General features: G+C 43.6%; 1 protein-coding gene across 3 annotated transcripts; it reads left to right on the top strand.

The window, feature by feature from the left end:
* Window positions 1-14,084: 14,084 nt before the first annotated feature.
* Window positions 14,085-64,724, top strand: PRRG1 (proline rich and Gla domain 1). Of its 3 annotated transcripts, XM_054005903.1 has the most exons (5): window positions 14,086-14,168; window positions 14,757-14,842; window positions 43,755-43,804; window positions 51,122-51,282; window positions 62,100-64,724. In XM_054005903.1, exons 2-5 carry the CDS (start codon window positions 14,781-14,783, stop codon window positions 62,622-62,624), a joined length of 798 nt encoding a protein of 265 aa, XP_053861878.1. In that variant the 5' UTR covers window positions 14,086-14,168; window positions 14,757-14,780; the 3' UTR covers window positions 62,625-64,724. The 3 variants fall into 3 exon arrangements, with proteins under 3 accessions (XP_053861879.1, XP_053861878.1, XP_053861880.1); XM_054005904.1 differs by lacking the exon at window positions 14,757-14,842 and having other exon boundaries at window positions 14,085-14,168; XM_054005905.1 differs by lacking the exons at window positions 14,086-14,168; window positions 14,757-14,842 and adding an exon at window positions 20,776-20,814.
* The last annotated feature ends 7,365 nt before the right edge of the window (window positions 64,725-72,089 follow it).

Genomic DNA, 72,089 nt, shown 5'->3' with positions numbered 1-72,089 from the left:
GGCACTCCGTAATGCTTAGGAGCCGCTCCGTGGTTTGTTGCCGGCGATCCGCATGGCCCAGCCCGCGCTGCTTCCCGCACTCCCATTGGCCGGGAACGGCGAACTGCAGCCACTGGGAGCTGTGAGTGGCCGTACCTGCAGACACTCAGGTAAACAATGCGTCTCGCGGCCTGCCAGGGGCTTACCCTGAACAAGCCGCGTACCGAGTTTGGGAACCCCTGCACTAGACAGAGCAATGATTCAGCTGAACTTAAAGACAAGCACAGTGTACACAATAGCAGAAAGTGCCCATCCCAAAGCGAGCACACATAACCCACAAGAGCCCCGAAATGGTGAGTAACCACGGGGGAAGGGGGACTGATTGTTTCAGGACCGTACTGTCCTCTGGGGTTCTGTGACTTGGGGAGAGCCAAAAACTGCAGGGGGCCCCTATACTGAACACTGTCCCCACATTTTCCGCAGGATGAGTTCATCCTGGAAGATATCTCATTGCTGAGGGTGACCTGGGAAGCAAGGGAGGGTCTTCTACTACAATGCAGCTTCCACTCTGGCCCTTATGTGGCTTGCCTGTGTGCAGCAACGGTCCCCCCGCTCGTCATGGCACAGTGGTGCGGACATGTTAGCCTTACTGGGACAAGGAGCACAGTAGCTCTGCCAAGGAACCTGCGCAAGCGGATTGCCCAGCTTCCGCATGAGACATTTGATGAGATCACTGAGGCCAATTTCTGCGATGTGAGAGAGCACACTAACGCCCTATTCCATATCTAGGCATGCACACAGCCCTGACCCTTCTTTCTGCAACCCTCCTAGCCCCAGCAGCCCGTGCCGAATAACTCCCTTCCCAAAATAAAAGCCGCTTACTCTGCTCTTTGTTCTTCCACAAGCACTGTCCGCTGCAACTGGCTACCTTCCTCCTGGCTTAAAAACAGCTCCTGGCTGCATGCATCTATGGATGCCGGGCCGTCCTCTGGCTCTGGACCCCACCTCCTCCTCAGCAGCCTCACTCCTGCTTTCCTCCTCCTGCCTTGTTGCACTCTGGGCTGCCACAGCCTCTGAAGTGTCCATGGTGCTCTTCGGATTGGAGGTGGGGTCACCCCCAAGTATCTCGTCCACCTCTTTGTAGAAATGGCAGGTCATGGGTGCAGCACCGGAGCGGCAGTTTGCCTCCCGCGCTTTGTGGTAGGCATTCCGCAGCTCCTTCACTCAGTGGCATAGCCAGGTTCTAAGAGCAGGGGGAGCAAACATTAAAAAGGCGCCCCCCTTGGCTCCTCCTCTGGCCATGCCCCCTTGGCTGGCTCCTCCAGCCGCACCGCGCCCCCCACCATGGCTCCTCTGGCCGTGCCGTGCCGCCCCCGTGGCCCGCCCCATGGCTCCTCTGGCCGTGCCACCCCCCCTCCCATGGCTCTTCCGGCCGCGCTGCGGCCATGCTGTGTCCCCCCCTTCAAGCCTGGGGTGCAGCAACACCCCCCCCCAGTTCCAGCCCCATGTGTGTGCAGGGAACAGAGGGGGTTACAGCCTGGATTGGGGTTACAGGGCTCGGCTCTGCTCAGGGGTTCTGACCCCTCATGGCTGGCTGGGAACGCAGCTCCTGGCGGATCCGAGCCCCTTGGGCAGCGGGGCAGTTTGGGGGAGTTTCTGTGCTCCAGGCTGAGCACCGGCTGCCCCGAACTCATCCCCCGCTTGCCTGGTTCAGGCCGGGCAGCAAAGAGCCAGAGGCTCCCGCCTAGGCTGACATCCCCACATGCCTCTGTTCTTCCCCGGGGCCTGCCCGCTTCCCCTCACGCACCCAGGCGCAGCGAGAGCCGCCAGCTCCATTCGCCTGTCTCCTTCCCTTTTCTTGCCCGAGGCCACCCTCGCTCCTCCGGCCGTGCCGCCCCCCCATGACTCCTCCAGCCGTGCTGTGCTGCCCCCATGTCGCCCCTCATGGCTCCTCCAGCTGTGCCGCACACACACCCCCCAGGGCTCCTCCAGCTGTGCTGTCCCCCCTTGCCTGCAGGAGCCCAGCGGCCGACCCAGCAGGCCAAGCTTCAGAGCGGAATGTGGGCCCCACCTGCTGGCACCATGGTAACCCCTAACTAAGGCACCGCTTTTGGAAAATGTGCTAAGGGGAAGCAGCTGCTTCCTCTGCACCCCCCCTAGCCACGCTACTGCCTTCACTTTAATCCTGCACTGCTGTGCGTCCTGGTCATGGCCCCTTTCCATCATGGCCCTTGATATCTGCCCGTAGGTATCATAATTCCTACAGCTGGAGCGCAGCTGGGACTGGACAGCTTCCTCCCCCCAAACACTGATGAGGTCCAGCACCTCGCCATTGCTCCATACTGGGGATTGCTTGGTGTGTGGAGGCATGGTCACCTGGAAAGATGCGCTGAGAGCACTACACGCCTTGTTGAGCAAACAGGAAGGGAAATTTCAAAATTCCCAGAGAATTTAAAGGGCGGGTCTGACAGTTGGTCACCTGAGGGCAGGGCAGTAGAGTTCAAAGTGATGACCAGGGTGGCTAGAACAGGCATTGTGGGACACTTCATGGAGGCTGATCAGAGCGCATTAATAGACCAGGGCATCCACACTGGCACCACGGCGCTCCAGCCAGGGCGCAGCAAGCTTTATGCTTCTCGTGGAGGTGGATTACCAGAGGATCTCTAGCCGTGGAGTCTGGGTGCTCTACGTGCCTTGCCAGTGTGGCACCTCAGGGGTTAGGGCGCTCGGGGCTGATTTAATGCGCTCCAACTTGCAAGTGTAGCCAAGGCCTGAGTCTAGAATGATCAATTTAAAACGAATACAATGTTTATGCTTTCTTACGCTGACAATTTTCAGTAGAAGTTTTGATAATAGAAACTTGAAAAATGAGTATTTTAGGCCAGATGTTATGTAGAGCAGCACTTGTCAGTATAAAATGTTGCTTCAATGCAATTCTGATGGGTATATGATAAGAAAATGCCAAATAAGTCAATTTCCAGTAATTTAAACTTATATTGGGCTTTTTACATGGGGTATTTTGCCTTTTTGTATAGCAACAATGTGCAGCATGCTTGGTTTCATTATCTGTATCAAATATGTTGTCATAACTATAAAGGGAAGGGTAACAGCTCTCCTGTGTACAATACTATAAAATCCCTCCTGGCCAGAGACTCCAAAATCCTTTTACCTGTAAAGGGTTAAGAAGCTCAGGTAACCTGGCTGACATCTGACCCAAAGGACCAATAAGGGGACAAGATATTTTCAAATCTTGGTGGGGGGAAGGCTTTTGTTTGTGCTCTTTGTTTTGGGGGTGGTTCGCTCTTGGGACTAAGAGGGACCAGACATCAATCCAGGTTCTCCAAATCTTTCTGAACAAGTCTCTCATATTTCAAACTTGTAAGTAAACAGCCAGGCAAGGCGTGTTAGTTTATCTTTGTTTTCTCAACTTGTAAATGTACCTTTTACTAGAGTGTTTATCTCTGTTTGCTGTAACTTTGAACCTAAGGCTAGAGGGGATTCCTCTGGGCTCTTTAAGTTTGATTACCCTGTAAAGTTATTTTCCATCCTGATTTTACAGAGATGATTTTTACCTTTTTTTTTTAATTAAAAGCCTTCTTTTTAAGAAACTGATTGATTTTTCCTTGTTTTTAAGATCCAAGGGGGTTGGATCTTGATCCACCAGGAGTTGGTGGGAGAAAGTAGGGGGATGGTTAATTTTTCCTTGTTTTAAGATCCAAGGGGTTTGGATCTGTATTCACCAGGGAATTGGTGAAGAGTCTCTCAAGGCTACCCAGGGAAGGGAATTAGCATCGAGAGTGGTGGCAGCGGACCAGATCTAAGCTGGTAGTTAAGCTTAGAAGTTTCATGCAGGCCCCCACATTTGTACCCTAAAGTTCAAAGTGGGGAAGCAGCCTTGACATATGTATTATAAACAGAATAATAGATGAAAAAGTATTGTCTTACAAGGATGTTTTTTCATTGTAAACCACAGGAAAGAACTCTAAGTTGCTTGTGATGGCTCAAAGATACTGAGATGACTAGAACAGCCTTGTTATACATAGTTATATATTTATTTTTGTAACATATGGATTTTAAAAAGGTTTATATCGTATTAGAAAATAAAAGAATGACTTTTCCTTTTCTATTATCCTTCTGCTCTGCCTCACAACTTTGGGAGGCATATCTTAAACTCACGGTGCTACATTCTCTTCTTCATTACAGCCGTGTGAATCCAAAGCAATTTCATGGAAGTCACTGATCTTCACAAATATTACTGAAACCAGAATTTTCTCCATGGCTGACAGATTACATTTTAAGAGCAGGATTATTTTGTTGGCTACGTATCTTTCACTTAAGTGAGAAATGAAGCTACGCAGCAGCAGGTCACTTAAGGTATGCCTACATAGCAAAGAAAAACACGCAGTTGGCCTGTGTCAGCTGACTTGGGCTCGCCTGGCTCAGGCTGCAGGGATGTTTCATTGCTGTGTAAACTTCCAGTCTTGGGCTACTGCCCAAGCTCTGGGATTCTCCCACCTCACGGGGTCCTAGCAACCAAGCTCCAGCCTGAGCCCAGAAATCTCTACTGCAATGTAACAGCCCCGCAGCCCAAGCCCCGTGAGGCTGAGTCAGCTGGCACAGGCCAGCCACAGGTTTTTCTTTGCTGTATAGGCATACCCTTAGGTTCCTCAGTCTATATGTATATGTATCTTCTTACTATATGTTCCATTCTATGTATCTGATGAAGTGGGCTCTAGCCCACGAAAGCTTATGCTCAAATAAATGTTAGTCTCTAAGGTGCCACAAGTCCTCCTGTTCTTTTTGCGGATACAGACTAACACGGCTGCTACTCTGAAACCTGTTTGAATTTAGATGCCCATTCTTAGGTTATGAGGTTTGAAAATTTTGGCCTAAGCATGTTACAGCATCAGACCCTACAGTGTTAGGATTTGTAGTATGAAGAGGAACTGGAGTGCTAACCTAGTCAGCCTGTCTTAAAAATGTTTCTTTAATCACTCCCCATCAATATCCCAGAGGCAATTAAGAAAGTCAAACACTGCACCAGATTAGAAAGATAGGGAGGGCACTTTTGTGGGACATGTAGAGGGATCCAATCCATTTGAGGTATATGCTAAACAAACAATAGTATATGTCTCGAAGTATACACCTGGTACCCTTAATAGAGTTTGTTGGGTAGCAATATCTTTTGCAATTATTTGAAAGTATTTGGTACTGATCAACAGCACTGAGGTGCTGTTCACTTGTATATTGATACAAGTGAATATCTTCTTAGGTATAAAACACAATGCTCTACAGTAACTGGATGACAATACATTATGTTATTGTCTGAAGAGATGGAAAAAAAGCCTGTCAGAGTAAGTGTTTGGAAAGGGAACACAGGAACTCAAGTTAATTTGTCAAAGTGCAGAAACCATGTAGACCTGACTGTTCAGCCATTCAGAACACGAGACATTCCATTGACCCTGTGCTGGAATAATAATGGATTATTTAAAAAATTGAATGCATTTGAGTTTATCTACTATACTATACAGACAATAATGTTTAAACACACTTCAACCAATGTAAATAATCCAGCAATTTATAATTCATGAATGTGATGTAAATCCACCTAATGTAGCAAGCAGCTGTCTAGTTAGACTTGACTACTGATGTGAAGCCTCTGATAGACATTGCTCCACTGCAATAGCAGCTGTGAATAATGACATCCATCACGGTTTGGGGATCACTGCAAAGGCGATAAACTCAGCCCCTAGAAATACTTTTCATCAGGGCCATCAGTCTACAGCAGGGGAGGGCAAACTACAGCCTGCAGGGCAGACCTGGCCCATCAGGGCTTTCAATCCGGGCCACGGGCAGGGCTTTCCCTAGCCATTTTGGTTCTCTATGCAGCCCCCCAGACCTCCCGGGGAGCAGGGGGGAACCGCCCCCCGGTCCTAGCCCGCTCTGCTCCCCTCCCCTGGCTCCCAGCCTTGGGGGGAGGGAGGAACCGCCCCCCAGCATTCACCAGCGGCGTGGCTGGGAGCCAGGGGAGCGGAGCAGGCTGGGGCCGGGTCGCTCCACTTACTACGTGGTGAGTGCAGGCTCGACCCCTGCAGCAGTCCTCAGGGGAGTGGGGGTGGGAAAAGGTGGAGCAGGGGCGGGGGCATGGGGAAGACGCGGAGCAGGGGCTGGAGCAGCACGCGGCTGCACAGGACACCAGGAAATGTGGTGCCTCAAATTTCCTGGTGCCCTAAGCAGCTGTGTACTTTGTGTATGGGTAGGGATGGTCCTGCCCGCAGGATTGCCAGCCCCATGGCGCAGCGGGGCTAAGGCAGGCTCCCTGCCTGCCCTGGCCCATGCCACTCCAGGAAGCGGCCAGCACCACGTCCCAGTGGCCCCTGGAGGAGTGGAGGGGCAGAGGGCTCCATGTGCTGTCCTCACCTGCAGGCATTGCCCCCTGCAGCTCCAATTGTCCGGTAATGGGGAACCGCGGCTAATGGGAGCTTCGGGGGTGGTACCCACAGGTGAGGGCAGTGCATGGTGGAGCTGCCTGCTCCACCCCACCCCCAGGAGCCACTGTCGGACATGCTGGCCACTTCTGGGAGTAACGTGGGGCCAGGGCAGGCAGGGAGCCTGCCTTAGCCCTGCTGCCACCCTGGAGCTGTTCAAGGTAAGCGGTGCCAGGCTGGAGCCCGCACCCTGAACCCCTCCTGTACCCCAACCCCCTGCCCTGAACTCCCTGCTTCACCCTGTACCCCTCCTGCAGCCCAAACCCCTGCCCTGAGCCTCCTCCTGCACCCCGCATCCCTCCTGCACCCGAACCCCTTGCCTTGAGCCCCTTCCTGCACTCCGCAACCCCTTCCCACACCCCACACTCCCTCCCGCATCCCAGCCCCCTTCCCCAGCCCTACATTCATGGCCCTGCATACAATTTCCCCACCCTGATGTGGCCCTCGGGCCAAAAAGTTTGCCCACCCCTGGTCTACAGCAACCCCTCTGGCTGATTAAGGAGCAGCTTTAATGGGCTCCAAAGAGAGGCTAATCTGTTCTAGCCCTTCTTGGCTCTGAGGAAGGCTGCAGCAGCACCAGATCTTGAAGCAGAAGGACTGGAGAGGAAAAATGAGAGAATCCTCTGGAAAATACTTGTGAATTCTATGTAGTGATTACTGCTTCTCCTTTGCCCTAGGTAAAACTCCCCAAGAAATTTCAAAATTAAGTGACTTAATTGAAAAACAACGTAAATTTCAGATACGGCCCTCTCAATGCAAAGAACTAAAATGTGTAATACTGGTTGGTAGTTATAGAGATGAAAGAAATTAATAGATCAGGAAATGTTGAATATTGTGAACACTGGACATGTGCCAGGTGTCTGATACAACATTTTAGGAACTTCTGGCCTATACAATAGTTTTGTTTTGTTTACTGACACAGAGATGATCAATCTGTTACATTTATATGGAATGGTGACAGCCAGGGGAATGTTTTCAGTGCAATGCACAGGGAATTTAGCAGCTCAAATTTCCTTTATATTATTGTAGGATGCACAGCAAAAATGTCATGTGATGCTAAAAATAACCTCCCCCTTACTATTGTATACAGAAATTCATCACAGAAGCTTTATAGTTTATTTTTAATAAAACTTTTATTCCTGTCTCAATCACTGGTTTGTTGTTAATAAACCCCAAGATTATTACATACAGTAAGTTATAATTCACCTCTCTTTTGGGGGTTTAGCCCAGCTGTTTCAAGCAAGTTCTATTGTTGTGCTAAAGGCATCTAGATGAAAGATCACATTACTCTTCCCTACTTCCATAAGAAAAAGAAAATTCATATGGGCAAACGTTTTCATATTTTCTTTATATGCATATTTGAATTCCTAAGTTATACAGCATATTTTGCAGTAATGATTTCATTTCTAGAAAGATACATATTATCACAGTTGCAGGACTGGCTGCACCACTGACCCCTCTCGAGTCTCCGAGTGCACCCCAACAGGCATAGGCCTCGTGCCTCGTATCTTTTCCTCTCCTAGAGAGGAATTCCCCCAATTGCTGTACTTTTAGACTAGGATTTTGACTGCAACACCTGAATATTGACCATGCTTACCCCAACAGGTCCAACTGGGTTCAGGTACCTGTGGGTCTTCCATTGGGGAGCTTGTGATCAGTAGTAAATACAGTAACCAAACAGCCTTGTTGAGCCAAAATATTGTTTAATTTTAAGAGTAGGAGCAACGATAAAATAAAACAAAAATTATTTTAAAACAATTAAATATCTACACATCTTTCCCTGACCTAAGAGTCACTACCCTCACTGGAAGATTAGGAAGGTCTACCTTCTTCATACCCCTAAATGGGCATTTGTGTCAGTCTAGTCCCTGTAAATAGCTCCTTGACAGCTTCCTGACCTCAGGTCAGAGAGGGCCCTTTGCATTTTTAATGTGTTTTTGAACTTTTGGCTCCCAACCTGGACAAACAAGTTGTGTAACTTGGCTGGAGCCAAGGAAGCAGGTTCTTCATTGTTAATAGCTCAGGCATTGTCTCTTAACCCTTGATGTGTTTACCAGGAGGTGATTTATATGGAGCCATTGTCTGGCCTTCCTGCTTATTTCCCCAACTGCCTGCTGTTAAAGTAAATCAAACATATGTATACAGTACACATTCCAATAATCAGGTTACATACAATCCTCATAATTATTGTAAGGCAGCTCCCTCTCCTTCACACATATAACTTGGACTAGGAGGCTAGATGCAAGCTAATGAGTCATGACTCATGTGCCACTTAAGCTTCCTTGCCATACTCAATGGAAACTACTAAATTCCTGGAATCCAGATGTTGTCAATGGGGATGCTTTACTAACAGCTATGTAAAGGTGAATTTAGCCCTTTTCTATTCACCTGCCTCCTGGAGAAGAACTGCCAGTCTGAGTTGCTACAGAAGTGGGCTGTAGTCCACGAAAGCTTATGCTCCAATAAATTTGTTAGTCTCTAAGATGCCACAAGTACTCCTGTTCTTTTTGCGGATACAGACTAACACGGCTTCTACTCTGAAAATAGTCTGATGAGCATTCTGGTCCCTCAGCCTGTGTAGCAGGCAGAGTTCTTCCCCCTGCCTTTGAGATGTGTAAACAGTGCTGAGCCTCAATTCTTTGACCTCAGAGCCAGCTGCTCTGCAACGCCCCATGTGCCCTGTGTCTCTCGTTGGATATTTAATTAGATTTTGGTGTTTGGATAGGTTAGGCAAAATCTCCTAAGGAAACCATGCAGACTACTTATGCGCCAATCATAAAGTATTTTACCTCCTCATGTGCCTCTGATCCCTGAACCTCCAACACTGTGGGGAGAGGTCACGTCAGTGGCACATGAGGGTGCCTCCCACAGCAGCACATCAGGGGGCACTGAGGACTTTGGAGGTCTCACCCTTTACATAGGCCTCATTGGCAAAGTCCAGAGCCTTCCTGTTGGCGTAGAGAAGGGAGTCATCAGGTAAGGAGCAGCCAGATTGAAGTGATAGCATTTCTTTCTTTCTCTGATGTAACTGCTACCATATGGAAAAGGGAAACTTTACTTGATAGAGGACAAATTGAAACAAGGTATTGTCAAAATTGCAAACAAAAATCCTTCTTCAATTCTGAAGTGACATTGGCAAGGAAAAATCCCAGGTAAGAATTTAAGACCACTTGAAACATCAGATTGAATGGTTTATTTTACTTCTTTTAGTATAATGGAAATCATAGTGCCGGTGTCCTGCTGTTCATGTGTTCCTGAATTTGCCACTAGGACCAGGAGTCATATGGTTTCCTAAAGATCTTAGCTTGGATCCTTAGATGCAGAGGAGGAGTACTTAGAACAGCTGAAGGGGGCCCAAAGATGACTTTAAGCCACCTTTACATTCACTCAATCCTGAAACGATCTTAATGATGGATTGCATAAATTAGAACAACCTAAAGTTTGCTGCAACCTACACCAGGTGCTGACAGCCCCCAGAAGCATAGGTGCTAGAACTATGGGTGCTGGGGGTGCTACTACACCCCCTGGCTTGTACTGATTTCCATCATATACAGGGTTTACAGTTATATCTATTCATAATCTAGGATTGTTTCACATGGGCTAAATTATTGTGACATGGAAAAAAGGTGAATGTGTCAAAAATAGTATAGAATGACATTTCATATTGATTTATGTTATTCTTTCTCTTTGGTATCAATGCCCTTTGCCTGTTTAGTGTATCTATATCTACATCCTCAGCATTTTAGCTAGCTTTGATAAGGGGATTTTATTACAGTGTCAATAAGATTCTAATTATACAATTTGAGATTGAAAATTTCGAAGTCTCCCTCTCTACCCCTCAAGCCCAACCAGTGATTTTGGACCCGCAGTTTGTGTGTATAAACGTTTGTGCTTGCAAAAATCTGCTTATATAAATGATTTTAAATTTCCTGTTTGGGTTAGTGGTTACTGTTTGCAGTACTAATTCTGTCATTCACATGCTTAAATTACTGGGGGGTTTTAAAGTAGGTGCTTATTTAGAAGCTGTTAATATGTGACCTTTTAAAATTAATTTGGCAGGAAATCATTCTTTGACTAGCATTTCATTTACTTGCTGAAAATGATTGCTTTCTGTGAAAGGAGACCCATTTATTAAGAAGCGTTACAGCTAGAAGACCCATAGATGAAGCTGAAGATTTAGAAGCTGTGAAAACTGGTTAACTAGGAAGAGCATATTGCATATGTTTAAACCTAAAATAACCATATTTGAACCTAAATCACTGTCCACACAATAAATCATCTTCATATCTCTCCTTAAATTAATGTGACCCTGATGAAGCAAAGAGCACTAAATAGATTATGTTGGCTATATAGGCCTTAGTAGTTCACTTTATTGCCATGAGCTTTCATTTAGTTTACAAAGTAATTTATTGCTTCTTCCAATGGCTTAAAGGATTTTGAACATATATAGAATTCCTTGTTTACTGATGAAGTCTGTCAAAAAGTCTTTCAGCTATTTTAATTCAGTCTTCCCATCTTTGGTAATAACTGTGCTAAAACATGGTAGTATCCATGTTTATTGGCTGTGAAATATATTTGAAAATATCTCATCTGCCTTTTAATTCTAAATCTAGTTCCAATAAAGAGATTGAGGAAGATTTATATAATAGCTAATTCTATATTTAATCTTCTGTTACCATAAATGTAAGTGTACTTTTACTATTGCACCATTAGCACATTCCTTTTTGTGCTGATTATCAGTCATTTGTTAGTTTACAATAGTAAAGATGAAAGGCAGCTCTGGAAACCAAAATCATAATCCACAGAACAACTGAAACTGTAGCACAAGCAGTAGCAATGTAAACTTTCAGCACACTGCACTCTATCAGGGTGCTTCAACCCTGTTTAAGAGAGTTTATTACCTCTGGGGGGAGATAAGTTAAAATTATGTCTACACTACAAACCATTACAGTGGCACAGCTGTACTGCTACAACTGCGCTGCTGTACGGTCTCCCATGTAGCTGCTCTATGCCGATGGGGGAGAGCTCTCCTGTCAGCATAATTAAACCATCCCAGATGAGCAGCAGTAGCTATGTTGGAGGGAGTGCATCTTTTGTCAGTGAAACTTATGTTGGTCAGGGGTTTGTTTTTTCATACTCCTGGCCAACAAAAGTTTCACTGGCAAAACTGCTAGTGTAGAAATAGTCTTAGTTCAGTCTCCCTACCATTCAGGCCTCAATCTCTCTGATGGCAAAGTTGCCAGCTGAGGGGAGGTATTTTTTTAAAAACTTATTCACTGGGACAGTGGTTTTCAAACTTTTTTCACTTGTGGACCTCTAAACAATTTCAAATGGAGGTGCGGCAGCAGACCACAGGTTGAAAACCACTGCACTAGAAGATGGACAAAGACCATCCATTTCAAATAGACCACTGAACAACAGACATCAGTGCATTTGGATCAGAGGTATCTAGAGGTGAAAGGCTTTCTATCCACAACCAACTCCTTAAGCTGGTCTGTTCTTCTTCTGTGCAAACTCTTACAAAATTATAGCATCAGAAATGCAGATTGCTAGAAGTGCTCAGCAAAACTGAGCTAATGTACATTTGCAAGTTTCAAGGACTAAAAATTATAGTTACATACAATTTTAGACTGCAGATCTTTTCCCTGAAAAGAAAATGTCTTTGTTTTTATGTGGAATTTTAAGAGAGGATGTGTGATTTTAAGATTGAATCCAAAGAACAATTTCTGCCAGACCAGAAGTGTGAACATGCCAAAAATTCTGCACCTTTGGGAAATTAAAAACAAGCAAACAAACAAACAAAAAAACATGAAAGGTAAAAAATGTGGAAATGAAGTTGAGACACAGCCAATTCCCCATTGATATAACCCATCACCTCATCTGATTTACATCCTGCACTTGACCTTAACTTTGTCCCCTTGTTTTGTTTTGTAATTGAATTATGCTGTTTGTATATTGTTTTATAAATATATTAAAAGTAAAGATTGCATTCTCTTTTTATGTTATCTTTTTATTAAAAGAACTGTTGTCAGTAAAAGTTACTTTCTTATCTTTGTTAGCAGTTTTGTGGTAGCTGCGTTACAGGGTAGGAGAGAGACAGCTTCTGTTGGTGAAACATACAAGCTTTTGAGCTGCACAGAGCTCTTCCTCAGGTCTGTGAAAGGAGATCAGAGTGTCTGAGCTAAATACAAGTTGGGACAGAATGGATAAGGCATCTTGGAGGTGCTCACTTGAAATAAAGTAGGCAATTGAGGGTTAGATTGTTATGCATAAAGGGACTGAAAAGGGCAATTAAGGGTATCAGGCAGTGTGGCCGTGTTACAAATTGTTGTAATGAGCCATAAAACCAGTGTCCCTGCCAAGCCCATGGTTTTTGGTGTCTACCAGAATTATGGATTTAAGTTCCCAGGCTCGCCAAAATTTTGTCGGTGTTGTGGAGGTTTCCTTTGAGGGAAGGTATTGAAAGCTCAGCTATGGAGTAAGCACCTCTTGAGATCCACAGGTCCCACGTATGCTTATCACTACAGGTGTTGTACCTCCTCCAGTGCACTAACTGCCCCAATGACAACTATGTGGGTGAAAGCAGACAAGCTGGGCCTCTGGCATGAACTCACACAGAAAGATGGTAAAATACAAAACCACCTTATTACGGCAGGGTGAACCTTTTTCCCAAAGTGAGCACTCGCTCTCTGTGGCTCTAGTCTGAGGGGAAAAGCACCCTAAGAAGAGACAGGGCAGGTCCTAGAGGGGTGAGATGGGGGCTGAGCCCCAGAATAAAGGTAGCGCTCCAGTGGGGGCGGGGAGCAGGGCAGTCAGCCAGTCCAGATCTGTCTGTCAGTGCGCAGCCCCCCGGAGCTCCCACCACAGAGCCCTGGCCGCCCCAGTCCCTGGCGGCTGGAGCTGGGGAGCCGGGGTGCTTGCACAGAGGCAGCACCAGCGTGGGCTGTCCCGGGAGCGTCGGGAGCAGCGAGCTTGGCTGTGAGGTTTGCAGCAGGGTGTAGTGTAATAAAATTGCTCCATGTAGGAATGTGCTACTAGTAGCAGTTATTGATACATAATGGATTGTAAGAAAGTGCTATTGTAGTAAAACTGCTACCTGATGTACCAAATGCCAACAGGTAGCAGTTTCTTGCACTACAATATATATATATATAGTATACAAAAAAGCCACTTTGCTCAAATAAAAAAAGCCTCTCGCCCCCTCCACAAACTATTTTCCAAAGCACTGGTGTCTCAGTGCCACTGGGGTAACTGCTATCCCCTCTGCCCCTGCCTGTGCCGGGTTTTGCCCCCTGACGCCCATAGCCAGCGCCTCACCCTTGGGCTTAACTCCGCCTCCTTCCCACCTCATTCCTGATTTTGCATTTTAACCCCTTTCCTAATGCTGCCTCCAGCTGCTTGACACCCCTGACCAGTCAATTTCCACCCCCTGCTAAGACCCTGGCCACCCCCCTGCTCTGATTCGCCCTCTTTTTAACCCCTTGTCAAAAGCAGCCCGCAGAATTCTAAGGCTAACAAGGGCAGGGTGAAGGGCAGTGGCTTCAGCAGATGTACTGATCATGCGCAGTTCATGCTCAGTACACTGTAAATAGCACATTACCAGGGAGAGCAATTTACTACAGTGCACCTCGCCGGAGCGGGGTGGATCGTGCGCCGCTCTTGGAGCGGAGAGAGGAGCGCGGCAAGGCCCAGCTGGGCGAGGTCTGTGCCCTGGGCTGCCCCTCTGCCGGGGCGGGGTAATGGGGGGCGAGCTGGGGTGATGGGGGAGTGGCAGGCGGTGCCGGGGGGTACAGGGTGCGGGGACTGGCAGGCGGTGCGGGGGGGTGCAGGGTTGGGGGGACTGGCAGGCGGTGCCGGGGGGTGCAGGGTTGGGGGGACTGGCAGGCGGTGCCGGGGGGTGCAGGGTTGGGGGGACTGGCAGGCGGTGCGGGGGGGGTGCAGGGTTGGGGGGACTGGCAGGCGGTGCCGGGGGGTGGGCAGGGTTGGGGGGACTGACAGGCGGTGCCCGGGGTGGTTTCTTGCTTAGCAATTCTTACAAGTCCTTCCTCTGCCGCCCCGAAAGTTCGGAGTTGGCGCTGCCAGTGTTTCTTCTCTTCTTTTAGGGGGTTAGGTGCTCGGGAAAGTTTGCTGTGGGACTGCAGTTAGTTGAGAGAGGCTGTGTATGGTGTGTTGGGGGAGACAGCTTGCAATGCTGGCTGTCCGGGGGAGTGTTATGGGAGTTTCTTGTCTGATTTCTGTTCTGGCCCATTGTACTGCTGAAAATCAACAAAGGGGGTGTCTGTTTTGCAGGCAGCAGCAGGATGTGAGTGGCAGATGTGGGGGAGGGAGTTGCTTTTGCTCGCATTTTGTGTTCAGCAATTGACTCTTTTTGGGAGGTGAGAAAAAAGATCCTTTCAGCTCTTCTTCCCCCACCCCACCCCCACAGTCATCTGATGTTGGGTGTTTGTGACTGAGCTGTTTTGTGGATGGTGGCCCTGCCTTGGATTGACATAACTATGGATTGTTTTTTAAAAAAACGGTGATCCCAGTGTTTGGGTCTGTCACTGTAGTTTTAGTACTGCATTCAGTTTTAGGCAGCTGGTTATCAGGAAGATAGAGGGAATTTAAGGGAAGAGTGAAACCCAATGACTGTAGCTGGAGATTAATGAGTAAAGTTTGAAGTGTGTATGTAATGTGTGTAGATATAGATATACATATGGTGGGTGGATCCTCCTGTAGAGATTGCCTGACTTAGAATCATAGAATATCAGGGTTGGAGGGGACCTGAGGAGGTCATCTAGTCCAACCCCTGCTCAAATTTAAAAATTTAAATTAGTGGAGATATCCTATCTTCTAGAACTGGAAGGGACCTTGAAAGGTCATCAAGTCCAGCCCCCTGCCTTCACTAGTAGGACCAAGTACTGAGTTTTGCCCCAGACCCCTAAGTGGCCCCCTCAAGGATTGAACTCACAACCCTGGATTTAGCAGGCCAATGCTCAAACCACTGAGCTATCCCTCCCCCCCAGCAGGACCTAATCCCAACGAAATCATCCCTGCCAGGGCTTTGTCAAGCCTGACCTTAAAAACCTCTAAGGAAGGAGATTCCACCACCTCCCTAGGTAACCCATTCCAGTGCTTCAACACCCTCCTAGTGAAAAAGTGTTTTTTAATATCCAACCTAAACCTCTCCCACTGCAACTTGAGACCATTACTCCTTGTTCTGTCATCTACTACCACTGAGAACAGTCTAGATCCATCCTCTTTGGAACCCCCTTTCAGGTAGTTGAAAGCAGCTATTAAATCCCCCCTCATTCTTCTCTTCTGCAGACTAAACAATCCGAGTTCCTTCAGCCTCTCCTCATAATTCATGTGCTCCAGCCCCCTAATCATTTTTGTTGCCCTCCGCTGGACTCTTTCCAATTTTTCCACATCCTTCTTGTAGTGTGGGGCCCAAAACTGGACACAGTACTCCAGGTGAGGCCTCACCAATGTCGAATAGAGGGGAACGATCATGTCCCTCGATCTGCTGGCAATGCTTCTACTTATACAGCCCAAAATGCCGTTTGCCTTCTTGGCAACAAGGGCACACTTTTGACTCATATCCAGCTTCTCGTCCACTGTAACCCCTAGGTCCTTTTCTGCAGAACTGCTGCCTAGCCACTCGGTCCCTAGTCTGTAACAATGCATGGGATTCTTCTGTCCTAAGTGCAGGACTCTGCACTTGTCCTTGTTGAAGCTCATCAGGTTTCTTTTGGCCCAATCCTCTAATTTGTCTAGGTCCCTCTGTATCCTGTCCCTACCCTCCAGCGTATCTACCACTCCTCCCTGTTTAGTGTCATCTGCAAACTTGCTGAGAGTGCAGTCCACGCCATCCTCCAGATCATTAATGAAGATATTGAACAAAACTGGCCCCAGGACCAACCCCTGGGGCACTCCACTTGAAACCGGCTGCCAACTAGACATGGAGCCATTGATCACTACCCGTTGAGCCCGACAATCTAGCCAGCTTTCTGTCCACCTTATAGTCCATTCATCCATTCCATACTTCTTTAACTTGGTGTCAAGAATACTGTAAGAGACCGTATCAAAAGCTTTGCTAAAGTCAAGGAATAACACATCCACTGCTTTCCCCTCATCCACAGACCCAGTTATCTCTTCATAGAAGGCAATTAGGTTAGTCAGGCATGACTTGCCCTCGGTGAATCCATGCTGAGTGTTCCTGATCACTTTCCTCTCCTCTAAATGTTTCAGAATTGATTCCTTGAGGACCTGCTCCATGATTTTCCAGGGACTGAGGTGAGGCTGACTGGCCTGTAGTTCCCAGGATCCTCCTTCTTCCCTTTTTTAAAGATGGGCACTACATTAGCCTTTTTCCAGTCATCCGGGACCTCCCCCGATCACTATGAGTTTTCAAAGATAATGGTCAATGGCTCTGCAATCACATCCGCCAACTTCTTTAGCACCCTCGGATGCAGTGCATTTGGCCCCATGGACTTGTGCTCGTCCAGTTTTTCTAAATAGTCCCGAACCACTTTTCTCCACAGAGGGCTGGTCACCTTCTCCCCATACTGTGCAGCCCAGTGCAGCAGTCTGGGAGCTGACCTTGTTCGTGAAGACAGAGGCAAAAAAATGATTGAGTACATTAGCTTTTTCCAGATCCTCTGTCACTAGGTTGCCTCCCTCATTCAGTAAGGGGCCCACACTTTCCTTGACTTTCTTCTTGTTGCTAACATACCTGAAGAAACCCTTCTTATTACTCTGAACATCTCTTGCTAGCTGCAACTCCAAGTGTGATTTGGCCTTCCTGATTTCACTCCTGCATGCCTGAGCAATATTTTTATACTCCTCCCTGGTCATTTGTCCAATCTTCCACTTCTTGTAAGCTTCTTTTTTGTGTTTAAGATCAGCAAGGATTTCACTGTTTAGCCAAGCTGGTCACCTGCCATATTTACTATTCTTTCTACACATCGGGATGTTTTTTTTCCTGCAACCTCAATAAGGATTCTTTAAAATACAGCCAGCTCTCCTGGACTCCTTTCCCCCTCATGTTATTCTCCCAGGGGATCCTGCCCATCTGTTCCCTGAGGGAGTCAAAGTCTGCTTTTCTGAAGTCTAGGGTCCATATTCTGCTGCTCTCCTTTCTTCCTTGTGTCAGGATCCTGAACTTGACCATCTCATGGTCACTGCCTCCCAGGTTCCCATCCACTTTTGCTTCCCCTACTAATTCTTCCTGGTTTGTGAGCAGCAGGTCTAGAAGAGCTCTGCCTGTAGTTGGTTCCTCCAGCACTTGCACCAGGAAATTGTCCCCTACACTTTCCAAAAACTTCCTGGACTGTCTGGGCACCGCTGTATTCATTTCCCACCAGATATCAGGGTGATTCAAGTCTCCCATGAGAACCAGGGCCTGCGATCTAGTAACTTCTGCTAGTTGCTGGAAGAAAGCCTCATCCTTCTGGTCTGGTAGTCTATAGCAGACTCCCACCACGACATCACCCTTGTTACTCACACTTCTACACTTAATCCAGAGACTCTCAGGTTTTTCTGCAGTTTCATACCAGAGCTCTGAACAGTCATACTCCTCTCTTACATACAATGCAACTTCCCCACCTTTTCTGCGCTGCCTGTCCTTTCTGAACAGTTTATATTCATCCATGACAGTACTCCAGTCATGTGAGTTATCCCACCAAGTCTCTGCTATTCCAATGACCTCATAGTTCCTTGACTGTGCCAGGACTTCCAGTTCTCCCTGCTTGTTTTCCAGGCTTCTGGCATTTGTGTATAGGCACTTAAGATACTTGCTGATTGTCCCACTTTCTCAGTCTGAGACAGGAGTCCTCCCCTCTTGCACTCTCCTGCTCGTGCTTCCTCCCAGTATCCCATTTCCGCACTTACCTCAGGGCTTTGGTCTCCTTCCCCCGGTGAACCTAGTTTAAAGCCCTCCTCACTAGGTTAGCCAGCCTGCTTGCTAAGATGTTCTTCCCTCTCTTTGTTAGGTGGAGCCTGTCTCTGCTTAGCACTCTTCCTTCTTGGAACACCATCCCATGGTCGAAGAATCCAAAGCCTTCTCTCCAACACCACCTGTGTAGCCATTCATTGACTTTCACAATTATAAGACCCTGTTTTCAGTTGCTTATAACCGTACTGCACTTTAACTGTTTGGAAATTTTCCATCCTGGGTTCCAGCCTCAGGTTGTATTTTTTTTTTTTTTTTTTTTTTAAACTTTGTTTTGTTTTTTAATTTTAACAAGGCTAGGAAAGAATATGTTCTGCCCATTTTAAAAAATTCTAGTGACCTCCTTGTTTGGAAAGCTCCGCTACTATCATGCTTTGAACCGGGGACTTGAAATTTGGCTTATAATTGGCCTTTATGTTAGAAATCTGCCTCTAGCCATCCCTGTTAACCTCACAAATTTGGCCAAGTTATAAACCTTTGAAACATTGCAGTTAGCATGTGCTTAGTAGGCACTTCTAAGATTTTAGCTAAATTCCCTGAAGATTCTGTCCACACTAGGCATGCTTCAGGCAGCAGCTGAGCAGAACGTTTCCTGTAATTGCAGCTCAGGGCTGTTGCAGGCCATGACAGGTCTGGGTCTTGGCATCTGAACATATTATTCTGTACTCTCACTGGCATCCTGATGGGCCCATGCAAATTGAAGGAGGAAGCTGTCAGATCCAAATGCAGAGGGGATAAGAGCAGGACTGGTGGGGAGAGCTGATTGGCAGGGAGAGGGCTGGGGGACTGGGAGTTGAGGTTGGGGGAGATACTGGGACTGGCTGGGCAAGGAGATTGGGGACTGGGAGTGAAGAGGGGAAACGAGGGAGGCAGGGAAGGTGGGGCTGGGACCTGTAGATGGATGGAAACTGAGATCAGATGCAGAGACCCAGTCTGACTGCAAAAAAATGGATCTGAGAAACCCACAGGGCAGGATTGGGAAGTGAGGGGAGACAGATTTAACAAGAAGCTGGAGAGGGAAGGGCAGGATTGAGACTGGCTGAGCAAAAGTATTGAGACAAGGAGCTGAGAGAGAGGAACTAAGTGAGCACAACTTTACAAATTTGTTCTCTCCATAAGGATGGAGTTGAGTTTGAAGCAAGGAAATTAGGCAACAGTTGGAAATGGTGCTTTTTGATTAATTGAGATGTACAAAGGTCCGTGGGCTGGGAATGAATGTTTTGACCTCCTGCAATCTGGCTTCTGCTTCCTTCACTCTGATGTATGACTTGTCAAGGACTTGATTTTTTTCTTAGCCAAATCTCAGATTCTCTACTCTCTACTGCTTTTCGTGCTCGTAATCACACCCTCCTTAATGAAATACTAGCCAACAAGGCTTCCAAGTTGCTGTCTGCTCCTAGCTTAGTCTTTCTGAAGTCTTTGGCCTCCCACACAGCCATCTCTGTACTTTCTTCCATGTTGCCCCTTAAATTTCAAATAAACTCCTTGAAAAAGTGCCCCAACCTAAAGCAAATACTCACCAGCAACCACACATCACTGAACAAAACCACTAACCCAGGAACCTATCCTTGTAACAAACCCCGATGCCAATTCTGTCCACATATCTATTCAAGTGACATCATCATAGGACCTAATCACATCAGCCATACCATCAGGGGCTCGTTCACCTGCACATCTACCAATGTGATATATGCCATCATGTGCCAGCAATGCCCCTCTGCCATGTACATTGGCCAAACCGGACAGTCTCTACGCAAAAGAATTAATGGACACAAATCTGACATCAGGAATCAAAATACTCAAAAACCAGTGGGAGAACACTTTAACCTGTCTGGTCATTCAGTGACAGACCTGCGGGTGGCTATATTACAACAGAAAAACTTCAAAAACAGACTCCAAAGAGAGACTGCTGAGCTAGAATTGATATGCAAACTAGACACAATCAACTCCGGTTTGAATAAGGACTGGGAATGGCTGAGCCATTACAAACATTGACTCTATCTCCCCTTGTAAGTACTCTCACACTTCTTCTCACACTGTCTGTACTGGGCTAGCTTGATTATCACTTCAAAAGTTTTTTTTCTCTTAATTAATTGGCCTCTCAGAGTTGGTAAGACAACTCCCACCTGTTTATGCTCTCTGTATGTGTGTGTATATATATCTCCTCAATATATGATCCATTCTATATGCATCCGAAGAAGTGGGCTGTAGTCCACGAAAGCTTATGCTCTAATAAATTTGTTAGTCTCTAAGGTGCCACAAGTACTCCTGTTCTTCTTTTTGCGGATACAGACTAACACGGCTGTTACTCTGAAACCTAGAGAACAATAGAGCACTGGCAAAAGGGTGGATTGAATGACCTGATGTCTAACATTGCTATCCCCGCCAGCTATTTTTGTTCAAGTTCAAATCTTGGTAACTATTTAACCTTTTCAAATCTAATCTAACAATACCCAGCCATTTCATTGTTTACTCTTTGCTATGTACTAATGGGTCTTGTTAAATAAAACTGTTTTCAGTGTGTGAGGTGTGCTTGGTCCTTCCCCCTTTGCAGTTGACTATTGATGGTGCTGTAGCAATCAGCAATATTGAGTTACTAATCAAAATGGTAAACTCCTCCCATAAAATCAAAACATGTAGTATTTTCAAATTGGAATTTAGAAAACTGCATGCTAACTGCCTAAAATCCTACTGTGTGGCTTTTTTTTTTTTTTTTTTTTGGTTTACTTAAGCATTCATGTCCTGCTTTAAGCTATGATAGTGTTGATTTGTGGTATTTCATGGTGTGACTATGTTTCAAGGATAGAGATGTGATTTTTGTTGTTGTTGTGCAGCTTGTAAAGTATTTATAATTCTAGAGGGAGCTATAAATATGATTGGGAATAGCCTTGTAATATCAGGCAGGGACTAACTTTGTACATCACCTAACACAGTGGGGGCCTGGTCTATGACTAGGGTTTCCAGGTGCTATGGTTATACAAATAATAATAATAATAATGCTGCCTCTGTCTAAACTATGGAAAAATACTTTTGGCATAAAATGAGACTTCTTTAGCGTACATGGGTGGGATGGGAAAAGGGGTCTTGTTAATCTGTTACTTGCTCTTGGATGATGCAGTTTTGCGGTAGTCTTAGAAAGATTTATGTGAAGTGTTGTACGTTTGTTTGGTGAATTGTTCTAAAAGATCTGAATTAGCAAATTAAGGTTTCTGTATTAATTGCTAGTTCAAATAACAGTATTTTAATAGTGATTAGTAAACTATTTAATTGGAAATCCTGTAACATTTTTAGGCTAGTATCAGAGGGGTAGCCGTGTTAGTCTGAAATCTGTAAAAATCAACAGAGGGTCCTGTGGCACCTTTAAGACTAACAGAAGTATTGGGAGCATAAGCTTTCGTGGGTAAGAACCTCACTTCTTCAGATGCAATTCTTCTTGCATCTGAAGAAGTGAGGTTCTTACCCATGAAAGCTTATGCTCCCAATACTTCTGTTAGTCTCAAAGGTGCCACAGGACCCTCTGATCACTAGCCTAAAAAAAAAAAAAAAATATCAATCTATTTCAGTATAGCTTCTCCAGCAGTGGTCCGAATCAAATGCACCTTTCTCTTGTCAGTGAAATCATGCTACATGCAATCCAGGAATAAACTGTCCTGGGGAAAGTTTCTTAACCCCAGCTGTTAGAGTTTGGCCTTGTGCCCTATAGCATGAGGATTTATATCCCTTCCAAATGCTTGGTTTGTTAGGATTTTTTTATGGGTTCTTGGAGGGTGTGGGATGTTATTTCCTATTGTTGTAATGCTGGATATTTGTTATCTATATAGAAATCCTTTTTTAAATCCCGCTAAGCTCTTGGACTCTGTGGCAATGAGTTCCATAGTCTAATTTCAGGTCTCAGTTTATGTGAACTTTATTCTATGTCTAAATCCATAACTTAGATAAAATTTCAACTGCCTCTTCTGTAACCATATCTCAGTAAGACAATTTAACACCTGAAGAAGGGATCCTCTTTGACTGAAAAACTTTAGTACTGTTATCACAGCTCAAAAATATGTCTACCCACTAGCTGCTAGGTATTGGCTGGGGCTGGAGGGTGGGGGGGGGGGCAATACCAGCATGATCCAGAGGGAAAGCCCTGCTGAGAAGTTCAGCCTCCTTGCACCTCTCCAACTGCTTGCTGGTAAAGGGGAGGTGCTGGGATTTTTACCAGGGTGCTTGTCACTGACTCTGCTTGGAGTCTCTAGCTTTCATATCAGCCTTTAGATTCTAGATGTCTCAGCTTCTAGCTACTTGCTGAAGGGGGAGAGGGAGCTTTTGGTTTCTCCTTTCCTTATTTCTGACCCTCAAGACTCTGGGCTGCTGCAAGGAGTGATAGGGACAAGAGGTCTCTGTTGTTGGCCACATCTATTTTTTTTTTTTTTTTTTTTTAATCCTTGTGGATAATTCTTGTGCCTGTCTTCTGCCTCTTCCCTAGCATTCAAAGAACTTGGACAGAATTCTGTTGTTCTGAATAACAGCAATGACACTGACTAGTCTTGCTAATGTCACTGTGCTGTTGCTTGGCAAAGCTGTGAGCAGCAACAACAGAGGCAGTGGAGTAGTTTGGAGATTTAGTAAGGCAACACTACATGAGTCTACTTTTGGTTTCCAGTTGGGAGACTTTCTTTGCAAATCATAGGGCTAGATAGGTAACTCTTTTAAATGAAAGCTTAAATTTTGCAGAAACTGATGTTAGGTGACAGACACTGTGAAAAGCTTTTCACTTATGATTCAATATTCTCAAACCATGACTATAATTTTTGTAGTATCTAAAAATGTCTCTTCCCCATGTGCATGAGACAGACTTTCAAGTTTAATGACTTATTAAATTAATTTCACCGCAGTGTTAAATTTATCAAGTGACTTCAGTGGGTGTAAAACACTTTACTGACTCAGATCTTTTAAAGCTAATTTTAAGTAGTATATTAGATTTTTAAGTTCTGTGACACTGTAGCAGCTTGGATTGTTCTCTGTAAATGGTTTCTTACATTGTCTGTCTTTTTGCATGTTTTATATTCAGAAAGAAAATGTGTATTGTACTAAACGTCAACAATTATTTCAGACAAAAGGAAGTGAAATGGAAACTCTTTTTCTGTAAAGAGGATACTGTTTTTAATGGCAGCTGCAGTGCTTTATCCCACAGTGTTTGGAAGTGTGTGGAAAAATCATTTAAACTATACCTTGATGCAAAAATGGGAAGAACTGCTTTGGCACTCCAATAATTTAAAAACCTTGCCACATGATTCCATTGCTGCAATTCTAGTGACTTTTTTGTAGCATTGTACTTGACTGTCTAAAACTGGAAACAAACACAATTTACATATCTTCATGAAACTAGGCACTATATTTTCAAATTTAAGCTTCAGCCAAAATGGGTCATTGTCTCTTTATTGACTAAGGGCTAAGAGAGGATGGCAGGGGTACACTGTGGTGTGGGGGAGGGGGAGTTACCTAAAGTACATTCTTCCTCCATGTTATGGCAGGTAAATATTTGTAAGATATCATTTAAATAGTGTGCTTTTTTTCTTGTACTTTCACAGCCCTGCTAGAACTGTTGGCCCCCTTTGGACACAATGGTAATGACCAAGGTGTGCTGTCAGTTATTTTCCATCCATAATGACTGTGGCAATGGAAGTGGCTCATTGTGCTTGGGTGGCTGTGGCACTGTTGTAGAATGACACATGTTGGAAGAAGGGGGTCAGTCCTATCAGGTTGAGACATCAGTTCAAAATTCAAAATGCTACAAGACTTTAGATAATGGGTGATTAGTCTAAATAGAGATGATGCTCTTAGCATTTTAACCTTCACACATCATACCAGTAACCCATAGTAAGCTTGCTTCTCTTTTTAAATGAATGAGCTTCTCTGTACCAGAGGATGGAAGTCTGTAATTGAACTGCTTGTATTGTTTAAGCACAAGTGTGTTAGAGTCCACACTTGCAGAACTCTTGCAGATTTGCCCCTATTTGAGGTATCTCTTTTCTAAACAATGGCAGTTGTTGATTGTATTGTGTTAGCACAGTGGGGCCTGTAGGCACTAAGTGCATAAGAATGGCCATACTGGGTCAGACCAAAGGTCCATCTAGCCTAGTATGTCTTCTGACAGTGGCCAATGCCAGCTGCCCCAGCGGGAATGAACAGAACAGGTAATCATAGATCACTCAATGTCCTGTCGCCCATTCCCAACTACTGGCAAATAGAGGCTCCAGATACCATCCTTGCCCATCCTGGCTAATAGCCACTGATGGACCTATCCTCAATGAATTTGTCTAGTTCCTTTTTGAACCCTGTTATAGTGTTGGCCTTCACAACATCCTCTGGCAAAGAGTTCCACATGTTGACACTGCGTTGTGTGAAGAAATACTTCCTTTTGTTTGTTTTAAACCTGCTGCCTATTAATTTCATTTGGTGACCCCTAGCTCTTGTGTTATGAGAAGGAATAAATAATACTTCCTTATTCACTTTCTCCACACCAGTCATGATTTTATAGACCTCTATCATATTCCCCCCCCCTTAGTCGTCTCTTTTCCAAGCTGAAAAGTCCAGATGTTATTAATAGCAGCATATGAAGCTGTTCCATACCCCTAATCATTTTTGTTGCCCTTTTCTGAACTTTTTCCAATTCCAATATATCTTTTTTTTTTTTTTGAGATGGGGCAACCACATCTGCACGCAATATTCAAGATATGGGCCTACCATGGATTTACTGTACAAATAGGTCACAAATTGAGTCCAAGCTCAATTTATAAGATAAATAGCTGGTGCTTAGCCCACAGTTCAATGCAGAACTACTAGATGCAGTGCCTTCTAGGAGACTTCAGAAGGCTACTGTGGAAGAGCAAATCGGTCATTGTATGATCTCCTGAATTGTGACTTTGATGTTGACAAAAGCATCTTTGACTTAATCCCTCAACATCCCATGCAGGACAATCCTGGAACCACCAACACTTGTTGAGGTAAGAAAAACCATCAAACAGATGAAGAACAATAAGGCATTTGGACTTGGCAGTATTTCCGCCGAAATCTTCAAAGAAGGAGGAGAAGAACTGGCTCACCAGCTTCACACCCTAATCCTCAAGATCTGGAATTCATAAAAAATCATAGTCACAGTCAACCGTAGGAGTGCCATGATTATTTTCAAGAAAGGAGACAAATCTGATTGTGGGAACTATCAAGGAATCACCCTGTTGTCCACCTATGGAAAGATCCTCGCCAGAATTCCCCTCAACAGACTGTTCCTTCTTGCTGAGGAAATCCTCAAAGATTCACAGTGCAGATTTAGATATCTCAGGGTATCACTGACATAATCTTCACTGCTTGCCAACTTCAGGAAAAGTACAATAAACAACATCTGCCTCTGTACATTGACCTCATTGACTTCATGAAAACATTTGATTCCATCAACCAACAGGCTCTATGGAGAATTCTTGTCAAATTTGGCTGCCCGCCAAAATATGTTGCTGTCCTCCAGCTCCTCCACAACAACGTATCTGTGACAGTTGTCAGCAGTGAATCTGAAACAGACTCCTTTCTAGTCAAGACAGAAGTCCAGCAAGCTTATGTCATCAATTCAGACCCCTTCTCCATCTTCCTTGCTGTCATCCTCCTCATCACTGGTGAGTTCCCCTCCAGACTTGATGTCCAATACAGAATGGATGGCAAGCTGTTCAACCTCAATTGCCTCCCATCCAAGGCACAGACTATTATTAAATCAGTCATGGAACTTCAGTATGCAGACAACTGTGCCCTGTGCGCCCACTCAGAAGATTTTAAAAAAACAGTTGACATCTTCTCTGAGGCCTACAACCAACGGGGTGTCTCACACCAGATCAAGAAAATGAAAGTGCTTCACTAACAGGCTCCGAACCACCAGGATCCTGCTCCCACAATAAAGATAAAGGGACCCTGGAGAACCTTGAGCAATTCCCCTGCAGCTATCTGTCACAGAAAGCTGACATTGACAAGGCCATTCAGCACCACCTCCAATGTGGCAGTGCAGCTTTTGGATGTTTTGAGAAAATGTCCTTGATCATGACATCAAGAACAAAACTAAACTTCTTGTGTACCAGGCCGTTGTCATCCTTGCTCTCCTGTATGATACCAAAACCTGGGTCACATACAGTAGGCATGTGGGATAACTGACGCACCAGCATCTGCATTATGTACCAAGCCAAAGCTTCCACCATTGAAGCAATGATAATCAGCCACCAACTCCTTTGAGCTGGTCATGTGTTTTTTTTTTTTTTTTTTTTGAATGCCAGACAATTGACTCCTGAAGCAGGTCACATTTTTCACAACTGAGCCATGGCCAACAGATAAAGGGAGGGCAGAAAAAGTGCTTCAAAGTCACCCTCCAAGCCAACATGAAAAAGTGCAACATAATGGAGAAGTACCTTTGTGGCAAGTATCCCAGCATTTGGAGACCCAACAAAGACCGAGAAACAGGGAAGGAGGTAAGAAGGTGCCACAGCCCAACTCAACAATCCTAATCTACCCCTTCTACCAGGAAACATCTGCCCTGACTGTGATGAGACGTATGGCTCCCAAATTGGTCTCATTAGCCACGTGCGATTGCACCAGCAATAGCCAGCTATCATTTCTTGGAAGACCATTCTCCTCGAACTCCAAGGGATCGCTGATGATTGTGGAACTATAGTGGGAGGATTAGTTGAATTATATTATCTAAACAGCATCCACATTGGCACTAGAATACTTCAGTCTGCAGCATAGTCTATTCAAAACCGTATTTAGCACACATGTAAATCAGTTGGAGTGCTTTTATGTGTGTACGTTAAAATTCTACCTGGAACAAACAATAGTTAGCACAGTAAATGTGTCTAGTGTAATGTGTATGTCTTTTAAAAAAATACATGCATGGAAACTCCCACATCACTTAGCTCGGGGGGGGGGGGGAATAGCTGTTTAGAAAGCTTCAGGTTTTTTTATTTTATTTTTTTATTTTAGAATTTAAAGGGCTGTGAACATCTGTTGTGATTATTTTGTTTATTTGACTATTGTAAGTCCCCCCCCCCCCCCATATCTATCTTTTCATTTTTTAAATTCCGTTTTCAAACATGACAAAACATAAACGAAAATGTTTAGGCGTTCTGTATGTATTATATGATGAGCAGATGAAATGCCCATGTCTAACTTTTGCCTGACTGCTATTCCATGCACTTCAATATTTACAGTTGCTAATTTCAGTGGACTGGAAAAATCCCGTTAGTACTTTGCTTAGTAATCTGATCCTATGTGCCTTGTTTCTGGGAGAAAATAGGCAAGGCAGGAACTTGTTTCTAAACTTGCTGACAATGCAGAACGCGAAGACAGTATTCATTTTCAAATTTCTCTTGTTTAGTGTGGTACTTAAAATAAGAGATTTCTTTCTTCCCCTTTCCTGGGTAATTTCCCTAAACTGAATGAGCTGAAAGGCATTCTGTGTGCACCAAGGAAACACTAAATATACTGTAATTCTGATCTAAATCAGAATCTTTTTTTTTTTTTTCCTTAAATAGACTAGTTTCTTCACAAAGGTTCTTTTTCACATTGTTACCACAAATACATTCTGCATATTTATAATGTCCATGAAAAGTCAAACTAGCAAGTGAGAGATAATCCAGGATATTTCCAGCCCACAGGGTAGCTGAGGCCTAGTCTGACACGAGTAATTAATGCATGGAGGAAGACTTTTTATTTCTTGGAAGACAGAATTAGGGAGGTAAATGAATTATTAGGCTGAAAACAGATCATTTATGCTAAACAAGGTAAGCAAATAGGTTAGTGGGCTAAGAAGATAAGAAGGAGAACCCCTAGGCAACCATTTACTTGATAATGAGGGACAAAATAAATTAGGATTGTTGAGATGGGGTAAAGAGAAAGTCAAAACCTGGGAAGTGTGTGGATGGAGCATGCGGTACAGGAATTGGTTCCTGCTAAGAAACCAAGCCAAGGCTGCTACAGTGTCACAATTAAAAGAAAAGAAACCACAATTCTAATAATCTGCTATAAAAGATCTGAGTCAGTAAAATATTTTACACCTATTGGAGTCGCTTGATAAACTTAACACTACGGTTAAATTAATTTACAGAAGTCATTAAACTTGGAAGTCTGGCTCAAGCACATGAGGAAGAGAACATATTTGTAGCTCATACTACAAACCACCATCTGGAGCTAAACAAAAGTGATTTACCTTTCTAAAAAATTTGTCTTGTCAAACACTGGGATTTAGTGATGGGAGAAATACAAGGGGTGCATTTGGATGATATCTATGGGCCAAAATGGACAACTGGGGAAAGGGCTGTATGATTTAAAAGTTTATGGGTCTATAATGCATTATAGAAAGGCACCTTTAAAAGGTGGTGGCATATAAATGAGTCTGGGGCTTTTAAATGAGACTGGAAAGTTGTGGAATATAAACAAGTCTGGGGTTTTTCTAAGTCAAAACAATTGTACTTTAGTAGGCCCAGAATGTTTGGTGAGTGTGCATGTAAGTAGAACCTAGCTGTTTTGGTGGCAAATAATAAATCACACCCCAGCCCAAAGTAAGTATCTCTACCATAGAATCATTTGAAAAAGGTGCTCTACAGAAACCCTAGAGCCAGAAGAGAGACTCTGGCAACCATACGGGGTGGCACAGGAGTTGGGGTGTTCCTATGGAATTCTGAAGACATGAGGAATTAAACCTTAAAATTAACTCAGTAACTAATGAATTTGGTTTAGCCATTTTAAAAAGAAAAAGGAGGAGGGATTAGTTCTTTAACCTTGCAGCAAGAAGCATTAATCATTAGGAATATGTGCAAACTCCACTGCGCAAACTATTAAATGAATTCATATAGTTGTAAATACTGTAATTAATTGAATAATAATGTTTCTCAGGCAATTGCATGCAGCATATATGGTACCAAACTTGTTATGCGTGTAAAGCGGGGAATAGAAAAGGGAGAGCAGGGGGAGTGATCAAGGTTGTTAAAACAGCACAGTTATCTAGACCACTGTAGCGGGGTGGTTACCTGCTCCAGCCCTGACAGGGTAGAAGCCAGCCCTGGGAGGGGGCTCAGGGCTAGGAGAAAAAGCCCAAGCTGATTGGGAAAGGAGCTACACCTGGGCTACGCCCCAATCAGGGCAGCTGGGCCTTATAAGAAGGCCAGGGCAGCCAGAAGCTGAGCAGAGTCTCTCCTCTAGCTGTGGAGTGAGACCAGCCTGGCTGCAGGGGAATAAGAGGGTACCTGGGGGTGAAGCAGGGCTGGGGAGGAGTAGGGGAGCTCCAGCCTGGTGACTCCCCAGGCTGCAGGGCCTGGTCCCAGGCCCATAGAGGTGGTAGAAGAAGGCAGCAGGTCAAACCCCCTTGCCTGTGATGAGTGACTTTTATACTGCAGTCTGCCCCAGTGAGTGGGCTAGGTGAGGACTGGCAGTAGCCTAGACTGAGGTGAGGTGGGGGTTCCCTGGGGAAGGGAGACCCACAGAGATTGTTGGGGTATAGCCAGGGGGCAGCACCTCAGAGAAAACTGAGTCCGGGGGAGACTCGGGGCCCAGTTGTGGCGGGTCACCGGCCTGCAGAGCGTGCTCCAGGCTGGAAATTGAGAGACCAGCAGGAGGCACTGCAGGGGTGAGTCTGCACTCTTACAACCACACTAATGGAAAGAATTGATAATATTGGGGAAGAAAATTTGCAAAGCTAGAAGATCCTGGACCTTGGACATCACACAAAATTAATAACTCGGTGCCAATGATTGCTGTTCCGAAATGGACAGGGAATCCTAAATAATTGATAATGTGAACAGTATGGTACAATAATGAATGGGATCTACAAACAGCATTATCCCAGTGGGAAGATAGCTACACAAGGACAAGGTGAAATAAACACAGCCTGCTGTAAATGATGGTTCTGACAGTGTTTGGCATAGATGAACCTGACCACAAGTGGTGGCGGTTGGACCCAACTAGTCATTAGAGCGTGAAGGAGGTGGTATGGCTCGGGGACATAGTATGTGCTCTGAGATACCACAACTGTTCGGCGTGGACAATATGCCAGGGGAGCCTGGATGGACTTTGACTGAACCTCATCTCTCTGACTCGGATTGGGAGAATGCAACAGCCCACGACAGCCAACACCAAATGGGAATCACTGATGACCAATCTCTTTGCACACATACCTCCCTTGACCATTAACAGTGCTTTTTTGGTACCTAGGAAAATAGAGCAATGGGCACCAATTACTCTAAGTAATAGCAGAGCAAGAAGCAATTGGGGATAATAGTGTTCAGGCAGTGGAAACACCCTGGTGGGCTGTGCCAAAAGAGGTAGGCTTGTACCTCCTGGTTTGTACTTGGAGCCTATTTTTAATGATAGTTCAAATGATTAAAACCATTGTGATTTTGGGAAAGTGCTGCTGGGTAATAAACTTAACAAAAAAGAGCACAAAAACAGGAAGATAATGCAAATGAAATGAATGCTAATATAAAAAGACAGAATCAGGGAAAAGTAGCTGAACCCTGTTGAGACATCAGTAATTAACACTTGGAGGAAGGCCTTATTTCTTGGATGAAAGAATTAAGGAGTTAAATGAATTATCAGGCTCAAAACAGAAAGTTTGCACTAAATGAGAAGCAAATATGTCAATAGTCTAAGGAGAAAGTTAGATAATGCAGTCTAAGATAAGAGGAAGAACACCCAGGGAACTATTTACTCTGAACTAGATAACAAGGGGAAAAAATAAATTAGGAATGTAGAGATGAGGTAAAGAGGAAGTCAAAACTTGCACAGTGCGCGGGTGGAGCATACGGTACAGGGATTGGTTCCTGCTAAGAAATCAAGCCAATCTTAAAATGTATGACTCAATGCTTAGTAAATGCAATGAGATATGTAATGTATATAGAGGGAGACGTTTCTGTGTAACTTTGGAGCTGTGATATATCCTGCATCCATGCCCCCTCTCCCCCCACGTCTGAGTCTGATCATCTCAGTGTAGCACTGCCAAATAAAGATAATTGAGTGACGAAGGCTGGAGTTGAGCTGAGTTTTTGGGAAGCCGAATGGAAAGAGTTCTTGGCGAGAATCCTAACTCTCAGATATACGTATTCTGAGATGTGAAATCATTCTGAACTCTAAAGCATAACTACATAAATATCAGTATTAGTAATTTATGGAGATATTATGCACTATTGAGGGAATGTGATAGAATCTATGTTTGAATAGTTGAAAAAAATACAAAAAATTAGTTGTTATACCTATTACGTGATTAAAATCTATGTGCAAGTAATCTAGATCATTTTGGGCCTTGGATAATCTTTCGCCTTTCAAATAATCAAATCTCGGTTTCCTAACACAATGAAAAGAGATTTGGAGAAAGCTTGTATACAGATGCCTTGACCTAATTTGGAAAATCCCCAAGAGGCTTTGTTTTTTATGTTGGGACTGGGAAGGAGAGAAAACATGAAAAGGGCTCCAAGTAAGAGGGAAAGAAAAATACAGGAATAATAGATATTCTTTACACTGTGTGTAGCTTTTTAAACTTTAGGATAGGACAGGTCTTGGGTCTTGATCCTGTGATTTCTTGTGTGTGGACAGACTTCTGCCCTTGCAGTGGAATTGCTTTTTGTGGACTGTGCTCAAGTGCTGTCATCCTCCTAGACAGAAGAAACTGCAGGATCAGAGCCTTGGACTGTACACTGGGAAACATCATCCACTTCTAAGTAGGGACACTTGCAGAATATAGTGCCCTTGCTGTTGATTGGATGTAAGATAGAAAGTATATTGATGCACAACAGAGGCTTCAAACTCATCTTCATGTATTTATCTGTCGTAGATTCAGACTCTGTAGAATGCAAGGCTTCTTTCTTACGGTTTTGAAGTTAACCTACAAAATAAGCTCAAACTAGCTACAGGAATAAAGGGAAACAAGAAGACTTTTTATCAATACATTAGAAGCAAGAGGAAGACCAAAGACTGGGTAGGCCCACTGCTTAGTGAAGAGGGAGAAACAGTAACAGGAAACTTGGAAATGGCAGAGATGCTTAATGACTTCTTCGTTTCGGTCTTCACCGAGAAGTCTGAAGGAATGCCTAACTTAGTGAATGCTAATGGGAAGGGGGTAGGTTTAGCAGATAAAATTTAAAAAAAAGAACAAGTTAAAAATCACTTAGAAAAGTTAGATGCCGGCAAGTCACCAGGACCTGATGAAATGCCTCCTAGAATACTCAAGGAGCTAATAGAGGAGGTATCTGAGCCTCTAGCTAGTATCTTTGGAAAATCATGGGAGACGGGAGAGATTCCAGAAGACTGGAAAAGGGCAAATATAGTGCCCATCTATAAAAAGGGAAATAAAAACAACCCAGGAAACTACAGACCAGTTAGTTTAACTTCTGTGCCAGGGAAGATAATGCAGTAAGTAATTACGTAAATCCTCTGCAAACACTTGGAAGGTGGTAAGGTGATAGGGAATAGCCAGCATGGATTTGTAAAGAACAAATCATGTCAAACCAATCTGATAGCGTTCTTTGATAGGATAACGAGTCTTGTGGATAAGGGAGAAGCAGTGGATGTGGTATACCTAGACTTTAGTAAGGCATTTGATACGGTCTCGCATGATATTCTTATCGATAAACTAGGCAAATACAACATAGATGGGGCCACTATAAGGTGGGTGCATAACTGGTTGGATAACCGTACTCAGAGTTGTTAATGGTTCCCAATCCTGCTGGAAAGGGCATAACGAGTGGGGTACCGCAGGGGTCTGTTTTGGGACCGGCTCTGTTCAATATCTTCATCAACGACTTAGATATTGGCATAGAAAGTACGCTTATTAAGTTTGCGGATGATACCAAACTGGGAGGGATTGCAACTGCTTTGGAGGACAGGGTCATAATTCAAAATGATCTGGACAAATTGGAGAAATGGTCTGAGTTAAACAGGATGAAGTTTAACAAAGACAAATGCAAAGTGCTCCACCTAGGAAGGAAAAATCAGTTTCACACATACAGAATGGGAAGAAACTGTCTAGGAAGGAATACGGCAGAAAGGGATCTAGGGGTTATAGACCACAAGCTAAATATGAGTCAACAGTGTGATGCTGTTGCAAAAAAAAAAGCAAACATGATTCTGGGATGCATTAACAGGTGTGTTGTGAGCAAGACACGAGAAGTCATTCTTCCGCTCTACTCTGCGCTGGTTAGGCCTCAACTGGAGTAGTGTGTCCCGTTCTGGGCACCGCATTTCAAGAAAGATGTGGAGAAATTGGAGAGGATCCAGAGAAGAGCAACAAGAATGATTAAAGGTCTTGAGAACATGACCTGTGAAGGAAGGCTGAAAGAATTGGGTTTGTTTAGTTTGGAAAAGAGAAGACTGAGAGGGGACATGATAGCAGCTTTCAGGTATCTAAAAGGGTGTCATAAGGAGGAGGGAGAAAACTTGTTCACCTTAGCCTCTAAGGATAGAACAAGAAGCAATGGGTTTAAACTGCAGCAAGGGAGGTCTAGGTTGGACATTAGGAAAAAGTTCCTAACTGTCAAGGTGATTAAACACTGGAATAAATTGTCTAGGGAGGTTGTGGAATCTCCATCTCTGGAGATATTTAAGAGTAGGTTAGATAAATGTTTGTCAGGGATGGTCTAGACAGTATTTGGTCCTGCCATGCGGGCAGGGGACTGGACTCGATGACCTCTCTAGGTCCCTTCCAGTCCTAGAATCTATAAATCTACCTAATAAGCAATGATGTAATGTTGTCTTAGACTGAAAAGAGCTCTGAGTAGGTAACAATATCCATTATCTCAGTGTAGCATTCACTTCAAACAGTGCTCTTCGAGTGGCAGACATGTATTCCAGGTTAGTGAACACCCCTGAGTGGACGTGTATTCTAGGTCAGGTGTGTCTAGACCTAGCACACCGGAGCTGGAGACTTTTTTCCTGCAATGGTACCCACCAGGATGGCGCATGCACCCGAAGACTCTTTGTGGCCTCTCCCAAGACTATATAGAGTGGTGCCATGCTGATTTTCCCCCCTCTGTTCCTTCTTACTGCCAGTTGCCTGAGTTGGAACTCCCTGTCCAGGTTTTTCTCCCTCTTTTTTTTTTTTTTTTTTTCCCCCTGTGCATCACAGTTAGTTATTGAGACTCTGTTAGTATAAATAGCAGTTAGAACCTGAAGTTTTGTGTGTGTGTATGTGTTCTATAGTTTAGTGTCTGGTGCTCAGCACACATGTTATGCAGCGTTCCCCAGGTTTCAAACATTGCCCATTTCTGCAGTAGTGACCCCCACGTATGCTGCTTACTGTGCTTTGTTTGGTAAAAGACATTTTAAATAAGTGTAGTGTCGTTTTTTAAATATGAAGAACATGCATTTCTAGAGAACTACGCCTCAAGCAGCACCTAGTGGATCAGTCTGAGGCCTACTTCAGGACTGGGACCCTCTTTGGACCACTCGGTCTGTCACCCACAGGCATCCTCTACCTGTATGTGAGTTTTGGACAGACCCCCTAGACTCTGATTCTTCCTAAAGAAGGGAAAGGTTTCATTCATTGTCTCGTGGGATCCCTCAAAAGAGGAAGCACAAAACAGATCAGAGACATCTGAAATTGAAGAGAGATCCATCCTCCTCTTCATTGAAGACAGGATCTCAATGTTGTCAAGACCTAAGGACTCTGGGTAGAGCCGAGCCATCAAACCATGTCTCCCTAGTACAGAGGCAGGAGGATCCTTGTACCATTCTACTGACTCCAGAACTGGCTGTGGGATGGCTGTCTAGTCGGTACCTGTGCATGCTGTTGTGATTATGCCACTTTTGGTACCAACAACCCCACTAGCATATGCAGCAGCAACAGACTTGCTCTATCTGTACCAGACTCTGCAATGACAAGAGATACATGTAGCATTAGTACCTCCGGTATTTCCAGGCCCCCTGACCTCTTCTGCTTTGGGACAGAGATGACTAGTGCTGACGGATTCAGTACTGATTAAAAACCAGCTGTAAATGTGCCTGCTGGGCTAGCACTGGTACCCCACTCGGTCCTGTGATCTCTGTACTGAGGGATTCATTGAGTGGGGACCTCCTATGTCTTATTCATTAGCACTGGCAGCAGATCTTTCCTCAGTACTAAACACTTTTTTATTAGGACTTCAACCTCTTGAGATGCATTTGTGGTATCGACTGTGGTTCTGCCGCTTGTCCTGACCATGCCCTTCTTCCAGTGGACAAATTGGGTTATCCAGTGGTTTCACTGGATTGGGCACCATCAATGCTCACTGCTTACTTGAGAGGCTTCCTTCTACTCCAATTCTGAGTCCTGCAACTCATCTGTGTTACTGCATTGAAAGATTGCGCAAGTCATCCAAATGTGCAATTGAAGGACAACATTGGTACTGGAAGCAGAACTGCTCTTATGGCAAGGATAGGCCATCCTGGCTGAGTATGTCTTGTCTTGGCTTCCTACATACTATACTCTTACAGTGGCCTCTATGGGGTATTCCTTGCTCCCACAGATCTAGCTCTCTGACCCCAGCCAAAGGGAAGATTGGTCCACCTTACAAAAAGTGGCAACCCTCAGAATGACCTCTGCAGATTTAGGATGCTACTTGTCTTCCCGAACCACCTCTGTTGGATGAGACCTTGCTGGCGGATTAACTCTTCCCTCTGGGGATACCATCAGTTCCAGGAATTCTGTCCTTGTCCTCTTTGGATGACTCCGTGGTCTTAAATTCAGATGAGTCTCCACTCCCAGAGGATTTTAAATCCTACCAAGACCTATTTAGGAGACTGGCTACAGCTTTGGGTATCCAAGCTTAGCTGGTATGGGAAAATATCTACAAGTTATTTGACATTCTTTGGGCAATGACTCCAGGAAGGATAGACTACCTGATTGTTGTACACCAAAAGACTGTCATTAAAGTTACTGTCCCCCATAGCTAAACATATGGACTAGCCAAACCATGTCCCATCGCAGGGATTTGAGTGTTATTACTCTCACCCAGTGTCAAACTTCCTAATCGTTGTGGCCACTAATGAGAGACCACAGGAAGGAAGATTTAAGTTGACTCCAAAGGAAAAAGAACCTTAAAGATTGGACTCTTTAGGAAGAAACATTTATTCTGCTGCCTCACTCCAGATGAGAATAGTGAACTAACAAGCTCTGTTAGCAGAGTATGATTTTCTCAGGTGGGAGGCAATATCTAAATGGCCAAATGACACAAAAGAGGAGTTTCTGGCTTTTCTAGCAGAAGGTTGGCTGGTTGCAAAGACCTCACTCCAATCCACTCTTGACATTGCAGATGCTTTCTCCAGGGTGAGGGCCTTTGCAATTATGAGATGGGCATCCTGGTCATGTAATTCCAGTTTAACAGCAGATATATAACGATCTATTAAAGACCTATCTTTTGATGGTCAGTCTTTGTTTTCGATAAAGCCAATGAGGTGTTGCACTCTCTTAAAGATTCGCTTGCTACCCTTCACTCCCTGGGAGTTTATCCAGCCAACAAGCAATGAGACTATAAACCTCCACTGCAATATTCAACAAAGAAACAGCTCTTCTATCCTCGGAGGCAACATGACATCTCAACAAGGAGACATAAACCTCAGGCATCTAACTCCAGTTTTAACTAATCCTCTCCTCCTCCTCCCCTTGCTGTAGGGAAACAAACCTTTTGACGTCTTCTTTGAGGACAGTGATACAATCAGCAGTGGTCTTTCTGTTCCTTTGCCCCTTTTGAGGACAGAGTTATATCCCTCAGAAGTTGGGAGGCCATAACCTCAGAGAAATGGGTCCTAAGTACAGTGGGTCTGGATTATTCATTCTAGTTCATCTCCATTCCTCCTGCCCACCATCCTTCCCTACCCCTTTTCAGGGACCCATCTCATGAGTCTGTAACTGTAATGCTTCCTAGGGGAACCCAGGATTCTGAGATACCTCGCTGCCACCTGCCCTTCACCTGGGGGTCAGTTCTGCAGGGCAAGTACTTCCCTCATTCTAGAGCCTAGACTTCAATTAGATACTCATGTCATAGAGTAATATTGACCCAAAGTCCTTGCAGTGTTTTGCAGCCAGGCTTGGCTGTAATCTTCCTTTCATGAGAGTGACACTGTGTCAGCTTGTCTCCTTGGTGAAGGAAGAGTGTATTTCCTCCTATGTGTTTCCTTGTAGCACCCCCCCCACCCCCCAGATATACCCTAACAATCTTTTGTCTTTAGTCATAGACCGGATGCTCTATGCTGTTTGTTTTTATTTTGTGAATTTCCTCTTTGTGTGTGTGTGTGTGTGTGTGTGTGTGTGTAAATAGACCTACAATGTAGGCATACAGTCCACATGACTAGATTGTGTCTGTTACTTCCTGCCTGAAAGGAACATGTGCAAGGCATATCACTTCCTAGTGGACCTGCCTTAAATCCAAGACCCTGAGAACATAACTTTCAGTATAGATACACATAATATTTAAGAAGTTATGTATGTATATGTATTTATATTTCACAATGATTATGACTACCAGTGGGTTAGAGACCTAACATGTCACTCTTTTGAATTATTCTGCATATGTCTGACCTGGGGATCTCTGTAAAACCCTGTGCAGCCCTTGTGCTCTCTGCCAGTTAGCAGTAAGAGGTCCCTGGGTCACAGTACTCCCTTCAAGAAGTTTGGACTCTGCTTGCCCTAAGGACTGTAGAGGAAATTCCCCTGCAGTTTCAAGGGCTGGTTTTTCTACTCCTGCTATCTTCTCCCTAAGACTAGAGGATTAGGACTGATGCCCCTATTGGATCTTCGGGCTCTCAACAAGTTCGGCAAACAAGGTTCCACATTGATTTTTCTGTCCCTAGATTGCAACTATTGATATACTGCCCTCGATCTTTGAGATGCATACTTTCACATGACAGTGTTCTCAAGTCACAGGAGATTCCTCGGATTTGTGATAGGAGGCTGCCATTATCTGTATACGGTACTTCCCTGGCCTGTGATCAGTGCCTCGTGTAGTCACCAAATGCATAGCAGCCTTTTTAAGTAAGAAGAGAATCCATGTCTTCCCTTAATTTGATTGGCTGGTTCAAGGGTCATCCCAGGACAAGGTTCATTGTTATGTCAGGTTCTTCATCTGTGTGTTCAGTCATCTGGGACTCAATTTGAACAGGAAAATGTCAACACTCTTACTTTCTTAGACTTGAGTTCATTGGGCTCTATTTGATTCTGAGTGTGACCACTGTTCCCCAACAGTAATTTCAAATGATTTATAACTTATGCATGTCCGTCAGGTTTCACCCCTCTGGCATTGCTTGGACTTGTCTTAAGTTGCTAGGTCACATGGCCTTGTATACTGTTACATAAGTAAACGAAGCCATCTCCTCTAGACAGAACAGGAGTTGAATCTTCATATCAATGTCCTTGAGCTGCGGGCAGTTTGCACAGCTTGTCCCAATCCTTTCTCCCTCATGTCAAGGGCTTGTCAGTCTAAATGTTGACTAGTAATGCCATATCTGATCAGCTTTGCCAAGTGGCAATGAGCTTTTTGGAATTGCATCACAGAGGATGTCACTCCTATAGCTGCACACTTACCTGGTGTTCGGAATCAGCTAGATGACTTCCTCTGGAGGGGATTCTCCAACAACCATGGGTGGTCTCTCAAAACCAGCCTCCTGAGGTGTATTGTTCGGGTGAGTGGCACTCCTGCAGTCAACTTGTTTGCTACAAAAGACAGCAAGAAGCATCACCAATTTTGTTCTCAAGGGGACCACAGTCTGGGCTTGTTTGCTAATGCCTTCATGTTGGAGTGAGGACTATGGTTAATGTATGTGTTTTCCCCAATCCCTCTGGCTCCACAAGTCTTTCACAGACAAACTAGGCCACATCAGGTTAATCCTTACAGCCCTGGCCTGGCCAAGACAGTGCTGTGTGATGTGTGTGGTTTTTTGGACCTTCTCAATCTTTCAGTTTAACCTTTTCATACTCTGCTTCTCCTTCAAGACCTACTGTTGCAGAAGAAGGCTGAATACTACATCCAGACCCAAACAGCCTCCATCCCATAGCCTGGCTTGTGAGGGTCTGTCTACACAGCAAAGAAACACCCGCGGCTGGCCTGTGCCAGCCAACTCTGGCTTATGGGGCTCGAGCTGCGAGGCTGTTTCATTGCTATATAGACTTCTGGGCTCAAGCCTGGCCTCTGAGACCCTCCCACCTGCATCCGGAACAGATATGAATGTTGGCAAAGTGGTGTTGCATTCATTATTTAAATAGACTCCAACACCTACACTGTGTACATTACTGCTTGTGAGTCATGGAATACACATCTAGAACCACCCAAAGAAGAAAACATAGTTACTTATCTGTTCTGTAACTATTGATCTTTGAGATGTGGGTGCAGATGTGTATTCTGTGACCCATTCCCTGATCCCTCTCTACTGGAACATTGGGCCATCTCCTCCAGTGTGAAGGAACTGAGGGAAGGTCATGTTTAGCTCTATATAGCCACGGAGGCGGCCGCGTGGGTGTGTAGACCATGTGTGCTGCCCCAACAGGTATTGCTGGAGAGGGAAAAGTATCCTGCTCCAGTGCACTGAGCAGAATACACTGCTCCACAGATTTGTTTACTTCAGTGGAATATGTATCTGTACCCATTCTCTTTCTTCGAGATGTTAAGGAACAGGTAGGCAACTGTTGTATAACACTTACAGTACATCTAAAAAGATGGTAGTTGATTACATGTGTTAAATGTGTGCCAGCCTTAGTGTGCAATTTGGTATAAATGGACAGATTGTGGTAGGCCTAAAATTACCCTGCATAATTTGTTTTCAAAGTGCTGAAGGCAACAGTAATCTTGTATTAATTAAAAGTTTAGCTGTCTGTTAGCTGATAGGGCTGATACACCAACCATAAAAGGTGAAATCCTAGTCCAAGCAACTGCACCTTCCCAGTTCTTTCATTCAAGCTTTTTCTTTATAAACATGGAAACAAAGATTCAAAATGACACCAAGAAACCCAAAGCAGTCTCACTGTCCCTTTGCTCTTGTCTCCAGGGCTTCGCAGCCCTCCCTTTACAGCTGAAGTTTTCCCCAGCTGGCTTCTGTTCCCGGCAGGTCTTGGGGCCGGGGGGAAGTCTCTCTCTCTCTCTCTTTCTCTCTCTCTCTGGTCTTCTGCCTGACAGGTGCAGAGAGCCCTTTCCCTGGGTCTGTCCCATCTGCTTCTCTGCCTGGGAGGTACGATACATTACATGCAAGTTTGTGTAGGGCACATGAGTAGGAGTAGGCATGTGATCTACCAACTACATCTCTCATATTTTAAAGGGTCCAAGGACCATAACCAGCACATTGGGTTTCTTACGTCTGCTCCAAGGTCAAATGTCCTGTTACATGTCTTTTTCTACTCTCGATTTTTGTTTAAATCTCCAATTTGTCATCTTTGGAAGATCCTCAGTGGATCAGGCATTGTCTATTCCCCTGACTTTGTAGCCCCGAGCCATGGGCCAGAAATAAGTTAATTCACTATGCTGAATGTGACATACTGAATATACAGTATAAATAAGTTCATCAGAGAGCATAACAAATGTCAGTTAAGCTACATAGAGAATGGTTATGCAGAATAGATGGAACTCATAAGCAGATTCTATTTTATGTCAATATCTTTGAGTAGTAATAAAAGTGCTTCTGAATATGATTTTTTTTTTAAAGTATCCCTCGAGGCATACACAATTCTTGTTAAATGGTGAATAATAGTGGGATAGTTTCTTCATGAAATACTAAAATTAGGCTTTATTTGGTGACACTAAATACCAAAGCAGAGGTTAGACTTGGTCACCAGGCTTCGGATGTTTCCAACTCTGGTAGGAGAGTGTGATAGGTTGGATCACAGAAACTCCACTGCGAACTGCCAACTGATGTGTCAAGACTACTTCTGTCCCTGCTTTCCCTGCCAGCCTGGGAATCTAGCACCCTGTCTTGCTGAGCCAGACACTCCCGTCTGCTCCAACACAGACCCAGGGTCTGAATTATGTGCCTCAAAGCTGCAGACTTGACCTGAAAGCAGCTTACAAAAGCGTTCCTGTCTAGAACACTCAGATGCCCAACTCCCAATGGGATCCAAACCCCAAATAAATCAGTTTTACCCTGTCTAAAGCTTTTACAGGGTAAACTCATAAATTGTTTTGCCCCCCCCCACCACCCCCAGTATTAATACATACTCCTGAGTTAATTAATACAGAAAGTAGGATTTAAGTGGTTCCAAGTAGTAACAGACAGAACAAAGTGAATTATCAAGTAAAATAAACTAGAACATGCAAGTCTCAGTCTAAGAAACTGAATACAAATAAAACCTCACCAGTTCCAGTAAGCTTCCTTTTACAGACTAGTCTCCTGCTAGTCTGGGTCCAGCAATCACTCACACCCCCTGTAGTTACTGTCCTTTGTGCGAGACTCTTTTGGGTATCTTTAGGAGTGAAGAGGCTCTCTCTTTAGCCAGCTGAAGACAAAATGGAGGGGTCTTCCAGGGGTTTAAATGGACTTTCTCTTGTGGGTGGAGAGCCCCCTCCTCACTCCTATGCAAAGTCTAGGGTTACCATACGTCCGTATTTCCCCGGACATATCTGGCTTTTCAGTTGTTAATTGCCATCCGGGAGGATTTTTTTAAATATATAAAATCGTCCGGAAAATACGGACGTATGATAACCCTACCCACTGCCCCCTCTCCTCTTGGGGTGTCAGCTTGCTCAGCCTGCAGATTGCAATCCCCCCGTGCTGCTGCAACCCTGCGCCCCATACCTAGGAGCGGTGGCGTCTCTGCAGCCAGCTGCTGGTGCGGGGGACCCGCGGCCGCTTCTCCCTCCTCCAGGCATCCCCTGCGGCTCTGGCATAGCCTCAGTCTCCCCCCTCCATCCCGGCCGTGCAAGGAGCCCCCCCCCCCCGCCAGCGGTCCATGCAGCCGGGGCTGCCTCTTCTTCTCTTCTTCCCTCCGCCCCCCCCCCCCCCCCCCGGCGGAGCCACTGCCCGGGGGCTGGTCCCGGCGCAGGGGAAAGTTTCTTGGTGCGCAGCGGCGGCAGCTCCTGGGAGCCCAAGCTCCCCCACCCGAGAAGCGCCCACGCTGCAGTGCCTGCCGCAGCCTCGCCGGGTCTGGCTGGGAGCGGGGTGGAGGCTCCCCTGAGGGAGGTGGAGGTGGGGGGGATTCTGAGGGTAGGGGGCTATGGGAGGGGGTGGGGGCTCTGAGGCAGGGGCTGTGGAGAGTGGGGGGCTGTGAAGGGGGTGGGCTATGGGAGGAGGTGGGGAAATAAGGGGTAGGGGTTATGGAGGGAGGTGAAGGGGAGGACTGAGCTGGGGGGGTGCTATGGAAGGTGGGGGGCTATGGGAGGGGGCGCGGGGGCTGTGGGAGGGCTGCGGAGGGCAGGCTCTCAGGAGAAGGGGCACTGAGGCAGGAGAAGGCTGAAGATGGGCCCTGTGGAGAGTGGGTAGCTCTGGGGGGTCGGGCGGGCAGGAGGCGGCTCTGGGGTGAGGCCTGGGGTGTCGGGCGGGCAGGAGGCGGCTCTGGGGTAGGGTTACCATACGTCCGGCTTTTCCCGGACATGACCGGCTTTTTGGTCCTCAAATCCCCGTCCGGGAGGAATTTCCAAAAAGCCGGACATGTCTGGGGAAAATAGGGAGGCATGGTAAGGGGACTGCCTCCTCCCCGGGCTCCAACTTTCCCAGCTCCTGCCGCTCTCCACCGCAGCGGGGACCGAAGCAACTTCCCCAGTGCAGCAGCAGCCGGGGGGGCGGGAGGGAGGAGGGGGAATGCGGGGTCCTCGGGAGGGGGCGGAGTTGGGGTGGGGGCAGGACCCTGTGGAGTGTCCTCTTTTTACAGTATTGAAATATGGTAACCCTAGCAAAGTCCAGCTCCAAGATGGAGTTTTGGAGTCACACGGGCAAGCCACATGTCCATGCATGACTCAGTTTTTACCAGCCAAGCCACATTCCTGGGAAGGCTCAGATGTGGATTGGTGTCTCAAAGTTCATTGTTGGCTTAAGTGGTTTTTGATTGGGCACTTAATTTGCACTTTTCTCAAGGAGCTGATCAAATGCTCTGCTAAGCTAGTTAAAATCAAGCCAGTATACAGCCAATATTCATAACTTCAAATACAAAAATGATATATGCATAGAAATAGGATGATACATAGATATGTTACATGGCATATGTAGCCTAAAACATATTGCAGTTATGTCACACATACATTTATAAGCATATTCCATAAAGCCTTATGGGGGGTACGGTCACAGAGAGAATGTTTATAGTACTTTTTGTGCTAGGAAGAGTGTTTCCCAGTTAATCGTTCTTTACAAAATTGACAGCAGTTTTCCTTCCCTCTGCCCCCCCTTTTTTGTTGTTGTTACAGACTCTCCATTTGCCAGTTCCCTGCCTGGGCAGTGATAACCATGGGCAGTGGTAAGTGTTTGCTTAAGCAATGCAGAGCATCCATATTTCTATAGTTATTCCATTTAAAGGAGGACTTTACCACACTCCAAAACAGAGTACAGAAACCAGTCTTCAGCTAGTAGCTTTTTGGAATGTTGATTTTTGTCTTGATAAAATTTGTTCTTGTTCAAAGGAAGCTTCCCTTCTGCTTGGTCCTGAAGAGAAATAATAATCCTATTGTATTTCTGCCAGAGATTGATATAATGCACCCATTGTCCTACATTAGACCTCATCCTGACAGATAGAGGAACCGGTCACAGAACTAAAAATTAATGGTAGCTGAGATATAGTGATTTTGACTTGATCCCATTTATAAAGTGCAAACGGAATAAAGTCCACACCTGGTGCTTTTAAAAGGATCAGTTTCACAAAGCTGAAAACAATTGAGCCAAATCAGCTGGGAGGAAGAATTAAACAGGAAAAAAGTGTATAATAATTGGGAATAGTTTAAGAACACTTTATCTTTTATCTGACTTTTTGGGCATAGAGTAAACAACTATATATAAGAAAGGTAAAGTGGATAGTAGTGGATATAAATCAGAAGCTAGGATTGGAAGAAAATTGATAAAAGAAACAAAGGGAAACAAGGAGAAATCTATGGCCAGTACAGTTAAGACAATAAGGAGTTCTTATTCTTTAAAAAAAAAAAAAAAAAAAACTAGGATCCAAAAGAATCCCAACAAGGGATTTAGTCTATTGCTAGATGGAAATAATACAATTATCAATGGTAATGCAGAAAAGGCAGAAGTGTTCAATAAATGGTTTTTGCCCTGTATTTGGGGGAAAACAGATGTAGTCATCGCAGTATGACACACTATTGGAATATAGAGTATCAGGAGGATGTTAAACAGCAGCTGCTAAATTTGACATTTTTAAATCAGCAGGTCCAGATAACCTGCATCCAAGAGTTTTTAAAGTGCTCGCTTAGAACTTGCTGGACTGTTAATGTTGGTTTTCAATAAGTCTTGGAACACCAGGGAAGTTCCGGAAGACTGGAAAAAAGCTATTGGGCCAGTATTTTAAAAAGGGTGAATGGGAAGACCCAGGTAGCTATGGGCCTGTCAGTCTGACGTTGAGTTTGGGCAGGATAATGGAGTGGCACGTATGGGACTTAAAACTATCCTTGGATGCATAAACGGGGGAATGTCAAGTAAAAATAGAGAGGCTATTTTACCTCTGTATGTGGCACTGGTGCGACCGCTGCAGGAATACCATGTCCAGTTCTGGTGTTAACAATTCAAGAAAGATGTTGTTGAGTTGGAGAGGGTTCAGACAAGAGCCACGAGAATGATAAAAGGAGGAGAAAACATGCCTTATAGTGATAGACTAAAAAAAAACACGCAGTCTGTTTAGCTTAAAAAAGAAAAGGTTAAGGGGTGACTTGATTACAGTCTGTAAGTACCTATATGGGGAACAATTCATTGTCTAGAAATTGAATCTAGACAAATTCAGCCTGGAAATAAGATGTAAATTTACAACAGTGAGGGTAATTGACCATTGGAGCAATTTACCAAGGGTTGTAGTGAGTTCTCTAGTGCTGGCAATTTTAAAAACAAAATTGGATGTTTTTCAAAGTTATGTGCTAGGAGTTACTTTCGAGAAGTTCTATGGCCTGTGCTAGACAGGAAGTCAGACTAGGTGATCGCAGTGGTCCGTTATGGCCTTGCAGTGTATGAATACATGTAATAGTTACCATAAATACTAAATCTAGAAGTTCATTTTTGGAGGTTTGAAATATAGGCTCCATAGCTAAGGTTGCACTGTGACTTCCACTTAAAGCAGGACTAAATTTCCTCTGTGGCATACTTTAGCTGAGTTTAATTTCAAAACTTGACATAATAACTCTTTTCTAGGGACAATTACATTTTCACTAAACTGTTTTTCCTGAAGAAATGAACTTGCAGGGGAAACATCTTTATCCTCCCTTTTTGAAATCTTGCCCTGCCTTTTCTCTTCCTTGAATTCATCTAGCTAAACAAGCATATTCCCCCCACAAGCTTCAGACTTCACATACATATATATTCTGATAAGATCTCAGAACACAGCCACTTTTGAAATTTTAACCCCCTATATGTTTAGTTTTATTTCCCCTTCTGGTGTTCACAATTCAAGAAGGATGTTGATAAATCGGAGAGGGGTTAGACAAAAGTCATGAGAATGACCTAACTGAGTTTCACCAAGCTTAGCGTACAGAATAGCTCAAATCTGTAAACTGCTGCAGTTTCAAATTTAAAAATGCAATGCTTTTATTTCTGATTTTTTCACAGGCAGTTTTCAGTCTGACTCGTCAGTGGGAGGGAGGGATTGGCCTGTTTTTTGGGTATGTGGGGTTCAGCAGGGATTTGTTATGGAGAAGGGAGGAAAATTAGGTGCTTGTGCAGAGAGGAGATTAGGGGGAGCTCAGTTCCTCTGTGCTGAGACCCCTGCCTTGAAGAATACCAGTGGTATTGCTGCTTTGTTGTCTTGGGGGCAGTGGGCTAAAAGGTGAGAAATGTAGGGGATAGGATCTGTATTCTGACAAACTTCTTATGGCTAGAGTGGAGTTTTTTTTCCTCAACTCTGAACCCCTTTAGCTCAGGCCCCACTCTGTCCCCCTCCTCCCACACACACCTACAACCCAACATCCTCCTGCTCATTCTCCTTGATCATCCCCATGCCTTCACTCAAAACTCCCTCTCTTACAGCTCCACTCTTACGGCACCCATCTCCCCTATCATAGTCCACATGTAAAACGTGTATAAAAGTTTAAAGGCTGGGGATGGGGGCCTCTCTGGGGACATGAATGCAGCTGTCCAGGGGACCATCAAAAAACTCTAAAGCAAGGAAAAAAAGCAGTTACTCTTTCCCCACATTTGTTACACTCATTGATTCTGCTTTTGAATCACAGATTCTTCCTTTCCACCACTCACAGCTGTGGGTGTATGGGAGTACTAGACCTTGATTTCTTTTTTTAAGAAATCATAAGAAGCAGGTATTAAAGAAATGGACTTGTTTTGTTGATAAACACAGCTTTGCGAGGATCTAGAAAAATTCCATCTGCCTGACAGATTTTTGTTGGTGTCCATTTCAGTGGTGGTGATTAGATGTATACAGCATTGTAACTTACAACAGGGACTTCCATAATGAGCAGAACCCAGAAACTATACAGTAGTGTAAGTTGATATAATTAAACGTTAAAAATATGCACTATTTAGAATTTTTCCAACATATGGCAAATAATGAAAACCTCTCAAGTCCACCAGGAATTCAACTGGATGCCTGCTCACTTCTACCTTTCACTGGGATCAGTATTTCCAGTTACTATTTCCTAGTGTGCTACTGCTGTTGACAAGTTGCACAGACATACAGAGTGGCGAGGAGGTGAAAGTAATGCCATCTGCTTGGGCTGAAATGGGATTGACATAATTTGGGCTATGTGACACATATAGAATGTGGATGCTGGTTATAGTGCAACTTCTTTCTTTTAGCACATGTAGTGACCTTTTAGAGCTTGCTCTATGGTCTTAATGTGCAGAGAAGCTTTCAAATAGGGCAGAAAGCAAACCCTGCTTACTCTCCAGGTTATCATAATGCGTGAATGTCACATTTGCCAGTTTCTTGATATTTGTTTCACAGCCCACTTTCACTTAAGACTATACAAGTAAAAGTCATAATGCCAAATGTGTGGCATTATGCTAATTTCCATGGCAGTAGAAAAACCACAAATAAAAGGGACAATAAAGTCAGTTATATTATAAAGAGAGTGAGCTCTTGTTGCAAATATATATATTTAATAATAGCAATGGGAACTAAGTGACTAGAGATAGCGGGGGATATGGGATTCCTTTTTGTCCCCTTCCTTCTCCAAAGTTGAATACATAAGTTATTGTTCTTCTACCTAGGAATGTGGATTTGAAAAGTTCCATTAAAGTAAAAATGTGCTCACTATACTAAGTATAGTTTACCTATTAGGTGGTAATACACACTTTTGGTATAATATATTCCAGACTGAGTTTGTTTACTTGAATATTTATATTTCTTGGGAATTTCTAGTATTAACTACTCTCTCTTCCCAACGTCTAGACTGTTCTATTATGAACCCGAAAACTAGTTGGCTGTGTCCATCTAGCTCTTGTTTGGTTTTCTTCATTATCTTCTGCAGCTAGTATATTTTATGGAATACCAAAATGGGAAGCAAACAATACAAATGAAGAAAACAGTTTGTTTTTTCCATAGTCTTTGGTTTAATGCTGTAAATTAGGGGTGACCACCCTGTGTCTCTGGAGCCACATATGGCTCTTCGGAAGTTAATATGCGGCTCCTTGTATAGGCACCAACTCCAGGGCTGAAGCTACAGGTGCCAACTTTCCAATGTGCCAGGGGGTGCTCACTGCTCAACCCCTGGCTCTGCCACAGGCCCTGCCCCCAATCCACCCCTTCCCCCACCCCCCAGAGCCTCCTGCACACCACGAAACAGCTGATCAGGAGGTGCAGAGAGAAAGGGAGTGGGAGGCACTGATCAGCGGAGCTGCCAGTGGGCAGGAGGTACTGGGAGCCGTGGGAAGGGGTGGATTTGGGGGCAGGGCCTGTGGCTGCACCGGCCAAACCCCCTTTTCCCCCCCCCCCCCCCCCGAGTGCCTCACCAGGCTGCCCAAACCCCCGCCCCACACGCCGCCCAAACCCCCGGAGCGCCGCGCCGGCCAAACCCCCCCCCCCCCCAGCGCTGCCAAAGCCTGTGCCGCTGCAACACCCCCTGCACTGCCCGGCCGGGAAGGGGGTGGGGGGAAACCACCGCGAGCTCCCCCCCCCCCGCCATCCCAACATTGGCCGCCCCATCTAAGGTGCCGCCCCAAGCATGTGCTTGGTCAGCTGGTCCCTGGAGCCGGCCCTGCTGATGACGGTTTCCGCTTGATAATGATCCAAAGCGGTGCAGGCTGATGCACATTCATTTTCATCTGAGTCAGATGCCACCAGCAGAAGGCTGACTTTCTTTTTTGGTGGTTCGGGTTCTGTAGTTTTCTGCATCGGAGTGTTGCTCTTTTAAGACTTCTGAAAGCATGCTCCACACCTCATCCCTCTCAGATTTTGGAAGGCACTTCAGATTCTTAAACCTTGGGTCCAGTGCTGTATCTATTTTTGGAAATCTCACATTGGTACCTTCTTTGCATTTTGTCAAATCTGCAGTGAAAGTGTTCTTAAAATGAACAACATGTGCTGGGTTGTTATCCAAGATAACCATAACACGAAATATATATACGGGTAAAACACAGAGCAGGAGACATACAATTCTCCCCCAAGTCTCAAATTTAATTAACACATTTTGACGAGCGTCATCAGCATGTCCATGACTGGACTTGTTGGCTCTAAAGTTTTACATTATTTTGTTTTTGAGTGCAGTTGTTATATAGCAAAAAAGCAAAAAACCACCCTACATTTGTAAGTTGCACTTTTGTGATAGAGATTGCACTACAGTACTTGTATTTGAGTATTTTTAAATTCACATTTCTCATCATTTTTACAGTGCATGTATTTGTAATAAAAAATATAAAGTGAGCACTATACCCTTTTGTATTGTGTTGTAATTGAAATCAATATATTTGAAAATGTAGAAAAACATCCAAAAATATTTAATACATTTCAACTGGTATTCTATTGTTTAACAGTGCAATTAAAACTGTGATTAATCGCTATTCATTTTTTTAAATCATGATTCTTGTTTTTAGTTAATCACGTGAATTAATTGCGATTAATCAACAGCCCGAGTTGAAAGATGAAAAATCATGATGGAAATGTTGGAACTCAAAATCTTTAAACTTTTTCCAATGTCTGTTAGTTGAACTTTTAAGAAATCTTGATCCTTCGGGAATTTAGGAAGCAACATTTATTTTCATTTGGCAAATTCCTAATGAATGACTGTCTGCCATTTCCTTTCTTTCATGTTCTCTGGTTTTCCCACACTATTGTTTTTCTGGAGTGATAGAAAAGTGAAACTTGCAGTGTCACACTCTTCAGCTAGATAATGGTTTTTGTAAACTCTCTATTTTGCTGTTAGCATGTGGTGTAGAACAGTAGGGAATGTCAGCAGAAAAAGCTGGATCATTTGTGCTTAAAATCGCATTGAGGGCTTGATTCTCAAGCAGGAACTCATGTCCAATTTATTTTAACTTGCATGCTAATTGTGCATCTGCATATGTAAATTCCTTTCTTGCGTCTAACTGGTTATTTCTGTATGTAAATATTTGATTCACATGCGATTTCATACTGAGATCAGGCATGCAATTCTACTCCTGGCTTTTTGGCATCTCGGGGTTTAATATTCACATATTGAATTATTTTAAAAGGAAACTACACACATTTTTGCTACCCCTGAACCTAAAGATTTACTAGGAAAAGTACACTGCTCAAGTTGAACAAACTAAAATGTAACTTAAATGTTCTAGATACAGTTGGCGTTTCTTTAATGCCATGGTAGCTAGCAAAGTTCAATGTTGCATAAAAGAATTTCAGAGTAGCAGCCGTGTTAGTCTGTATCCACAAAAAGAAGAACAGGAGTACTTGTGGCACCTTAGAGACTAACAAATTTATTAGAGCATAAGCTTTCGTGGACTACAGCCCATGATATTCATCCGAAGAAGTGGGCTGTAGTCCACGAAAGCTTATGCTCTAATAAATTTGTTAGTCTCTAAGGTGCCACAAGTACTCCTGTTCTTCTTTTTAAAAGAATTTGTAGACTTTCTATTTGAAAAAAGGTCAGCCATTCTGGAGTGTGATTCTCACTAGGTATTATGCAGAAAAATATTATTGATAACACTTGTGAGAATTTCAGATAGGATGCCCCCACATAGTTATAAGTACTTTTTGGAGGGGGAGTTCACAGCCATGTACCATTTGCTCCCTGTAGCCCTGAAAGGAAGCATTTAAGTGGATGCTTAAGTTCATCTTTAATCAGGATAGTGCTTATACATGTGCTTAAGTCCCATTGACTGCAGAGTTTAGGTTAAACATGAGCTTAAGTGTTCTGGGATGTTGTGCTGAGTGAAGGCCAGTGGGTGCACTTAAACAATCTGTGGCATTGTACCTATAATGCTCAGAAGTCTATGCAAAAGTGTTTTTAATAGCCAGTAACACTTGGAGGAGCCTTCATAAATTTTTTTTTTTTTTTTTTTTTTTAAGTAAAGAGAATGCTTTGAAAAATCTCTCTCCAGACAACAAATTATTTTTCTTTTGGGCAGTTTTATTCTGAACTTTTGTGAATGTATCCATACAATATTTTCAGAAGTGACCTTTGTGTTCTCTTCATCTTTTCAGTGTTCCTAACAGAAAACAAAGCCAACTCTGTGTTAAAAAGATACCCAAGAGCCAATGGATTTTTGGAAGAGCTAAAGCAAGGGAACATAGAGCGTGAGTGCATAGAAGAAAACTGTACCTATGAGGAAGCAAGAGAAGCTTTTGAAAATGATGACAAGACAGTAAGTCGGGTTTTTTGTTTTTTAATAATTGAATTACTTAATGTAAGCTTAAGTGTGTGCTTAGAGGCCTCCAGCTTTCCTACATTGCACTAGATTTCTTAGCTTATTCATTTTTACTAAATGCATTGTAACAAAACTAGTAAGCTACTTCACACTCCTTTGGATATTTAACATCCTCCTATGAAGGGGAAGAGAATATGTGTGTGCTGCATGCCACAGACATCTTATTTAAATCATGCATTTAAAGCCATGAGAGAGAGCAGTTGAAATGCAGAGTACCCAGTAAAGACAATTTTATTATTCTAAAAACAAGCAGAATTGAAGTAGCTTTCCTGAGACTAGCAGCTGCACGCCACCAGAGTACTTGTTAAGTACCACCTCTGTAAAACCTTGAAAGAATAAGGCCCCAATCCTGCAGTGCCTTGCACATGAGGCCCCATTAATTTGAATGCGGTTCTGTGCCGGAGCAGGACCTGCTCGTGCATAATTCATTGCAGGATCAGGGCGAAAGTCTGTAAATAGAGGCAGTGGTGAGCTGGAGCCGGTTCGCACCGGTCCGCAAGAACCAGTTGTTAAATTTAGAAGCTGGTGTAGAACCGGTTGTTAAAGGGGCTGGCGGGCAGGCAAACTCCAGTCCACATCCAGCCTGTGGGACCGTCCTGTCCGGCCCACCTGAGCTCCCAGCGGGGGAGGCACCCCTGCTTCCACACACCCCCCCCCCCCCCCCATCGCAGAGCCCCAGCGTGCCGCGCCACCAGCGCTCTGGCAGCTCTGCGGCTCCTGCTGCTTTGAGCAGCATGGTAAGGGGGCCGGGGCTGGGAGGAGCAGTTGGAGGGGGCGGAGGTTCGGGGAGGGGGCGGTTGGGACAGGGAATGTGGGGGGGGGGGGGAGGGGGTTGGGTAGGCGTGGGAGTTCCGGGGGTCTGTCAGGGGTGATGGTGGATGGGGTCGGGGCAGTCAGGGGACAGGGAGCGGGGTGAGTTAGGTAGGGGGTGGGATCCTGGGGGGCAGTTGGGGGGGGGGTGTCTCGGGAGGGAGTGGTCAGGGGACAAGGAGCAGGGGGGTTGATGGGTTATGGGTTCTGAGGGGGCAGTTGGGGGTTGGGGTCGGATGGGGGTGGGAGACGGGCATGTGGGGCTTGTACTCACCATGCGGTTCCCTACCGGGTCTTTGGCGGCACTTCAGCGGCGTGTGTGTGTGTGTGTCTCTCTTTACTCGCTCTGGGTGGAGGACCCGCCGCCGAAAACCCAGAGCGAGTGAAGGCCCCCCTCCCCACTGCTGAAGTGCCACCAGGGAACCAGTTATTAGGATTTTGGGAGCTCATCACTGAATAGAGATCTGGTATATGCCAGAATGACTGTTACTGTTCAGGGCATACTGACCTCCACCTGTGTTTTAGCTTTTTCTGCACATTTTTCTAGCTACTTATTTGATCTTAAACATACCGTTCCTGGTGGTCTCCCTGGAAAAATGGAGGACTGGAATGGGAATTTTATTAGTCACTAAATAAAGGGGCCGGAGGTTGCGTCGTGTGTGTGTGTGTGTGTGTGTGTGTGTGTGGTATTCATACCACAGTCACTATTGTAGTACTTGAGTGTCATCATCATGACCAACACAATTTCTAGTCCATGGTCTGACTTAAAAAATTACCGAGAGAGATACAGAATGTAAGTAATGGACAACTGAAGTTGAAGGATACTCTTAAACAGTTTCTCAATTAATTTACTTTTCAAATAGGAGGCTAGATAGTGGCCAGTGGTTTGGTTGAGTCAAACATATTTACTTAAAAAGAAAAAAGTAACAGTAACCAGACTTGTTTTAGGGTAGGAGATGCTAACAATCTTTTTAGTCAAGAGCATCTTGCATCTCTACTATCTCTTCTCATCCAGTGAGAGGATGTTTTAGTGTCAGAGGGTGGCTTGAATTTCCTTCAGTGCTTCTAGGACCTCTTGTGTATGGGCCAGATTTTGAGAGGGAGCAGTGTCAGGTGATCTTCTCAGTATTGACCAAACTGGTCCAGAGTCCCATAATGCTTTATGGCTAGACCAAAGATGAAGTGGAAAATTAATGCTTGCAAAGCTATAGTTATATAATGCTGATGCTGCAGATTTTCCTTAAAAGGAATGAAATTGCAATAAGGACTGTAAAATTGGCTCTTGCAAACAGATTTATTAACCAGAAATGTTAATTACTTTTTCCTCTAACTACTTTTGACTGGATAAGGTATGATGTGCAACTAAGGGCTAGTCTACACTATTACACTTCATTGATCCAGCTGCACCATTGCTGATAAAGACGTGCTATGCCAACTAGAGAGCGCTCTCCATCAGCATAATTACTCCACCTCACTTCAATGAGAGGCAGAAGCTATGTCAGCAGGAGAATATCTCCTGCCTACTTAGCGCTGATGTGGACAGCGCTTGGATCAATGTAACCTGCATTGCTCAGGGGGGTGGCTTTTTCTTACCCATGAGCGACGTAAGTTACATTAACTTAAGCAGTAGTGTAGACTAGCCCTAAGATAAAGTAGTTAGTTGTAAACAAGTAGGGTATATCGTATATTCTCAGAATGCTTTGTCTTCATAAGTTGTGAAACTATGAACTATTCCCCAAAATGGCTTCTACTCGTGCTAAGCTTTATTGTGGAAATTCATTTGTAGTTAAACTTTTGCAATACCTATTCTTTGTATTTGTAGACTCTGTCAGGAAAAACAAGGTGTATGTTCTGCTGAGACTTGCAAAATTTGCAGCCTACTAGGTATGGATTATCTGTGCTGGGTCTGGTTTGTACAGACTCCTTTATGTCTTGTAAAATGCATGGTGCTAGATAAGAGAAGAAGTGTAAGGTCTGTGGTGATAAAGTGGAATTTATGGAGTTTTCTATCCATCATAACCAAGGCTGGTATAAATATAGGTGGACTTGAAAGCATATTTTGAAGCAGACCTACGGTGCAATGTGTAACGCTGTGAGACTGCTTCCTGGAGAGAGGAATGTATGATTTCTTTTCGTGTTGTTCTGCCTTGCCTTTTGAATAATAAACTGATTTGAGCCTCTTATTGAACTGTAGAAAGCCTGTTCCTTGCAGTGAATGGTTACTCTGTCCTGGGGTTGAATGGTGGCAATCCATATGGATAAAGCAATTTACAATCCCTACTTTGATGGGAAGAAGTAGGATCTCTTGGCTACTGTAGTCACAGCATAAGCTTGTTGGAGTTCCTTCTGCTGAAGTCTTGTGTGCACAGTGGAGTTCTACAGTGCAAGTGTTGTGGTGCCTTGATCTACTTCTGGTGCATTTAAAAGGCTGATCTACTCTTACCTTACAATAGCAGCTTTATTGTTTATAGCCAGAGAGGGTTTTAACATTGATGTACCTCAGTCTTTGAATGGGTTATAAATGAACAGAAGAGACTGTTTACATTATGATATGCTGAAAATGTTTTCTGCTAAATAGGAGAAAAAAATTAAGTACAGACAAAACTTAAAGTTGATCTATGAATGACTGCTCAGACCATTTTAGACATAATTGATTGTCAACACCTCTGGCCCGTAGAAACATCAAAGCTTTGTGTGGCTTAAATTCTTAGGCTCAAGGACATTTTGAGACATAAGTACAGAATAATGCACATGGCATGATTGCAGTATTGTAATTCATTTTATTTCTGTTAACTTCAAATATTTTTATTTAAATTTATGCCGCATGCCGCTGAATTGCTATGTTCCTAGGGATTGAGGGGGAGGGACTTTAATTCTGGAAAACTTTGAACATTTAAATTTCTTATTTTAAGTTTTTGCAGAAAGCAACGTCAACTGCGTGGCTGAGTTCTATATAATCAGTGATTGAAAGCATCTACCCAAAATAGTATTTCCGAGTATCAAATGTGACTTTTCATATTAGCTTTCAGACTAATCATTAACTCTGTGTAAATATCTAAACGACGAGAGAGCTATATAAACTACAGTACGTTGAACTTCAATATATAGTTCTGTTGCTGGCCCAGATGGGCCTGAGGAGGCAAACAGCGGGGTTGGTTGCCTGGTGTGCGCCGCACTAGTAGACACACCAGGTGTGGAGAAGCAAAACCAACTTTATTCAAGAGCTCTGAATAGGCACTAGGAGACCAACACGTCTCAAATCAAGCACACCACATATTAGCACATGTTCCATTTTATATTGCAAGCAGTTTCTGTGTAAGCCTTTGTCTGTTACTCCCTCTTACCCCTCCCTTCTCGAGCAGTTACAGCAGACACACATTGTGGCTTATTAGAACAGTTCCCATTCGTATGCTTATCTATGGCCTTGTAGATTCATGCGCACGCAGTCTTTCCCCCTTTTCTAGGGTTAACATATTTCAATACTGCAAAAAGAGGACACTCCACGGGGCCCTGGCCCTGCCCCAACTCCACCCCTTCCCTACCCCAACTCTGCCCCCTCCCCTGAGCACCCCGCATTCCCCCTCCTCCCTCCCGCCCCCCGGCTACTGCTGTGCTGGGGAAGTTGCTTCGGCCCCCGCTGCGGTGGAGAGGGGCGGGAGCCGGGAAAGTTGGAGCCCAGGAAGGATGCGGTGCCTTACCATGCCTCCCTATTTTCCCGGACATGTCTGACTTTTTGGAAATTCCTCCCGGACGGGGATTTGAGGACCAAAAATCCGGACATGTCCGAGAAAATCCGGACATATGGTAACCCTACCTCAGAGCCGCTTCCGCCCGCCCGCCGGAACCCCCAGGCCTCACCCCAGAGCCACCCGCTCTCCACAGGGCCCATCCTCAGCCTTCTCCTGCCTCAGTGCCTCCTCTCCTGAGAGCCTGCTCTCTGCAGCCCCCCCACTCTCCACAGCCCCTGCCTCAATCCTCCCCTTCACCTCCCTCCATAACCCCTACCCTTTATTTCCCCACCTCCTTCCATAGCCCAACCCCTCCACAGCGCCTGCCTCAGAGCCCCCACCTCCTCCCATAGCCCCCTCCCCTCAGAATCCCCCCCACCCTTCACCTCCCTCAGGGGAGCCTTCACCCCGCTCCCAGCCGGACCCGACGAAGCTGCGGCAGCTCAGGCTGCGGGAGGCGCTGCAGCGCAAGCCCTTCCCGGGTGGGGGAGCTCGGGCTCTCGGGAGCCGCTGCCGCGTGACAAGAAACTTTCCCCTGTGCCAGGACCCGCCCCCAGGCAGTGGCTCCGCCGGGGGGAGAGAGCCCTGGCTGCACGGACCGCTGGCGGGGGGCTCCTTGCATGGCCAGGACGGAGGGGGGGAGACTGAGGCTCTGCCAGAGCTGTGGGGGATGCTCGGAGGAGGGAGAAGCAGCCGCAAGTCCCCCGCACCAGCAGCTGGCTGCAGAGACGCCACCGTTCCTAGCCGTGGGGCGCAGGGTTGCAGCAGCATGGGGGGATTGCAATCTGCAGGCTGAGCGAGCTGACACCCCAAGAGGAGAGGGGGCAGTGGGTAGGGTTATCATACGTCCGTATTTTCCAGATGTTTTTATATATTTAAAAAATCCTCCCGGACGGCAATTAACAACTAAAAAGTCGGACATGTCCGGGGAAATAAGGACATATGGTAACCCTACCCTTTCCCCCCGCATTATCACTACAAGTTTTGCTAGTGTGAACAAAACTACAGCTGTCTGCTAGAAAAGCTGACCCTTACATTTCTGCTTCAGCATGTAAGCAGTTAGTATAGAAGTAGGTGAAAGTTCTCAAGATGGAGTCACTGTGGCTCCCTTAGACCCAGAGCAAAGGAGTTTCATCAGCTCTTCTGGCCTTCCACTCACCTGAGTTACCTGGTAGCTATGCCTAGTGACACCAACAGTCCTACTATAATCTGAGATTGAGGCAAATTTTAAAAAAACCAAATGTCTGAAGTGCTTACTCTCACTATCATTTTGGTCATGTACTCCAGCTATTGAATACAGAATGCTTTTCTGATTGGGATCTTATGATTTTTGCCTTTATAAAAAGTCAAAGCATTGATTTGCTAGCTGGTATGCTGCCAAAATACAGTAGCACCTTAAAATGAAGAAGTGAGGTTTTTACTCACGAAAGCTTATGCCCAAATAAATCTGTTAGTCTTTAAGGTGCCACCAGACTCCTTGTTGTTTTTTTAAAATGAAAGTTATCAGCACTACTTTATTAATGCTTTTAACATTGACATGGAGAGTCAACAGCTCATTGTGTCAGTATCAATTTAATGTACAGGGGGCCTGCTCTGTGAATGACAGTTATATTGATAGTGAAGTATTAGAACCTCATTCTTTCAGATACTTTTAATTTAAATCTACCAATTGGTCACAAGTAGGCTGGACAAGCCAGTTGTTGATCAGTCAAATAATGTCAGTTGATTGCCTATTTGATCACAGCCTACTTTTTGATGCATCTGTTAGCAAGTCTACTTAAATGTCTTGATCATTCATTTTACTGCATGCTAATGCGACCTGTTGGGAAAAATTTGAACTAATTGAAAGTTGAGCATATTGGTTGGCTGGAATCTTCTAGAACAGGGGTTGGCAACCTTTCAGAAGTGGTGTGCCAAGTCTTCATTTATTCACTCTAATTTTAAGGTTTCGTGTGCCAGTCATACATTTTAACATTTTTAGAAGGTCTCTTTCTATAAGTCTATAATATATAACTAAACTGTTGTATGTAAAGTAAATAAGGTTTTTAAAATGTTTAAGAAGCTTCATTTAAAATTAAATTAAAATGCAGAGCCCCCCCAGACCAGTGGCCAGGACCTGGGCAGTATGAGTGCCACTGAAAATCCGCTTGCGTCCTGCCTTTTGGCACGCGTGCCATAGGTTGCCTACCCCTGGACTAGAATAAACTGTCTTTGTATACCAGGCCATCAATATACTTGGCAGTTTTCATAACACATTGAACAAGTTAAAACATGGTCCTTGCCCTGAAGAGTTTACAGTCTAAATGGACTAGAAAAAACATTCAGAAATTAACTCAGAAGGGAATGGGGGAGGGAGAGGAAGGTTCAGTCATTGAACTTCCTCCCCCGACACAAAGAGAGAAGATGCACAGCCATTAAACTGTCTGTGGAGTTGGCTTGCTGCCTGCCTAGCGTAAGTGCATTTAAAAATTACTTTTTTTTTCTCTTATAGTTGCTATGGGTTTGTTTGTTTAATTTTATTTTTTTCTTGTGTAACTTTAACATTCCCGTTTCAATGCTAACCTAACATTACAAAAAACAAGTTACTCAGCAATTATTTTAACTCAGAAAAATGCAAACACCAATGAAATGAAGCTCTAAGAATGAAAAAAATACCTTTTTTTAGTAATTAGGCATAAGTGTCTGTCTATTGGAGACCATGAAGTCTTACACTTTTTGGTTACCATTGTTACTGTGCTAATAAATTAGTGCTCTAAAATATTTGACCATCTTTGACAATATTTGACTGGTGAATTGACCAACTATTTTTGGACCAGTCAAATGTCCAAACTTAGACACAACTTTATCTATGAATGATGCAGTTCCCATCCCTTGAGACAGGAATGGACAGGAGATATACTGGCTTCCCAGCATTCTGGAGAGCCACAAAAACCGCTCCTGTAGCAGGCACATCTTAGAGATAAAAAATACTTGAAAACTGTTAAAATGCTTATAAGTGGCAATAAAATCTATTATCTCTATATCCTTATACTGGAAAGCATATATAAGTTTGTAATCCTTTTCTACAACATCTAGCATCTTAAACTAAATAACTCAAAAAACCTAACTTAGATTCACCTAACGTGCTGCTGTGTTCTGCAAAGTGGCTACCTAAAAATGGCAGCTTCTTACTTGACACATCTGCTCTGTGGTTTTAGAGTCAGACTTCCTGACTCTAGTGCCAAAATAAGCTTTTATCACTTTACTGCTTTGGCACAGCTTAGGCAGCAGAATGATGAGACCAAGCTGGGTTCTAATACAAATAAACAATAATGATGGTCTTCCTAGTGAATGATTGACTTGGTTCCAGCTAAAGTTCTAGTCAGTTGTACCTGAACCAGATTCTTCTTCTTAGCATATGCGCAACATGCCTCAAGTGGCATGTGTCTAGGTTTCATCACCGAATTGGTCCACTGGTTGGATCATTAGCTTCCCCAGCCCAGGCACTGACTGGGAGTGCGATGTGAACGCTGATCCATGCCCGACTGAAACAGGTTGAGGGCACGGGGGAAGTATGCAAGTTTTCACTAAAGGCATTATTTGGCCAGCAGGAACTTTATTACCAGTGGTGCTGTGTAAGAAAGGAAAGAACCCAGCGTGACTTCCAGAGCCCGGGTTGATTTCTGTAGTGAAGTTAGGAAGAAGAATCTTGTAAACTGAGCATGCATGATGTGGGAGTCACTGGATTGCAGTAAACATGGAGCCCTACCTTGCCATTTTCATAATCTGCTTTCAGCATAGTACTTTAAGTATTCATGCTTATTAACTTGCTTTTTAAAGATAATAGCTTTCTGATTAAGGAACACAAAACAAAGAGAAGGGGTGGGGGGGAGGAACCTTTTGACCGAAAAGGTATTGTTTGCCAAGAATGAGGCTCTTTGATTAGTTATCCCTTTGCAGTCCCTGTCTACTTCCTCATCAGCTTTGTTCCAGATATGATCCCACCCAGCTAACCTATCCCTTTCCTACAGTAATGCTCTTCCGCCTTCCCAAGTGTCCCACTGACAATGCCTTCCAGAATCTCCAGAGATTTCAACAGAGTTGTTTTGTGTGGGGTCTGCATTTTACTGTGGTATAGATGTGATTTCCCCCCACCCAAGTAACTTTAATTTGAAAAAATGCATTTGGTTTGTTATGTTAAGATTTATTTCCCTCATTTGAAATCCATGCTATATGGCTTTACTTAAATAATTTTGGACCACATCTTATAAAATACAGATGCTTTGCAGACCTAGTTAAGATCTTGGAATTGTGGGAACATGTCAAATTCTGCAGTGTTGAAAAGGCAAAGGAATGAACATGATTTAAAAAACCAAAAAACAAAAACAAAAAAAAACCTTCTAGAACAGGGGTAGGTAACCTATGGCACACGTGCCGAAGGTGGTACACAAGCTGATTTTCAGTGGCTCACACTGCCTGGGTCCTGGCCACCAGTCTGGGGGGGCTCTGCATTTTAATTTTAAATGAAGCTCCTTAAACATTTTAAAAACCTTATTTACTTTACATACAACAGTAGATTAGTTATATATTCTACGAGACCTTCTAAAAAATGTTAAAATGTATTACTGGCACACAAACCCTTAAATTAGAGTGAATAAATGAAGACTTGGCACACCACTTCTGAAAGGTTGCAACCCCTGTTCTAGATCCTATTAAATATTGGGGGAAGAGGTGTGTGTATAACCCTATTGCCTAAAAATGTGGACTAAGCTAGTAGTTACTACTTTGATACATCTGGGTTTTTTTGTTGTTGTTTTTTTAACACCCTCCCCCCAACTTTTCCAAGAATCTTCTTATTTTGTAATCTAGTCTAGATTTTCAGAGATTATATCTAGAGGGAACCCTAGCTTGCTTTATGTATGTGATCGGTCCTTTTGAATGATAGACTTTTGAATTGGGACAGAAATGACTGTTGCATTGTTAGTTACTGATGCATGTGGTCATAAAACTATTACCTTGTGAGAATGGTGGAATTGTATTGTGCCAATAAGATAAATGTCCAAGTGTAGCGTTTACCTTTGAAAAGATCAGTTAAGATGGCTTTTTTTGCACTTTTAATACATTGCCTAAATAAACCCTAAGTCTCTTGCTTGGGTTTGTTTTTTTTAGTGCTAGGTTTAAGAATGTGTAGAGTGATGTAATTTATGTGAAGTGTTATGTATCTTAAAAAATCATTTCATATTTTATATTGAGCCCAGGACGTTTTTATGTAACCTGTAGATACCTTTATTATTATTGGAGGATTTTGTTTTCTCCAAGCACAGAATGTAATTGATGTTTACTAACCTTATTTGTCTGAAACAAAGGGATGAGGTTTACATAACTTTACCTGTATTTTACATTTGGTCTAAATATTAACTATGCATAATACCTGTGCTACTTCACAAGATACAGGCAGTGGGAAAGCTCTCTAGGACAGGAGGCCTATATTATCCTTGTTTAGCAGCTAAAGCAATGGGACTTTGATCCCAACTTCTTAATGCTTTTGCAATAGCTATTGTAATTTTAAAATGTTAACATAACAAATTATCTTAAAGTATTGATGTTGTTGTTTCATTTTTAATTTCCCCCCCTCATTCATGTTTCCACTACTCTGTTGATTCATCTATCTTTACCTGAGATACCAAGTTTTCTGGACTATTTTAAGTATGTTATCCATATATTGCAAAAGCTGTGGTTGGCTATAAATAGCTGACAGCTATTATTTTATAAGACAGAGGGTGGGGAAGTTTGACTCGTAGGGTGACAGTGAAGCATAATTATGCTGGGTCAAAATAGTCAATCACTCTGAAACAATGTTTCCCTGTCCAAACGCCTTATAATAATCTTTAATTCCAAAAATAGATCTGACTTTGAGTTTTTGCATTCACAAATTATCTAAAATCAATTCAGATTATTTTTCTAATCCATTCCTCTCTCCTGTGTAGGTTTGTGACTACTGAGTGCTGATACAGAAAGGTTGTGAGCAGTGAGGAGTTAGGTGGCTTTAAAAAAACTCAAACTCAGTGACTTCAGAAAGAAGTCAGGAAACTTCTTATACAGTATCTGCACCAATTAAAGATCTAGGTGGTCATTTATTGAAAGCCAAAACACTTTGCTTCAATTTTGTTATTGAAAATAGACCAGTTAAAATTTATTTTTAATAGCTTCTGATTTATTCTGTCTCTCTGTTTTTAGAGAGAGTTCTGGAAAGGCCACGCAAATGGAGGACTCCAGGGAGAAAGTAACACAGGACACCATTGGTATACATTTTACCTCGCATTTCCATTAATCATTGGCCTTTTTGTTATCCTCCTTATCATATTTCTCACATGGAGATGCCTGTTTAAAAAGAAAATCCGTAGACAGTCTGTATACATGCCTAGGGGAGCCCGCGAAGCCATTGGTAATAGTGCTGTGGCTGATGGTAGAAGTCCTCTTCCCCCGCCGCTCAGCATTGTTCATTCCCCACAGGAAGAAATGTATGAAGGCAGTGGGCTGTCTCCTGGATATTTGGGCTCTCCAGATGGACGTTCAGACTCCATATCAACAAGACTGTCAAATGGTGACCCTCCTCCTTCATACGAGGAAGCCACTGCCGAAACCAGCATAAGAAATGAAATGGAGCATCACTTAGATCCACCCCCACAGTATGAAGACATTGTAAATTCCAGCTCAGCTAGTGCCATTGCAATACCTCCTGTTGTCACCAGTATGAAGTAAGGCAGGAAGAATAGTAGCAACTTTTAAAAATTACTAAGAGAATTTTGTAGCACTTTAATGCAGCTTACTACTGTTTATATAATGTAATGGACTCCTACTGTGTACCTCTTCCCTGTTTTGTTCCATCTGCATGTGTTCCCATGCCAGTTTTAAAGATGGGGGAATCCATACTGAGAATATGAAGCAGGTACAAATGTGGTCTTCTGTGCATACCTCTCAAATGTCCCTCTGTTTGAGGGTTGTCATTTATTTTAGTCTAAATGTTGCCTACGTTCCACACAAATTTGATGTCCCCTCTCTTTTAGTGTTGAAAATTATTTACATCAGAATCAAACACGGGTAACAGCAAGTTATTTAAACCAAAGAGCCATGTCCTACAACATTTTAAGTTTCTTGCATGAATATTTTGTCTTTCATTTTGGGTCTTTGTCACATATTGTATCCTACACTTGGGCCTTGGAAGGCTGAGACAAGTATTTGTGTGTAAACAAACATCAACATAGCATATTCACCCAGAATATGATACTTCAGGGATTGCAGTAAGTGAGACTAAGAAATTTTGGAACACATCAGCTGTACTTGTACAGAGGGCAGTAATTAAGTGAATTTTGCAACTGGAAAAAACGATAGCCTAATGTTCTTATCCCCTCTGTTCTCCATCCTCCCTTCCAGTTAGTCCTGTTTATGATGATGTCTTGTTTCCAGAATGTCTGATTTTTTTTTTTTATTATTATTATTTTTTATTTTTATTTTTAGTGAATTTTAGTTCTTGTGAAAGGTACTAGATTGACAGCTCTAGAAATTAAAGTTCCCTCTGCACTGCAGACCAGTGAATGCACTGCCTCTGGGCACCTAGTAACAAACCAATGTGCCTCATCACTGACATGCAGAAACCGCCTAGAAGGGGATGATCATAGTTTACTCTTCATGCCAACACAAATAGTGGTCTCTTCTGAGTCTGCCAACAGGCTGCCAGTTGCAATGGTCTTTTATTTATGTGGCTTTCTTTCCCTATGAAATGAATGGGGATCACTCATTTCACATAGGCCATTAAGCAGTTGTCAGATAACCTTTGGTTATTTCCAGTCTGCTCTGGATTTATGCCAATGACTGAAAGTTGTAATGCTCAGTATTCCACTACCAGTCTCTTGAACCAACCAACCCCGTTTTAACTGTCTAATGTTTCTGAACTACATTATTTAGTAGTTGCAACATCGTGCAGATATTTATTTGCAATAAAGAAATAATGCTGGTCCTTTGAAATAAAGAGATCAAATGTTCAGTGATCCATGATGACAACTTTCAGAACTATGCTGTTGATCGAAGACTCCACACAAGCACAATTTTAAATTCACTGGCCAAAAGTCTCGGTGAATGCAATTTACATGGCTAAACAAAAAACTGCATAAAGCGGTCATTTAAAATGTTTTTTCCTCTACTAAGACCATAAGTGCTTTTTCTCGTATGCTGGAATGATTCCAAATTACAAAAAATATTTTTTTAGCTTTAAAAGTTAAGGGTTCTATTAAATGTAACAAGTTATATAACTTTTATTTTATGCTTGGCCTTTCTGATATGATTAAAATGACAGTTTTTGTCTTGTAGTGATTTTTATAAAGCTTTTATTTTTTCAAAATATAGCTTCTACTTTTTCTTCAATTGTAATTACATTGTCCTGCAATAAATGTGATGGTAAGATTTACAGCCTTACCTCTCTGAATGTTTTACAAGTAAGAACATGCAGTTCTCTTTTGATTGACTGCCAGAAAATTCAGGGTGTTGCACTCCCTGCTTTGACTAACACTAACACTGAGAGGTGAATCTTGTACAGAACTAAAATGATTTGTTTACTAATGACCAACATGGAGATGCGTGACTTGTTTAAGAAATTATGGAAATCAGATTGTTTAATTTTGGACACCTGTGGGGAGGTAATTCCGTCTTCACTGCGTGTAAATAACCTATTTGATTACAGTATTAAAACTTTTTTTAAAGATCTGGTTTACATTAAATTATGGTATTTAAACATTTTGCTTATGTTTATAGATTTTTTTTTTGTTAATGTTTTTGGCATGCTAAATAAAGCTATTCTTAAATTCTTTTAATGCCTCTATCAATTCTGTGCAGTTGGAACAAAAATAACATTGATTTCTGTAACAGAGGTGCTGTATTAACTTCCATTGTCTCTCGTCTTGATGAAAATGTTTTATATCTCAAATTTTAAACTAATTAATTTTAAAGCAGAAGAACTAGTACCATCACTAAGTTTTTAAATTAATATATATATGAAATATAAAAACAGTATCTTAGAACAATGGTCAGCTGGAGCAACATTCAGAGAAAGAATGGAGATTTTCTCACTGGTATATTTCAAGGGGACAAAGCATTCTAGAAAGTTTAAGCACTTAATTCCATGAGAGTGGATTCAGCCACACTACTATTGTGTAATTTATGAGAGTCTTAGCCCAGAATACAGTGCAGATTAGAAGAAATTGGTTGCCTTGCCCACCCAGCTGAGGCAGAATTTTATATTGATAGCAGACAATTAGATCCAGTACAATGAAAAGTCCTGCAGCTGCACAGTATGCCCCAACCATATTCCCTAGAAACCAAAGGAATCTTTATAGTGCTAAGCAACAGAGGTTCCTGTGGCACCTTTGAGACTAACAGAAGTATTGGGAGCATAAGCTTTCATGGGTAAGCACCTCACTTCTTCAGATGCAAGAAGATGCTTATGCTCCCAATACTTCTGTTAGTCTTAAAGGTGCCACAGGACCCTCTGTTGCTGTTTACAGATTCAGACTAACACAGCTACCCCTCTGATACTTTATAGTGCTAAAAAAGATAGAATTTCTTGTTGCTTCTTACATTCATTACTTGGTCCGCTGTTGCTAAAGAGAGAAGATACTATATCCCAGATATTTCACACTATTTTACAAGCAAGGAAACTACACCTTTACCCCAATATAACACGAATTCTGATATAACATGGTAAAGCAATGCTCTGAGGGGGTGGGGCTGCGCACTCCGGCAGGTCAAAGTAAGTTCAATATAATGCAGTTTCACCTATAACGCGGTAAGATTTTTTGGCTCCCGAAGACAGCATTATATCAAGGTAGAGGTGTACCTGGAGGCCAGAGCAGATCTCAAATCTTGGTAGAACTACATCAACACAGACCTGCAATAAATGGCCATGGCGAAGGTGCAAACCAGTAGATCATGAAACTACAAAGAATGTATAAGTGACTGCATGGATGTGGGCCAGTTACGTATTTTAACACTTCCCTCCCCATGAATATTGCTTTGAGCTGTGCCAAAAAATCTTTGAAACCGTAGAGGAAAGGATGGAAAAGTTTGGATATGATAGAATTGTTGCGTGGATGTGCCCCCTGGCCAATTTAAAAAACTGTATATTAGTGCTTCAGTGGGTTTTATGCAATATGAAGGTGTTAGTGTTTATGGTTCAGTCCTCAGCTGTGTCCTCCACAACATGGGTGCGTGTGGAGCAGGAGGTGAAGGTGGGGTGAGCCCCAGGGCCAGCTGGGGAATGAATTGACTGTTCTAGCTAATGCACGTTTGTAATATCCCTGATGGGCCATTACCCCAGGGAAGACCAGATTCATTGCAGTATGCTGTGGCCCCATTCCCTAGTGCTCTCACCCACCGTGATGCACAAGCTATGCTGCTGAGAGGAGTGTTAGTATAAAGCCAGCTCTACCACGAACCCCCAGCTGCCCCTTTGGGGAAGCTTTCTGGGTGCTTTGTATTGCCTGAGCAGCATGAAACCGCTGGTGGCAGTGCTGGGGATCTGGCCCTGATTATATGGCAGTAGGAATTTTTGTGTTTCAGTGACAACCCAAGCTCCATTTACTATCCAACAATTTTTAAATAATTTTCCTAAACAAAATGAAAAGCTCTCTAGCATACTTAACAAACAACCCATATTCAAAAGCAAAAAGCCTACTGACTTAGTTGCTCTACTGTGTGTTCCTTTTACTCCTGTCTCCTAACGTTGCCAATGCTTTTTTGAAAATAAAAATATAACTGAGAAATGATCCATTTGTGATCAATTCCTCCCTAAAAATCTTGTGGAGGCTTTTAGAGAAATGTGCATAATAGCTGCTATCTGTTGCTTGGATACAACCCTCTCCCCTCCTCCCCCCCCGCCCCCAAAAAAGCACTTAGAAATACGATTTCAGTTCTCATTTACTTCCACCTCCTCCCTTCTCCTCTTTTCAACCTTTTGAAGGTGGCTTGGAAACAAAAAATAAATCTTGCTTAAAGTGGTGTTTTAGGGGGTCCATTCTCCCCACACACACACAGTCATTCTTTAACCATAGAGTTAAAAATCCTGGCATAGCCAACAACATGCTGCAGTGTTGCCTAAATCTGGGTGTAGGTGCGTGATTGACTAGGACACCTACCACAACTTGTGCGAACCTTCATTCGCACATTGCTCCCATCTACATAGAGCTCCATCTCACTGTGTGAAGATACATGAATGTTGATGAGAATAATTAAACCACTTGTGTTCAGTTTTACTTCACCAGTTCTCCCCTAGGCTAGGGTATATCTCACAGGAAGTTAGTATTACACAATCAAAACTTACGAGGAAAAATGTTTCTCTAAAGGCATCAAGTGTAATAATCCCACTCCTAGGCAGTGTGGTTCTAGTGCAAGACAGGGCAGGATACTCCCAACTCTAAAGAGTTTTGATGGCTGTTGGCTCGAACAGAGGCTAGTAGGTCGTACCTTTCATCCTGCTAAGTGAGCAAGCTGGTTGAAAAGGCTGCAGCAAGACAACTTTTACAAGAACTTAGATACCTTTGATCTATTTGACTTGTGCCAATCTGGGTATAGACCTTCCTTTGCACAGAAACTGCACTGATATCCTTCCGGTGATGAATGAATATCAGAGGTAGGATTTTGTGCTGCACCGACACAGAACTCTCAGACCCCCAGGCTGTTTAAGGTGGGTTGAAGCTACTTTTGCACTCGCTGCTGGGTTGATTCAGCCCCCCGGAGCACCCCCTTATGTAGGCAGCCTTGGGGGTCTATCTAAGCTATGGCAGCCACCTCAGGCTGCTCTAGGGCCTGCAGTGCTGCCCAGAACCTCCACAATGCTGTGGCCCCAGCTCTGAGAAGCCCCTTCTGCCATTAGCCCCACTCCCAATATGCTATCGACCCTAGGGCTTGCAAGGGGAGATCCTCCGAAGGCAGTCTTATAGATGTGTGCACTGCGGGAATCTTTCCCCAGCTGGACCTAGGGTTTTAGGACCTTTTATGCTGCTTTTGCCCTTTTGTCTGGCCTATAGGGGCCAGAGCAATAGGTGTAGCTCTGACACCAGTTGTCTAAGATGAGTAGATCTTTCATCTGTGGTCAGTACAGTAGATCGTGAGGTGGTATTGACTCACTTGATAGTACTGGTTGGGGCTGCCATTCAATGGCTTCACTATTTTCTCTTAGAGTGCAATTGCTCCTCTTCCCAAAGAGCCCCCAAGTGTGGGGTGCTGCAGGGTGCCCTCCTGTCATCCTTCCTCTTCAGTACATAGATGGGCCAGTTAGGGAGGCTTAGGAAGGTAGCATGGGGTGCAGTGTTTCCAATATGCTGATGACACCCAGCTGTATGGCTCTATCTCATCCAACTCTAACAATGCTGTGGGTCAGTACCTCAAGAAGTGTCTAATTCAGCTTGGGGCATGGATGAGCATGAGCTGGCTAAAGCTCAACACAGACAAGACTGACGTAATGATGGTTTGGGAGAACCAGCCGGCAGAGATGATGTCAGTTCCTCTGCCTGAGGGAGTGCATCTGCGGTTGGCGTTTGCTGATTGGCTATGATTCTAGATGCCTAGCTGTGGTTGTATTAGCGTATTACAGCAGTAACGCTGTCAGCTTTTTACTGTGGCCAGGAGGCCGTGCCCTTTCCTTTCAGATGTGGATTTTGCCCCTGTTATCCAAGCCTTTTTCACTTCAAGATTACACCATTACCACACGCTCTCCATGGGGCTACACTGGGACTGGCGCAGAATGCAGTGGCTCATTTATTGAGCAAGGGCATCTCTTTAGGAGCACATGATCCTCATGCTCCAAGTTCTATACTGGCTGCCCCTTTAGTCTCCAAGTGGAATTTAAGGTTATGATCTAGAAAGCCCTAGGACCAGCCAACCTGAGGGTTATCCTGTCTCTCCATGTGCCGTACTGTCACCGCTGCAGTCAGGGGCGTTTAAGCTGGATTATAAAAAAGAGGGCTGTTGGCAAGTCCTTCTCTGTGTCGACTCCAAAACCCGATTCCCCCTCTTAAATCTGGTGACCTCGTGAACATGCTGCAAAAGCCACACGTTTGACAAGGTTTTGAGGGAAGGGGTAGAGTACGTTCCTGGGTATGTTTGGAAGGTGAGTGGCTTTTCAGGTAAGTTTCTATTTTTGTCTGCTGCCTGAGGTAAGTTGTTATCTTCATTTAATTATTTAAAGCTGTTGGCAAGTGGAGTTAATTTATTTATATATAATGCTACAGGGTGGTTATCGTAAATCTAATTATTGGAAGGGGTCTCAGGTGTCCTCCCCCACCCCCAATTTTAAATGTCAAATCTGAAGAAGGGAAAACCGTAATCCTTTTTGAGCAAAAGGCCAAAGCAACTGGCTATTGGAGGTCTGCTAAGACAACTGAACAGAGCTTCCCTACTGTGGTGGCCAATGAAGCCAGCAGGCCCCAAAATGTTTTAGCTTTGGGAGTTCCCAGTTCACTTCATGTTGGAATCACAGGAACTAAGACTATCATGGCTATTATCCTCAGAAGAATTTTGACAGGTAAGTAATGTTCTTTTGGCATGAAGTTTGGTACTCAGGTAATTGAAAATGTGCAATGCAGCTTAACTGGTTATCCCCATAGTGATAATAATCTTATGTTTATGTAGATGTGTCCAATTAAAAGGACACTTATCAACTTGATTTTTAAAAATTGGTTATTTTTTAAATATTCCATGTTCAGATAGTGCACTGTTGAAATAGCGTATCCTGATTCATTTTTATATTCCTTAATTTTTAGTAAATGATTTTCTGCTCCTTCATTAATGTGTATAAGGATCTTTTGAGTAAGAAAGATGCTAACTGACAGCAGAAATAACTAAACAGATTATACACCAATTACTGTCAAATGCACAGAGCAAATAAAACTAGAAAATATACACATTTTGCATGCTAACTTTCAGGTTTAACAAATCTTAGCAGTTTGTTACTATAGTAAAGTACACAATTTTCAGACAAATGTGATTTTCAAGTTGATGGCCCTTTAAACTGGTCAATATTAGGGCTGTCGATTAATGCAGTTAACAAGCAATTAACTCAAAAAATGAATCGCGATTAAAAAAATGTATCGTGATTAATCGCACTGTTAAACAATAGAATACCAATGGAAATTTATTAAATATTTTTTTCTACATTTTCAAATATATTGATTTCAATTACAACACAGAATACAAAGTGTACAGTGCTCACTTTATTTTATTATTTTTAGTACAAATATTTGCACTCTAAAAATGATAAACAAAAGAAATAGTATTTTTCAATTCATCTGATACAAGTACTGTAGTGCGATCTCTTTATCATGAAAGTGCAATTTACAAATATAGATTTTTTTGGTTACAAAACTCCACTCAAAAACAAAACAGTATAAAACGTTAGAGCCTACAAGTCCACTCAGTCCTACTTCTTGTTCAGCCAATTGCTAAGACAAACAAGTTTACGAGAGATAATGCTGCTTGCTTCTTATTTACAATGTTACCTGAAACTGAGAACAGGCATTTGCATGGCACTTTTGTAGCCAGCATTGCAAGGTATTTACATGCCAGATATGCTAAACATTCATATGCCCCTTCATGCTCCAGCCACCATTTCAGAGGACATGCTTCCATGCTGATGATGCTCGTTAAAAAAATAATGTGTTCATTAAATTTGTGACTGAACTCCTTGGGGGCGAATTGTATGTCTCCTACTCTTTTACCCACATTTTGCCATATATTTCATGTTATAGCATGCCATATATAGTATGTCGTAGATGATGACCCAGCATGTTTGTTTTAAGAACAGTTTAATTGCAGATTTGACAAAACGCAAAGAAGGTACCAATTTGAGATTTCTAAAGATAGCTACAGCACTTGACTCAAGATTTAAGAATCTGAAGTGCCTTCCAAAATCTGAGAGGGATGAGGTGTGGCGCATGCTTTCAGAAGTCTAAAAAGAGCAACACTCTGATGAGGAAACTACAGAACCTAAACCACCAAAACAGAAAATCAAACTTCTGCTGGTGGCATCTGACTCCGATGATGAAAATGAACATGCGTTGGTCTGCACTGTTTTGGATCGTTATCGAGCAGAGCCTGTCATCAGTATGGACACATGTCCTCTGGAATGGTGGTTGAATCATGAAGGGACATATGAATCCCTAGCGCATCTGGCGCATAAATATCTTGCAATGCTGGCTACAACAGTGCCATGCGAATGCCTATTCTCACTTTCAGGTGACATTGTAAACAAGAAGCAAGCAGCATTATCTCCTGCAAATGTAAACAAACTTGTTTGTCTTAGCAATTGGCTGAAGAAGCAGTAGGACTGAGTGGACTTGTAGGTCCTAAAGTTTTTTGGGGGGCTTTGCAGGTTTTTGGGTTTTTTTTACATAATTCTACATTTGTAAATTCAACTTTCATGATAAAGAGATTGCACCACAGTACTTGTTTTAAGTGAATTGAAAAATACTATTTATTTTGTTGTTTACAGTGTAAATATTTGTAATAAAAATAAATATAAAGTGAGCACTGTACAGTTTGTATTCTGTGTTATAATTGAAATCAATATATTTAAAAATGTAGAAGACATCCAAAAATATTTAAATAAATGGTATTCTATTATTGTTTAACAGCACATTTAATTGAGATTCTTCTTCTTTCGTATGGCTTGGGTAGGTAGCAACAACTACAAATGTATATCTAAGTTTGATAGCCAGCACATTGCCTCAGCACTGAGCTGGTGAATGTCCTTCAGGCTCCTGGGAAATGAACGAAGGGGACATTCAGATATGATGTGCTCTATTGTTTGTGCCTGGTGACCACAGTCGCATACAAGTGTTTGCCTCATTTTCCAGTTATAGAGAATGTGTCCACATCCCCATGAGATGTCCTGATGCAATTCAATCTCCACCAGTCTTTCTAACATAAATCAAAACCTGGTGTTTCCTCAACAGGACCAATGGCAAGCTGTTTCTTTTGAATGGTCGAAGTGCTCCATGTGACTCTCCATTGAGCCTCAGCATCAACGTTGGGTGTAAGGATCTTGATACAGTTCCATAGAGGGTTGCGGGATTTTAATCTAGTTTTTGGCTGGTTCTGCAGGTCATGGTGCAGTGGGATCAAAATTAATTTTTTTAATTGCAATTAATTTTTTAAATCTCTTGACAGCCCTAGTCAATA

This window comes from Malaclemys terrapin, chromosome 1, assembly GCF_027887155.1.
Source record: "Malaclemys terrapin pileata isolate rMalTer1 chromosome 1, rMalTer1.hap1, whole genome shotgun sequence".
Lineage (NCBI taxonomy): Eukaryota > Metazoa > Chordata > Testudines > Emydidae > Malaclemys > Malaclemys terrapin.
This window is presented reverse-complemented; position numbering and strand designations above follow the sequence as displayed.

Coding starts and splice junctions, on each gene's coding strand:
- PRRG1 (XM_054005903.1), top strand. CDS start 14,781: ATGTGGGGGAGGGAGTTGCTTTTGCTCGCATTTTGTGTTCAGCAATTG. Junction 14,843..43,754: donor CAATTGACTCTTTTTGGGAG/GTGAGAAAAAAG, acceptor TTGTTGTTACAG/ACTCTCCATTTGCCAGTTCC. Junction 43,805..51,121: donor AGTGATAACCATGGGCAGTG/GTAAGTGTTTGC, acceptor TCATCTTTTCAG/TGTTCCTAACAGAAAACAAA.